Source organism: Nicotiana sylvestris, chromosome 3 (assembly GCF_000393655.2).
Source record: "Nicotiana sylvestris chromosome 3, ASM39365v2, whole genome shotgun sequence".
NCBI classification, from domain to species: Eukaryota; Viridiplantae; Streptophyta; class Magnoliopsida; order Solanales; family Solanaceae; genus Nicotiana; species Nicotiana sylvestris.
In genome coordinates, this window is record NC_091059.1 from 130783012 (window position 1) to 130855100 (window position 72089).

Here is a 72089-nt window from a genome sequence, read left to right on the forward strand (position 1 = left end):
AACAAACTAATTTGTTAATTAATCATAAAATGTAGAATTAAATCCTAAATGCAACATATTTTTGTATTTTTCGTTAATTAAATAAAATAAATATGCACAGACAAAAGCAAACATTTAACATAAAATGCCACGAAAATCCACAGAATTGCAAACATTGAAAGAAATTATTTTGTGTTGAATTTATGGGAGTAATTCATATAGGGCAAAAATCACGTGCTCACATCGAGAGTTGGAACAACTCCGTTATGTCATTTTGGACTTGTCTGCAAAATTTGGCATCATTCCGGGTTGAATTGATAGGTTTTGGCACGAGTTTTGGAAGTTAGAAGGTTTGAAAGTTCCTAAGTTCGATTCTTGGTGTGATTCGATGTTCCGGCATTGTTTGATGTGATTTGAGACCTCGAACGAGTCCGTGTTAGGTTATAACGGGGTCCCGGGGGCCTCGGGTGTGTTCCGGGTGGGCTACGGGTCATTTTCCCTTGTTTTTGATCTGTTATTTTCTGCATCTGGTATCCTCTTCGCGATCACGAAGAGCCTTTCGCGTTCGTGAAGCTTTGTTGCTGACCACCTGGAAATTTTTCTTCGCGTTCGTGAAGCTCTGCATTATCCCCATCGCGTTCACGTCCCCCTCACATGTTCGCATAGCAATGCCATTCCACTCTTCACGTTCACGTACTACTTCATGCGTTCGCGAAGAGCAATCTCTGGGCCATAATATTTTCCTTCTTCGCGTTCGTTTGCGTGTTGTCGCGTTCGCGAAGCACATCTGGGCAGCCTTCATTTTTCTTCTTCGCGAACGCGATACTTCCTCCCCGGTCGCGATGCTCTAATATCTGGGCAGAATATAAGTTTTCCAAATCGAGGGTTAGGCCATTTTTAACATTTTTGAAGTTCTAGAGCTCGGTTTGGGGCGATTCTTTGTGGGTTTTTCAAGAAAAACAATTGGGTAAGTGTTCTTCACCTAGAATTGATTATATTCCATGAATTTGTCTTTATTTTTATCATTTAATTTGTGATTTGGGTTGAGTAAAATGTTGGTTTTTGAAGAAAATTTCTAAAATGAAAAATCATGATTTGAGGGACCAAATGTTATCGGAATTTGATAAATTTTGTATGGTTGAACTCATTTTGGAATGGGTGATCGGATTTTGTAAAATTTGATGGGTTCCGAGGTGCAGGTACGAAGGTCGACATTTGGGTCAATTTTTATATTCTTGTAAAGATTGAAACTTTATTATTCGGAATAGTCCCTTATTTGATTTATGTGTGTTTTGGAGTTATTATAGTTGGATTTGAGCTGTCCGGAGGTCTTTTCACTTGAGAAGTACATTTTAGAGTATTGAGTTTTCGTCTTTGAGGTAAGTATCTTGCCTAACCTTCTGTGGGGGACTTACCCTTAGGAATTGAGTCTTCTATGCTAATTATAGTCCATGCATGCGAGGTGACCCGTGTGTGCTCGGACTTATTTGTGGGAAATTTGCCTCTAGGGTTCTTAGGTCCTTATGTGAAAAGTATCCAGTTATGATTGGGTTTCCTTATTGCTTAAATTGTCTCTATATGCTCCATATGACGTTGTTAGCTTTCCTCTAATTCTTACGTGTTACATTGACCCTTAATTGCCTTAATTGAAGTGATTTCCTACCTTATTGCTTTGATACTTCTTGATTGTGAGTTCCTCTATGACTTCGTGCAATTAGGTTACATGTCCAATTGTTGTGGTTGTCGGTATAGTTACCACGTGCTTATTATGTCTTGTTGTGTAGTTGAGATTTCATTGTGAAGTTAATTGTTGGTACAAGTTTGGTTATAGTTGATTCCCTTGCCGGGACATATTTTATTCTTACTGTTGATTCCCTTGCCGGGACATATTTATTCATGTTGTTGACTCTTTTATCTGGATATTATTGTTTCCTTATTATTCCCTTTCCGGGATTCTTTCGTGATAGGTGTTGATTTGTATATGTGGAATGGGTTGCATGCCGTAACAATATTATATGGATCGTGTTGCATGCTATAACATCATTATATGATTTGGATCGGGTTGCACGCCGCAACAATATTATATGATTTGGATAAGGTTGCACGCCTCAACATCATTATATCATTTGGATCGGGTTGCACGCCACAACATCACTATAAGATTTGGATCGGGTTGCACGCCGCAACAGTACTATAGGATTGGGATCGGGTTGCACGCCGCATCAAGAAAGAAGAAAAGTGGATATTGAGTCTTATGGTGAGAACGAGAGTAAAAGCACGAAGGGTGATGACGTGCACTTTCTGTTGTTATGTTTATTTGTTGTTATCAATTCAAATGTTTAAGTTGTTTAATCCCTTTATTGTTGTGATCCGTTGTGTTAGAACCCACAATGTTGTCAATACCTCGCTATATATATATATATATATATGTGTGTGTGTGTGTGTGTGTGTGTTCCATTACTTCAAACTTCAATAATTGTTACATCCTTAATTCAATTAGTTTTTTAATTATATTCCCTTAAACCGTTTGAGGTTGTATGTTTCTTAAAAAGGAAGTTCTACTAAGTTTTAAGTTATCAACTCCCTTATTAAAGGTAATAATTCTTCCGATGTTGTATTTTAAATTGAAAGGGGTAATTTCTTACTCGAATGATTTCTAAAAACAACTTCATCTTTTCTCGCCGATTTTGCCAAATTTATTTAGAAATTGTAATTTAATTTATATTATGTAAATAGGACTTCTTGAACATCTTAAGTGCATTTGTAAGGACATTTTGTATTGTATATCAAGTGGATTTTGTTGTTAAGAGTGAGATGGAAAATATGCGGGCACAAGGTGCCATATGTGCTGAAAGTTCGAAAGTTGAGATTATGATATGAGAAATGGAGGATTGAAATGATCGCGATGGTGTATTAAACATGATGTGATTGATTGAGTTGACGTTGTTTTCTTTAATTGGATACATCCTTACTTGTCTCTGTCTCTGTTATGTCAGTGTTAAATTGCTTAGGTTATCTGATTTACTTGGTTTCCGTTCGTTACTATCCGTGTTCTCCCTTTATTGTTTATACTGTTTGTACTTAGATTTTCTCTTCGCAGTTGATATTACTTCGTTATCTTTATCTTGATGTTTTATTACCATATCTTGTTCATTTTATTTGACCAGTAGGTGTCCTGATTGTTTCTCGTCACTACCCCACCGAGGTTAATCTTGATACTTACTAGGCACCGTCGTGGTGTGCTCATACTACACTTCTATACATTTTTGTGTACAGATCCAGGTGGATTGATAGTAGCTGTGCGGGTCGTCGCGCTGGAGACTCAAGGTAAACCTGCTACAGCATTTGCAGGTCTCGGAGTCACCTTCATTTGAATTTATTTCCATTTGCTCCTTGTTGTTGGGTAGTGATGTATTATTTTGTGTAATCACTCTTAGATGCACCGTGCTTCGCGATCGCGTAGTCACTCTCGCGATTGTGAAAGGGCAACTGAGACTGGGGGTGGATTTGTTCTACACAAACGCGTAACCTGGATCACGAACGCGAAGCACTGAGGGGCTGCTCTACGCAAACGCCACCTGAGGAACGCGAACGCGTATAGTAAATTGGAGGTGGGCTAGGATTCATCATTTATTCTACGCGAATGCGTACCTTGGTCCGCAAACACAAAGGTCAGGGGAGCTTACCCTTTGCGAACTTTTAGGAGAACTCGCGATCGCATAAGCCTGAGGAAGGCGGCCCTTCGCGAACGCGGCAGGCCCTTCGTGAACGCGAGGAAGGCCTGCCCAGTCTTCTTAAAAAGTAGCAAAATCGGGAATTAGCCCACATTTTCATATTTTCAAAACTAGAGAGCATTGAGTCGATTTTCAAGAAGCAAGTTCTTCCTAAAGTATTGGTATATGATTCTAAACCTTTTTCTTTCGATTTCCCTTTCCATTTCATCAATCTTCATCCAAAAATCTAGAGTTTTTATGGTAGAAATTGAGAATTTGGGTAGAGTTAGGACTTTTTGAATAATTGGAATTTAGACCTCATTTTGGGGTCGAATTTCGAAACTAATTGTATATTCAGGCCCGTATGGGTGATTGGGTTTTGGTCCGAACCTCGAGTTTTGACCAAGCGGGCCCAAGGTCGATTTTTGACTTTTTGGGGAAAATGATAGAAAATCTATAATTAAGCATTAGGTATGAATTATTTAGCATTTATTGATGTTAAATTAATTTGGTTTAGATACAAGTAAATTGGAGGCGAATTCTAAGGGGAAAGCGGTGTTTGAGGCTTGAGTTGGTTGTGGAAGTTAGAGGTAAGTGTTTGGTCTAACCTTAGCTTGAGGGAATAGGTATTGTGCCTTATTTGCTATGTGCTAGTGTAGTGTACGACGTATAGGTGTGATGACGGGTATCTATACGTTGGTGTCAAGCATGCCCGCGAGTCTTAAATTGTAATCGTTGTGCTTCTTAATAAGTACTACAAATGCCTAAATTGCTGATTCTCTTTGTTGAGCAAGACTTATGATTATCTTCTTGGTATTTGTTTATTGTTGAGCATTGGCTTCAGTTGAGGTTCCTTCGTGAAGTTAATTGTTGGTACAAGTTTGGTTATAGCAGATTCCCTTGCCGGGACGTATTTAATTATTATTGTTGGTTCCTTTGTCGGGACGTATTTATTCTTATTGTTGATTCCCTTTGTCACGATCCAAAAATCCCTCCGAAAGAGTCGTGATGGTACCTAGTCTCTAAACTAGGTAAGCCTAACATAAATTGAAATAACATTGATGCTTACTAACCTTAAATTAACCAACTCTGACTAATTCAAAATTCTCAAAATCGCTAAAATATACCAAGAACCCTCTGTTCTTTGACTTACTTCAACACCAAGTCACTTCCTAAGTCGTCACAACGAGAAGGAAAGTGACGATAACCACGATATTCTTTACGCCGACCTTGCGTGGTTTATCTTTGGATTCGCTCCAGGATCATGGGGGACTGACAAGCGCTGAACACAACACAAAACCGAAGCTCGCTAGTGTGAACAACTAATTTTTGATCACATCCAAATTTTATTTTAGCGTAAATATTTCTTTTAGATCTAATCTTAATCTTACTCTTGACAGGTTTTATTTTAAACAAAAAAAACTATAAAAATATTAACAATCTTAGAATACATATTTTATTCCTATTTGTAATGAGAAAAAGAAAATTTACAAATATCATATGATTTCTTTTCACTATAATTTTAATAAATTATGGTATTTTTTTTTAGTAATATTAAAAGGATATGTAAATATATATATTTCATATATATATATATATATATATATATATATTATTTAGTCTAGAGTTAGTTCATTAATATTTTTTTTTAATAGTTCAATTAAATTCTTTTTATAAAAGAAAAAAGAAAAAAAGCAAGCAACAAGAATTCACGTGACATTTAAAGTTAGGGAACAAATGTAACTTTCAAAAAAAAGAGATTCAATCCATCCAGGATTCTTGCACAGTTTCGTTGCTTTATTTTCGGATAGTGTGCAAATTTTTATTCTAATCTCTTCCCTCAATCACCCCATGATCCCCTCTTTCCAAACCCATCAGATAATTAACTCCCCCCACTCGTTATCTTTCACTCTTGCACACAAACCCAATTCCTCAACTCCACTTCAAAACCCACGTTCCCCACTCCAAATTCTAGGAACAAAACTACTAATATTCTTCTCTATAAAGAGACAACAGAGACGGAGCAAAAAAGGGGGGGGGGGGTGCGGATTCGGCAATATAACCAAAGAGAAAGAGATTACATGCACAGAAACCTCATTGATTTTAAAGGAGGAATAATTTTATTTGAAGGAAAGTTCTATCTAGTTTCAAGATCCGGTTCGTGGTTACAATTCTCGCTCATATATCATAATTGCTGGAATTTATGTTTCAATATTGGAAAGTTTCTAAAGGTTCTTTTCTTATCTTTTATCTTTTCTGTATTTATTCTTGAAATATAGAAGTGTTCTTATTGAATTCTTGTTTCAATTTCCTTTGTCGTTTATATGATCATTAGATTTTATGAGTTTTAGTCATGGTTCGATTTCAGCATTCTTAATATTGTTTAGTATGAATTAAAGTTTGAAAGAAAATCATTTTTAAAAAAAGGTACGCCTTTTATGGTGTTCATAGGTAATTACTAGATTCTTGGATGAGTTTATTTTAATCTTTAATTTTTAGATTTCGATGACAATAAAAAATTTCGTTTTGATCTAATGTACATCGCTTGATTGTTTGCGGCTTTAGTAAAATAATAACTAAGACATTTTTTTTTTTTTTTGCTCTCTCTTTCCATTTTTATTAGGATAGGTGCTTAAAGATTTTTTTTTTACTTTGTTATATTTCTGTTTATTTTTTTAAGTTTCATTTATATTTTTGGTGTTAAGTAACGTGATTGATAAAACTTGTTGGAGTATGTCTTAGTTTGTTATTTGAGTTGCTGAAATATTTGTTCTTTAATAGTTAAATCAGATTCATGTTCATATAGATATCTATATCAAATTACGACAAGATACTCACATAGAACAATATGATAACTAAATAAAATTATTATTTTATATTAAGTTCCGATAATGAATATGGCTGGAATTTACATATTTTTCTTTGTATAAATGTTTCCGGATCCTATTAGTGAAATTTTACTGGGTGATTGTTGTTGTTTGTATAAATGTTTCTAGATAATAATAAATCTAATGTTAAGTAGGTTTGTTTAAATTGTAACACATCCATTAAATATTTGAGTATGTTTCCTTTTTAATTTATAGTTTGTATAGATTTGTTAGTTATCTTCCCGTTTTGTTGAATTCTTTGGCGAGAGCATGATTTTTTTTTCTTTAATCTGTAAAAGAATTGAGCTTCTGCTTTCATCAGCTTTTCTTTAGATGTTTAGTTTTTTTATTTTTTATAAAGAAGTTATTTTCATAAATATTTAAAGCGTGAATATTTCTTTGCATTGTTAGTTTAATCAATTTCACAAAAATGAGAAGCCTATATTAGAATGACTCCGGGTTCAAACGCAGTAATGCTTAAAAATGAAATGTGTCACATGAACACTGTTGAGTAATGAAAATCATGCTTCCATATAGTTACCTCAAAACCAAATCGATAGTATGCTTTCAGGTACGATCTTAAAAAATCAATCATCGTGACTGTATACACGTTCGTGTGACATAATTATAATTTTTAAAATAAATCAAGGTACGCATTCGCGCACTTTGACCAAGCTTTTTCTTAAATAAACTAAGTGTTGTGAATTGTATACATGTACGCGTGACATGACTCTTGACATGCTAAACCACACGAGTATACGTACGCGTAACTTGATAATTCTTTAAGTACGAGTAATCGAGTAATTAAAAGCGGTAAAGGTAAAATGCATGTAGGTTCTAAAACACGTAATTAAATAATTTAAGCCAAGTATAAATTATTAAGCGATCGTGCTAAAACCACGGAATTCGGGAGTGTCTAACACCTTCTCCTGGGTTAACAGAATTCCTTACCCGGTCTTCTGGTTTCGCAGACTTAAAACAGAGTCAATCTTCCTCGATTTGGGATTTAAAATAAACCGGTGACTTGGGACACTATAAATTATCCCAAGTGGCGACTCTGAATAAAATAAATAATCTCAGTTCGATTAATGTCACTTTAATTGGAAAAACTCATATCCCCTCGGGAAAAAGGAGGTGTGACAGTTAGTCAAAGAGCGTATAGTAAAATATCGTCTCCACGAGGATTGATTTAAACAATATTCAAGTAATTTCTGGGTTAAATATTATTCAGGATGTTCAACACTTTAATTTGGGATGAGTATTAACTACAATTAACTACTAAAAGTAAAACAATTGACAAGGCAAAGAACTAGAGACTAGCAGAATTAGGTTGGTATCAATGTGTAACGATCCGACCGGTCGTTCGAAGAGTTATAGCCCTATTCCCCCTATTTCCTGCTTCTTTTGTATTCTTCAGCTGTATTTTGACTTACCGGGTTAGTTGGTTCGGGTCCGAAGTGATTTTAGAGTGAGTTGAGACACTTAGTATCTTGTGAGAAGGTTTAGGTTGGGAAAGTTGATTGGATTTTGAGTTATGTGCAAATGACCTCGGATTTGATTTTGATGGTTTTGTTAGCTCCGTTAGTACTTAGGAGCACATCCGAAAAGTGATTTGGAGGCCTTTAGTGGAATTAGGCTTGAATAGACGAAAGTTGAAATTTTGGCGATTTTGGTCGGCAATGAAAAATTTGATATCGGCGTCGGATTAGATTTCTGGAAGTTGGAGTAGGTTCGCGGTATCATTTTTAACTTGTGCAAAAATTTGAGGTCATTCGAATGTGATTTGATAGATTTTGGCGCTGTTTGTAGAATTTGGATGTTTCGAAGTTCATTATGCTTGAATTCGTGTGTAATTTGTGTTTATGATGTTGTTTGAGGTGATTTGATGTTTTGACTAGGTTCATATGATATTGTGGAATATGTTCGTATGTATGGTTGAGGTCCCGAGGGCCTCAGGTTGATTTCGGATGATTAATGGAACAAGTTTGGAAATTGGAGGACTGCTGAAGTTGAACTCAGCTGTTATAATCGCACATGCGGATGTCTCATCGCAGGTGCGAGGCCGTAGAAGCGAGTAGGAGATCACAGATGCGAGATTGGAGGAGATGGGCAAAAGGTGCAGGTGCGATGAAGTTCCCGCACCTGCAATGGACATAGAAGCAGATTATGGGGCGCATGTGCGTGTTTGGACCGCAGGTGTGATGGTATTTCTGCACCTGCGATGATCGCAGATGTGCTCAGCGGATCACAGAAGCGGAGATTAGATTTTAATAATTTTCTGCAGAAGCGGAACTTTGTTCGCAAAAGCGGTTTTGCATATGCGCTAAATGAGCCGCATATGCGATTTTGCTAGGCAGAAGGTATAAATAGAGGACTTCGGTAATTCTTCTCATTTTCACATTTTTTAGCACGAAATTTGGAGATTTTGAAGAGAATTTTAAGGGGAATTCGAGGTTTATCACTAAGGTAAGTTTCTTTAGTCTAACTATCCTTAGAAATGGTATTTTCCCGTTGATTTCCCACTTAATTAGTGAGATTTTGAAGTGAAAATCGGATTTTGATGAATTTGGTATGATTAGACTCATGAGTGAATGGTTTTTCGGGTTTTGTGACATTTGTCGGATTTCGAGACATGGGCTCGGGGGTCGGGTTTGAGCCGATTTCGGATTTTGAGTCTAATTTAGTAGTTTTTCTTGTGAAAATGGTTCCTTTAGCCTATATTGATCATATTGTATTGCTTATGGCTAGATTCGGGACGTTTGGAGGCCGAGTTGAGAGGCAAGAGCATTGCGGAGTAGCATTTTACTCGGTTTGAGGTAAGTAATGCTTTCAAACTTAGTTTTGAGGGTTCTAAACCCCGAACTACGTGTTATGTGAATATTATTGATATGACGCACATTCCAAGTGACGGGCATGCACCGTGAGAATCGGGACCTGGTTCATTCCATGACACCATTTAATGACTCTTTCTTGTTGACATCCATGGTTCCATTATGTGATAAAGTAATTGAGCTGTAAAATATGCAAGATATCATGTTAGGGCTTCACGCCGATACTATTGAGACCCCTAATGGTCATTTCTTGCTGTCATCTCACTGATTCATTAATATTCTGTACTCAGTCATATTCATGTATTTCATATCATATCTCAGTCTCAGTTGTTATTTATTGGCACATCATATCATTGTTTCGGGCTAGATTTTCATGGCATTGTGAGTTGTGGGTGAGACTGGAGAGTGATGACTGAGTGACGCTGAGAGTTTGATTATAAGTGAAAGTTATAGGATCGGGCTGTATGCCGCAGCGGTTATATTAACTTGTGATAGCTCTTGGGATGAAGGAGTCCCTCCGGAGTCTATACACACTCCCAGTAAGCTCAGTTGATATTATTATTTGGAGATGGATCTTCTTCATGAGGTCGGAATGGCCTATGTCCTCGGTACTAGAGACTGATGGTCAGTGATGTGTATATTCCGGGATAGATATTCCCTAGGCCGTGTGAGCCATATATAGTACCGAGTGGTTGTGAGATTATTATTATTATTACCTGGAGATGGATCTTCTCCATAGGGCTGCATTGGCCTTCCTTAGTACTGATTGACTGCTGTCAGAGATGTGTATAATCCGGGATGGATCTTCCCTAGGCCGTATGAACCATATGCAGTACTGAGTGGAGGAGCATTTGAGAGTGTGAGCACATGAGATATTCGGCATGGTACATCACATACAGCATGTGCATTGGCATGTAGATGTAGCAAAGCTGTATTCTTTACCTTGTTCGTATCTGCTCCATTTTACTATTTTAGCTGCCTATTTATTGAAAGCATGCCTACGTTTCTGCACATTTATTTCTATTATTTTTTGTTGCGGTTGAGTTCGTCACTACCTCTCAGTCTATAGTTTGGACTCGTTACTTACTGAGTTGGTGTACTCACGTTACCCCCTGCACCTTGTGTGCAGATTCAGGTACTTTTGGTCCCAGTGGCAGTCGCTGATCGAGGCTTCAGGCTTTAGGAGACTAACGAGGTATTTGCACGGCATTCGTAGGCCTTGACTCTCCATCTTTATCTCTAGATGTATTTCAGTTTGTTTCTTTAGACATTGTAATAGACTATGTTCTCCTCTAGATACTCATGCACTCAGTGACACCCCGGTTTTAGGCAGTTGTATCGTAATTTGGATTTTATTTTGTTTTCAAAAATGTTCCTTAATGAATTGTCGCTTCTATGTTTATTGTTCAAAAATACTTTTTGCAGTGTTGGATTATTGAGTTGAGGCTGGCCTAGTTCCACAATAGGCGCCATCACGACGGGTCAAGTTTTGGGTCGTGACACAATGTGAGAAATAAGGGTCATGCCATGATAAGTGCAAGATTGTTATCCTATAATTGACACAGTTTAATTTCACTATTAATGTTCTATTGATTCTCTCGAATTCAATAGGTTATTATCCTATTATTCTTACTCAGGTGCCTCTCTCGATTAAACCTATACCGTACAAATAACGTAATATAAAATGCGGTGAAACTTGCAAGAATCTATTGGTAAGAATGGTCTAAGAGAAACTTCTCTCGAATATTTCTCAATTTTAATTCAAAAGGGTAGATCACAAAGCTCTTTCGATTACTTTAAAGAAGTACCAAAATAAATTAAGGATTGTATTGCAACAATATTCAATATTATGCTCCTCTTTCGATTAAACATGATAATGAATAAAATCACAACTAGAATTAAAGCTCTCCTAATAAATTCCAGCTATCAAACAACAATCAAATCCATATATAACAATCAAGTCACAAAATCATGTCAAACCATAAGGGGAAACTACTCCATAATCATGGAGAAAATCATCACAAATAGAGTTAAAGAGTAAGAAAACATCAATCCAATGTTACAATCAAAACTCTTGTATTTAATTGATAAAAAGATGATGAAATCTTGTGTCTTAAAGCCTTCAATGCTATCTAAAATCTCTCGAGGTCAAAAGTCCCTTCAAAAATATATTTTTGGTGTATTTATACCATGTAGGAGCGAGCCCGGACGAAATTACCCTTTTCAAGCAGAAACAAGAAAATACTCTGTAAAAATTGCACATGCGCGGCGGCCCACACGGTGTGCCAGTGTAGAAGTTCAGAGAGCGATTTCTGACGGATAGCAGCAAAATACACTACCGCGCTGCCCCATTCGTCGCCCCATGTGGCGCGACTTTGTAAATTTTACAGAGTAAATTATTTTCTTCATTTTTTGATATCCAGACTCGGTCCCCGATCCCCGAACGATATCCCGATTTAATTCTTTGGGCTTTTACTCAGACTTCAAATCTCCAAATTGTTCGACTTAGCTCCCGATTATCTTTTTAACTCGGAATCACTTCCTGCAAGGCATAAAATACGCAATAAGTGCAACTCACGATCATTTAAGCTCTAATCCACGTAAAGTACAGTAATTAGAGTGCAAAACGCGGCTAAAACATGAGTTTCTAGCCTACCATCAGGGACTCTTGGAGATTATCTAGGAGTGTTTAGGAACTGTTTTAGTCGAGAAAAATGAGTTAAAACAAATTAGAATTAACTTAAATACGAGCTGGGCTTTTTGCCCGACTTTGTGGGTCCCAAGGGAGCTGCTTGTGCAGTCTCACGAAAATATATATTTCTTTACTCCAATATCGTATCGACGAAACGTTTAATGTGTTGGAAACTAGACTCTTCGACCTTCAATTTCATGGGTGGATCACCCTTTAATTCTTGTTATATTGATAGAAAAGCTCTGCTACATTTGACCTAATTTTCAACGCATTTATGAACGTAACTTGTGATGACCTTTGCCAACTTTTATTTTACAATTTGCTTGACTTTAAACTTAACATACTTATATTGTATAATTCAAATACCTAAAAAAACAACCTCCATAGTAGATTAAAGTACTCCTAGTTTTACCCCAAAAGTATGAGTTATAACATTTTTGATTCGTTTAGCCTCCAACCCTCGCGATAATTCCTTAAGACTTTTTTTTACCAATTATTATCTTCCTTAAACTCTCTGGCTCATAATGATTTACTTAAGACATATTCTAACGTGACAGTACGGGGTGTAAATGTTATCTAGCTAGGTTGTTTGGTAGGTGTTTGGATGAGTATCCTCGTTGAAGTTAAAGTTGAAAAATAGTGTGTGGAACCCAAAGGCATAGACATACCTATGCTATATAAAGAAAGGTCATCGGTACCCACAAAGTTTCGTAAAAATTTCATGTATATATGTATATATTTTTAGAAAATAGTGATATATTAGTAACGGACACCTTTTATATAAAGCAATTTTTTGTTGAATCGAGATGTTCACCTTCAACCTTCAAATCCTGAATCCGCATCTACTCAATGGTGTGTTTGAAAATAAACATCACTAGGAAGTTTTTGAAAGTAAAAAAATTGTGAGTATGAACCAATATTGAAAGTAAAAAAATTGTGAGTATGAACCAATATTTCACTTGAAATACATATTCAAACCAATATTTCATTATTTAATTACTTCATGTTCAATGGCGAAGTTCGGTTTGCAATTAATTTGACTAATTCTAATAGTCTATACTTTTCAGACCATGTACTTTACGGACTAATTCAATTTTTTTAATTGTTTGTCTATTCCAAAATAACGTATGCTATTACATAAATGAAAGTTCATTGAATATTGCAATAGTAATAGATGAAAAAAAGGTACCTAGTACATCTTAACAAACGCTCCCTCTGCATCAGTTGACATAGTTTGATCCGATAGTGGGTAAAAGCTTTTGTGGGCTTTTCAATTTGTATGGTCTAATAGATTCCCATTAAGGATACATGAATAAAATAAAAAATTTAAAGTTAAATTATTTTCAAATATAAAAATATATATATCATTTTTTTGAACGAATTAATAAAAACATAAATTGAAACAGAGGGAATAACTTTGTAGAGTTTTAGGTAATTCATAAGCGGTGCGTGTTCGATTCTCTAGCTATGAACACCATGTCTATTGGGCTCAGTGGTGAAGCCACCTTATAGGAAGGGGTGTCATTCGACATCCTTCGGGAAAAATACATTGTGTAAGTAGATAAAAATGTTTGTGTGTATATATATATTTATAGAGAGAGAGAGAGAGAGTTACTATATATTGACTCCCCTTAATTTTCTGATATGTTTACTTTTATATATTTTAACACTACTTAACAAAAAATCTGGCTCCTCCACTGATTGGGCTCTTGCGTGTCATCATACATGTCTTAGTTCAAATCAAGATGTTTGATGTGATATAAATCGAGTATAAACGAGTACTTGAATACGATAATATTGATATAACAAATATTTAGTATTAATCTAAGCTAAGTTTGTAGAAAAATAATAGATGTAAATTGTATTGTAATAATAGAAGAAACGGTAAAGGGCCTGATATGTCCCTCTAGTATTAACAATTGTTTAAAAATATTCTTTGTTATACTATTTGGTCGTTTAAATCCCTACCGTTATACTATCACACAAATATACCCTTAATTTTAACGGAATGCCACGTGGCAGCTCAGGAACAAAAGGACCCACCCTCTGTTTCAATAGCCCGATCCAATTAAAACCTACCCCAATTTTTTTGCCCATTACCCGACCCATGTGCATCAAATTCAGTGCACAGTTCACGACAAATTGGCCTAATACTGGTATTTTCATCTTCTTCATACCAACTTTTACTATTAAACTCCATGTTTCACCACTTGATCGATTCAACAATCAGGAAAAAGAAGTAATTCCATGCTCTAAAACATCTTTATTTTCCTTATTTTTCAAAGAAAAGGAAATTTCTTCATTTATTTCCCAATCCAACAAAAGTGAAAAAATAATCTCTCATGGTTAGCAATTAGGGTTGTGAGATTCCACAGTTTTTCAATCAAGGTTTCCAAAAAATTTCATAAAAATAAGAAAGAAAGATCAGAAAGCATAACTTCACGATTCTTCACAATTTTCGGATATAATTTTTAAACAAATTTGAAAACCCATTTGCTTTGGAATTATAAATTTGTTGACAGATTCAAATCTGAAGGGGCAATATTTGTTGAGCTTAAAATTGAAGATCGCTATGCAGATATTATGGAATGAATTCAAGTGATTTGGAGCATTGAAGTCTGAGTAAAAGCCCAAGGAATTAAGCTAGGATCGTGTTTGGGGATCAACGGATGATAGTTAAGAACGAACAAAGAATCGAGTAGGCATATTGCGCACTGTCTAGTAAAATCCATATAATTTTTCGCTTAAAACTCCATTTGGGCTTCACAATATATGGTTGGAAAGCTAATTCAAAGGGCTACAACTTTCATGTTTTACATTTTTCTAAATTCCAAACGGTCCACGGTCAGGTCCGCGGCCGCGGACAGAACACTATGCAAAATCTGCAATCAAGTCCGCAGTCGAATCCGCGGCCGCAGACATCCTGACCTTGAAAAGTGTCCTTTTTAGCGTAGGAGAAAGTACAATTATTTGGGCCCGACCCTACTTGGTATATATACATGAAAAAATGGTATTTTGAGCACATTTGACATACTTTGAACATAATTTAGACCTAAGGAGGCTAAGGAGACCGGGGATTCTACCTAAGAAGGCAAGAACACACTAGGAGCAAGCCGGAGAAATCTTCTACAAATTTTTTACTTCCTTCTTCCTATTTCCAATATTGGTTATGAATTCTAGTATTGTAGTTATGCATACTATTATGAATAACTAATTTGTTATCTAGGGTTTTGATGGAATCTATTGAAGGATGATTTTCTTGTTACGTTAATATAGATTTGCCATAGTATTTTCTCTATTTGTTCAACTATATTATTATTGTGAATGGTTGAAGAGCTCTCAATTGAATGTGCCTATTTAGTATGTATTACTCGGGAGAGAGTGCATATTTAGGTAGTTGTTGAACAACATCACTCCTAATGTATATGAGGATCAATACGGTGGGTTTAAAAGTGGGATTAGGAATAAAGAAACTTTGGTGCGATCCGAGTGAGCTGTACTTATGCCAGCTAGCGTAATTCGGGAGAATATGTCTAGTAAATTGTGGTAATTACTCGGGAGAGAGTTACGACAGTTAGAGTGCTCATGATCGGCAGAGAAGACTTAGGCAAATTTATAGATTACGTAGTGGAAAGGATTCCAACAATAAGGAAAATCATAATTCTAGACCTCCTTAATCTTGTCTCCAATCCTTATCCTTGTTAATTGATAGTTTTATTGCTTTCTAGTATTTGTTAGTTGATTAAATAAAAATAAATATTATAATCTTTATAATTAGGAAATTGTTTGAACTTGTGTTTGAACAATTGTAGCTAAGCCTTAGTTCTCTGTGGGATTCGACTCCGGATTTGTAAACCGGATTATATTTGCAACGACCGCTTAGTCTTTTTTATAAGGCATAGTTAGGCGTGATCATTGTTGCATGATAAATTTAGAAACCAAATGTTTTTTTTAAATAGAAGGGTTTTTTTTTAATAAAAGAAAAGAAAAATACAACAATTAGGAAAAGTATAAATAAGGGGGACAATAGCACCGGTATTGTTACCTATATGTCTTGGCTATATAATCACTCCTCTGCGCCTCACATTGCCTTATGATGGCAACCTCATGTAGAGGATTCATGGTGTAGCTGCCGGCAAAGTCTCACGAGGGCATATAATCTCATAGCCGTGTGGATATTTTTCCAAAGGCATAGGACCAAGGCAATACTAACCGGGCTAAACCTTACCTTACTAATCTTATTGAGGCAAAGAAAAGGCCTCACCTACTAACAAGCATGTTAAAAATAAGAACTGAAAAATACCAAATATTCAATGATCATCACAGAGTTTATAACATACTCTGTGATGATATTACAAATGATAATACTTATATAATGATAAAATAGAATGTAGTAGGAATTAAAATCTTGTCCCTTCTTTTTCAAACTTATAAAATCTTCAATTTGTAATTCTTTGTTGTTTTCCTCACCCGTATTCAAAATGTATTCAAAAATCATTATTTCTTTTTTGAACGGTTGGACCTCGTTGATGTAGTTGGGGAAGCCTGCTTTTGTTTGGCAACTCTCATTGGAGGTCGCCTAACATTTAAAAAATCACTAACCTTGTCGTCCCAACTATTTTTCCTTGCATGAGTCTTCTTACCTTTGCCACTATGCATTGGTGATAAATCAACTTGTTTTACTGCATGTGCACGACATTCTTGCAACATTTCATCTTCCTCTCCTTCTTCATAAATGTCCCTTCCAAAGTTTACTGTATTTGGCAAGTTTTGGGTAGTGTTTTGAGTCATCAGTACATTTGCATCTTGTGCCTTTGTTATGACTGTCTTGTCTTGATGTTGTTGAACCCTTTGCACATTATTTCTAACCTTGCTCGGTTGTCCAGTGCAGCAAACTTGAGATGGATTTAACAAATTAAGAGGCTTAGAAATTACCAATGCGTCCAGAAGCTTTCTATCCTCCAAAGATATAGTTGGAGTGGTTGTAACAATTTGTTGAAGTTCTTGCGCAAATTGAATTTGCTGCTCAACTGTTGCATTCAACTGTTGCTGCTATTGTCCAGTTTGATTTATTACTGGAAGAGTACCAGTTGTACTGCTCGACATGGTCTGTTGTTGCCCAGGCGGATTAGCTGCTGTAAATTCTTGTAACCTTGTTCCATTTGTCTTTTGTTGCTGCCTAGACTTAGGGATAAAATCAGGAGCTTTAGGATCAAGCTTATTTCCTGATCCTAACTTAGAAGAAATTCCAATATTAGGAAAGGATGGTGATCCTACTAATAACATCTCATCATCTCCACTACACCTCTCACTTTCATCAGAAGAATCCTCCGCAAAATCAACACCCAAATCTTCTTCATCATCATACTTAGGTTGATCATCCCATATCTTAGATTTAATTGCCATTGCCCTCACATTTTCTTTAGTTAACTCATTGTTGTTTTCTGTGGACAACACCACCTGTCCCTGATCACCACCATGTTCGCCACAAGAGTCCAACGATTGTGATGGTACTTCAAAGACGGAAGTGTTCAATGTAACATATGGTTGTTTAACCATATTAGTATTTAGCATCATCTTGTTATGTGCATGTTTGATTATTTTTTCCACCTGTGGATTGGAGAACTGCAAGGCCGGAGCACTGGAGCTATGTGCATGATTGCTCTTTAGCTCCCTCGCAACTGGCACAATGTCCAAAGGAAAACCAGAATTCTGCTGATTTTTTGTACTGGCTAGAGACCTCTGTTGCATAATTTTTAAATCTACATTTAGCTCCTTATGCTGAAGATCTTGCTTAACATGTTCATGTGCACAAACCAAGGCGTCAAAAGAGTTAGAAACCTTAAACTCTGTTGCTGCCTCCAGATTTTTATGATTTGAATATTCTTTTCTGCTAGGTGATCGATGCACTACAGCCCAGCCCTTAGCAGGTGATTGTTGCCCACGTTGAGATCCTGCTTCTAACATATTAGTAGAGTTGTTGTTAGCAGATGTTCCACCAACTTCACCAGTATCTCGTTTGCCACGAATTCCAGTTACACCATCTCCTTTCTCAAGTTCCTGTCCATTCCTGTTAGCATTACTATGATGAGAGGTTACTTTAGTAACCTATTTATCCTTGAATTTTCTTTGGTCATTAGGAGATTTCCCAAAACCTTCAACGCCTAATTCAATATCTCCAGCAGCCTCAAAACTAACTGCTTGCACAACTGACTCAAACTTGGTCGTTGTAGCAAATTGTGCACCTACAACTGTTGATTTCTCAGCTGGTTCAAAAAGTGCTACAGCTCGATCCCCAATTGTTTTCGAAGCAGTAGTAGCCATCATACCTGTTGCAGTAACCAGATCATGCTGCTCTACAATACCTTCACGTGCCCTACTTCCCTCACCAACAGTACCATTAGCCATGCTTGCCAAGCTGAGTAATTTCTCCTCATTCTCACCAGCACCTTTGTCAACATTATCCTTCCCCATGCTATTTCGATCGCTAATAGCATCCTTTGAGACTGGTCATAAATTACTCTGCCCTGCTACAGCTTCATGATGAGAAGCGTTAGCAAGAGCTGTATCAACAGGAACCAAAGCAGCAGTAGATACAGCTGTTACATGTGCTATCTTGATCAAATTTTCAGCGTGTTCATGAGCCCTTTGAGGATCTCTTAACACCTTTGTAGCATCTGTATGGTTAATGTGATCTCCAGCAGTTCGATCACCATCATTTAAGGCCCTCCTCTCATTCAAAAACTGACGCAAATCTCCATTGTATTTCGCACCACCAATTTGTTCTTGACGAGGCTGCTCTTCATCAATCTGAGCATCCTCATCACGATTTTTTTCTGAAGTCTTCGACACGTAGTTTCATCATGGCCTTGATGCTTACAACAATTACAATACAGTGGTAAATTATCGTAAACGATTTCTTGAAAAACCTCCAGTACTTTTCCAGAAATTGTATCCACACTTTGCAACCTTACGCGATTAGGATGTTTGTCAAGCAAGTCTAATATCACCTTCACCCTAGAAGTGCTAGGTCTGGACTTAGTTTGTGTTGCCTTATCAATGGCAATTGGTTTTCCTACAACAGATGCTATAGACAACAATGAAGGCATCGCAAACAAATCTGGTGACAGATTCGGCAACGATATCCAAACCACTACTTTTTGTTGTTTCCTCCTTTGGGTTATAACCAATCGTCCATGTAAATACACGATATTGAAGCTGAACACCCTTATACAGCAGATAATTAACAGAGCGAGCTAAAACACTTACATAATCATCATAATGATCAAACCTTAGTAGTAATTGTCTTGGTGCGAGTAAATCGATGATACATCAACCTTTAACACCTAAGTGTTTGGGCAGTAAATCTCGTTGCTCATTGAGTTCTGGTGCTCCTGGAGATACTTTCATCACTACTGATTGATGCAAGCCTTCCTCCACAGCAAATTGTTGTCGTTCTTCTAAGGAAAACATTACAGTTGGCTCTTCATGGATGAACTGGACTGGTTTGAGTTTTGGAGTTGTGCGAGGTATGAGGTCTATTTTTGTTGCGATTTGCTGAGCATATATGGGTTTTATTGGTGGCTCTCCCACAACCAAAGGCTGGGGAGAGACGACAACATCCATTGTTGCTTAAAACGTCACCATATTTGACGTGAAGAACTGAAAATAACAACAAAATCTGGAAAATTCTGCTTGCTACAGTAAATCGCGAAATAGAATTTAAGATCTAGAAAAATAGGTTATGAATTTGAGGATGAAACCAGTTGGGAATTGTTCTCTAAGAGAAGGGAGTTCTTTTAAGACCAATCTTGTGATATTACCTTGCCGGATGCCGGAGTTATGGCCCGGTGAATAGTGACGGAATTACTATTCACCTTCTTCCTAGAGAGAAGGAGGGGTAGATGGTCAACTAACAAATACTAAGGATATGTACATAGATAAATTGGGTCGGATAATGCATGGGTAAAAAATTATTAGGAGTTGGTTTTAATTGGATCCTGCTATTAAAACAGAGGGTCTGTCTTTTTATTCCTGAGCTGCCACGTAGCAATCCGTTAAAATTAGGGATTTATTTGTGTGATAGTATAACTGTAGGGACTTAAATAAATAAATAGTATAACGAAGGATATTTTAAAAAAAATTATTAATAGTATAGGGACATATCATCGCCGTAGAAGAAAAGATTAAGATGTTGGGAGAATCTGAAGGTCAAAAGCAAGGAGGACGTGGGAAGCTATAATAAAAGCCTATAGACATTCAGATTCTTGGAACATCTTAGCCGCCCCAACCGGCACCCCTTGTCTTATAGAGACTTCAAATGTTAAAAACTGAGCTTTCAATATGATATTTTGACTGATACTACACTTACTCACTAGTACCAACACACGGTTTTGACAGTTAATATCATTTGTAACTGCCCGCCCTTTGCAAGAAATGAAATAAATCAAACTTTGCTCCCACTGAAACGCGTGGACCACGCGCAACATTTCCAGCTTCAGGATCTTGTATTGTGGTTCCCCCTTCGATTTTTCTTCTACTGGACTAGGAATCTATTGTAGTACTAACTTAGACACATGGCCCTCTCCAATGAATTCTGCCGATTACTCATTTCTTAAACGCCTTTGATGATTGGTTTTTGCATTCACAGGTTTCGTTGTTTTATCGCTTTTTACTTAATGGTTCAGTCTTGCCAATATAGATCCAACTATTTGGTAGTTGTGTAGGCCTACATGAACTCCAAACAAAGATTTATTTTATTGTCAGTCCTTCAAATGGCTTAATTTCCATAAGAATTATCTGTGTGCGTACTCAACATGAACACTAAAAAGTGTCAACTCGATTTTCTATAACAAAAATGGGAGCAACAAATTAACTTCAATATGTTGCATAATATTCGCCTAGATTGAGTTAATAAATTAAATTTTAGATATTTAAAAACTGCAAAAAAGAAGAAGCTAGAAGTTGTACTTTGTTGATATGAAAATGGGAAAATGTTTTACATCCTAGAATATTAGTCTAAGTTAACTAATTCTAAATCGTGTGCAAGGCAAAGTATGCTGAGCATTCTGAGACATGATATAGCTGCTAAGTTAACTTGTGCGTATTTCATTCAAATACGATGGCTTGAAATTCACAAAGCTAATGTTTTTTTCTGCCTAGGCCAATGTTTTGCATTTAGCCAGAACTACTACTAGAACATAGGAGTACTACTAGTACATCATACTAAATTCACAACGCCTATATACATCCGTACCCTCCAAATATTCATGAGTACGAAATTTACCAAAACCTCCGAAATCTTAATTGAAGTAACTGTACTTATAGGGAATATCACCCAATACTAAGTGATAACCAGAGTTATACTTAGATAGAATAACTCCACAAAGGCATGTCAACATCAGCTTCCATATGATCTCCAATTTGTGAACACTGAGGTGGAGGTAACATTAGTCCTTCTGCCATATTCACTAGTAATCCAGGCATGAAGAATAGCGCCTCCTCATCCATATAAAACATATTTTCAGGAGTACTGTTCACTTCCTTCGTATCTTCTCCTGAGTATTCCGGCATGTTTTCGGCCTCCGATGACCGGAATGCCTCCGCGGCCTCCGCCGCCGCTTTCTGAATATCCTTGGCGTCGGTTGAAGCTGGAATAGGCAACTTCCAAGCAGAGTCAGCAAAGTTCAAGCAAGCAGAATGGCCCCTTAATGCAATAGCCGCCACGTCATGAGCTCTAGCCGCCATTTCTGCAGAAGGGAAAGTGCCCAGCCATATTCTTGATTTCTTGTTTGGTTCTCTGAGTTCACAAACCCACTTGTCTGAATTCCTCTTCCTCACTCCCCTGTATACTGGGTGTCGAGTTTCTCTAAACTTCTTTCTCCCTGCTCGCTTCTTGGGGTTATTCGAAGCTAACATCACTTCCTCATCAGAATGGTTAGCTCTATTACAGGAGCTGCTACTACTGTCAGAAATTGAGGAATATTCAGCAAGTGGGTCCGAATAATAACTTCTAAAGATATCCATTATTCTTGATCAGTGATTGAAAAGTGTATTGGATGTTGTTTCAGTTTGAGGTTTTTTGCTTTCTGGTCAATGTGAAAAAGTGGCTACTCTCTCTCTATATATATAGTGGAAGTAAGATTATGATAAGTGAAGAGCATTGAAGCTAAAAAGGTTTGATGACGCGAAATATAACACACACGGAGTTGAAGGGTGATAAGGAGACAGGCTGGTATTTTGAAAAGGGTATTAAAAATTGTCTAATTAATTAGCGCAGCTGGCAGCTGTTTTATGGGACAACTGGAATTCTAGTTAGTCTAATGTGTGTATAACTCGCGTGGATTCTGCGGATGCGGCAACTTGTTACTCTTTCTACTTTCTACTTTCTACTTTCTGCTCTCTTTCTTCCTTCCTCCCTTTTTGGAATATACTCCTATCTTATCTAGAGTACTGGGACTACACTTTGGCTACGACTGACCAATCTTTGTCATCATTTGAAACAATTAAAATAAGTATATTTAATTCATGTTGCATCTATTTTGTACCACCAATTTTATTTACTAGTGAATCTTTGGGGAACCACCAATTTGCCGGTAGCTGTCAAAGGTCAGCAACCATATATGGCTACTGAATACAACTAATCTTCTTGCTAATTAGGCTACGTAAGCATTTCCGAAGGCTAATACTGTAAATAATACTTATCTTAGTGAATCCATTTGTTAGAATCTTTTTCAATAATTTTTATGCCAACTTGATCTTTTAGAGGATATATACTACTAATGCGTATTAGTTAATTATTGTGTCAATTCTGATTAGGCTGCTTACTTTTCTCCCTGTATATATGACTCATTTTTTATGGGAGAGTGTGTTTCTTTAAAAAAAAATATACTTCTTTAGCAAATTTTCACTTTAAAGTTGTTTTTCCATTCCAAAAATAATTAGTGCTATCATACAAATGAATATTTGTCGAAGACTACTTAGCAATAGTCTAATAGATGAAAAAGGATGTGTATCATTTATGTGACGTTATTCCAAATTGGAGTGTCAAACAAGTTGTAATTTTTTATATATTTTTGAAATATTTTAAATAATTAGTTATTGTGACTTATATTACTTTTTAAGTTATTTTTAATTCGCTAAATCCTATGTTCAATTAGATAAGAAGTTTTAATCTCAAAAAGTGAAAAGCGTCATAAATTATAGTAGTAATTTATAGGCGATATTTTTTTTCTAGCAAATTATTCGAGAAGAATGGGGAAAGCTAAAGAATGAGTTGCCTTTCGAGTTTCCTCTTGAAGACCAAGTGCAAATCTGTTTTTGAAGGGATAAGTTAGAAAAATGACCTTTCAAACAATTGAAAGCCACTTCAGTCTAACTGATACTACACTCACTTGTATCTAACACACACGGTTTTGACAGTTAATACCCATATCCAACTGCCCGCCCTTTGCAAGAAATCAAAGAAAGCTTTTCAGTTCACCACGGTAACGTGTGGACCACGTGGCACATTTCCAGGTCCAGGATTTTCTTCTGGTAGATTAGCTAGGATAGGTACTAGAGCACTAACCTAGAAACTGAGTACATAGACTTTTTTATTTAAAAAAAAAAAGAAAAACTTAAATTTTTTTACTCTATCAGTTTTTGAAAAAAGGAATCTGAAAGAAAATTATCTAGTTCCAATAATTGGTTTGGGCTGTTACGATAAATATCATATTACGGTGGATGTCTACTCTTCTTCCATGATCTTCATCTCAAATGTTTAATGACATATTTTGTATGTTCAATGACATATTTCATGACATATTTTCTTCACTTTTTATGTCTATATAAATTTTTTGTAATAGATAGAAAAATACACACAATTGAAGAAGCAAATCTCTTCCTTCTCTCTATCCTATTTCTTGTTCATGTTTTATTTAATTGCTTTTATTTCTTGTTCATGTTTTACTAAATTGGTTTTATTTCATAACACGTTATCAGCACGAGTCTCTAACCAATTGTATGTACATCTACAAAAATTTTCCTACAACCGAAAAGATTGCAATTAGCAGACATACATATCATCTCGTGGTTAGATGTAAAGAGAAACTACATATGGTAAGTAATGAAATATAAGAAGGTATGATTATCTTATATTTGTCATTTCTCTAATGTCTCGTATGCACACAACTTCATACCATACCTGTATTGCATAAGCACATACTAATATTACATCTTTCATATCACATGAATGGAATAAAATTTTCGAAATTTTATATGTGAAAATCATAGTAGCAGTTAATTGTTGATATGAGGCATGTCATGGTAACCAAGGATATGTTATGTAAGTTGTCTTATTCATATTTGTGTGTTAACTATCTTAAATATGTCCTACCGCTTTTAATATTTTCTTTTACTTGGATGAATATTTTTTCCTTTTGGATTTTTGCACTTGCATATAGTAAAAAAAAAGGAGAATAAAATTAAAAAAATGTCATACTGATTAGAAGCATAAATCATCTTGAAGAAAATAAGAAATACTTCATATCTTTATCTAGGTTGATTAATTACTTCTTTGAAATTTGGAAAACAAATCAGCTACTGAGAAAGTATACTTCATAATTTATGGTTGTATCATTTGAAAGCAAACAGTGATTAGTATGACTACTAGAAGAGGTATTTTTGAGTATCCATGATCTACTTGATGCTTGTTACCGACTTACCATTTTCAAGTATTTTATATGAATGATGCATAAACTACAACTGGTAAGTTGTTACCTATAATGTCACTTTTCAGGTAATATAAATGCTGAATTTATGTATTAGTACTATATAGATGTTGTTACCTATATAATGTACTTTTGATAAATTTATTCACTAATTGCTTGGTTGAATTGAGTGAAGGAAAGTCATGGCGTTAAATCAAATCCAATAGGTAGGGTATACCCCAATAATAATAATATTTTTTAGAGAGGCTCAATAAATATTATGACAATGATTTTATGATCCATTTAAACTCTAATAGAATTTAGAAGAAATATTTTGACTACAAATGGTTATATTTCATATAGATGCTACAAATAATTGATAAAGCTTTACGCTTATTTGAGATTTGTACACTTATTTAAGAAAACAAATTTGATTTGTTAAGTTGCAAATTAGTTGTGTACAACTTTATTGGCATGTGATTGAAATTAAGGCTTGAGAATGAATCTCAATATTGTTTAGCCTATTATGTCATTAATTGAGGGTGACATCGGGATCAAGTCCTGATGCTCCATAATGATAAGAGTTGGGTTTGGGCCCAAATTTATTATGGCCTAACATGCCTTTATATTGGTAAGACATTGGGTTTGAGCCCCAATGTACCATATTGATGATATAATAATGACTAAAGAAAAATAATATATTTTTTATGAAAAGGCATGAAGATTGTCCCACTTGATTAGCTCCATTCTTGAAGTGAATGTGATAGCAGTGCATAATAAGTCTAAATGAGAACAAGTGGTTGAACAATGAACTTGAGCGTTCCAAATAATAATAATCATCACAATGATTATAAAAGGAGAACAACAAAGATTCTCAAAATAGTCCTTCAAAATGTGAAGGCAATGTTTACCATCAAATTGGTATGAAGTACATCGCTGATTATGATCCATTCCTTGAAGAGAATGTGACTTGTGATAAGCATTGTAAATGCAGGCTCATTCCTAAAAGTAAATGTTGAAATATATATATGTGATAAAAATTATGCATAAGAATGTGCTTATGCATAGTTGGATAAATACCACAACTCACCTCTAAGGGAGGTCTGAGAGAAATAAAGATAATGAATATTACAATGTGGTTACATGAATATGTCATTGGTCGCATACATGTGATATGCCAAATGTTATTTTGCCATGCCTTATAAAAGTTATTAAAGGCAAAATTAAAGCAATAAATGATTTTGCTTATGATGATTCTGACCATGACAATTTATTATGATATAAGTTTCTCTGTGAAGGAGACATTTACCATATGAATGGTATGATAAAAGATCTTGTAGTACAAAAGTTGTTAAGAGCTCCGAAAAAACTAATTTGTTACTACCGGGATGAATAAAATTATTCATGATATTGATATTGTAAAGTCTCAAAAGAAACTTTTTGAGTTTCAAATGTATAAGTCAAAGTGGTTGTCATATTGAGACAATAAATAAAAGGAAGATTGGATATCTTCTCTATAATCATACCGGATAAATATAAAAGGTTATCCGATTTTATTTCTATTTGTACTACACAAATATAAGCATGATGCTTGAATCATATGCCATAAGTAAACTAGAGGTTTACTGAAATAAATATTAGTTAGCATAACTGGTTGACCATCCCGATTCAATTATGATGCGAAAAAATTAATTGAGAATTACATTGGCATATATTGAAGAATAGAAGATTCTTCAAGAATTTTCTTGTGCTGCTTATTCTCATGATATACCAGTTAAGGTTGGGATTGTATCCCTTGATATCTGGAATAAATAAAAGGTGATAAATATATGGGCTCAATCACCTGCCATGTTGACCGTTTACTATTATATGATTTTAATAGATTCATCTATTCTATGGTCACATGTGCATTTATTATCAACTTGCAGTTTGGTTTTTGCAAGATTGCTTGCTTAAATTATTAGAGCACAGTTCCAGAATATAAATTATGATGATTTATCTTAATAATGCTGGTTTAAATCTAAGTTGGTTTAGCAGAAATTCACTACTACAAAAAGGCCTTTGGCGGCAATAAGGCAATTGCCGCTAATAAATTCTTTAAGCTTAAATATTAGCGGCATATGACCATTACCCACTAAAAAATAACCCTTTATCGGCAATAAAAATTAATTGCCATTAAAAATTAAAAATAACCTTTAATTTTATGCCCAAACTTTCAGTGCAACAAGTTTTTTTTTTTAAATTTCCCTCCCCCAAATTATTAATCTTTCCCTCCATATTTTTAGGACAAAATCGAAGATTCCCTCCAATCAGTAATTCAGCGGAAACCTATTCCTCCTATGATTCCTTCATCGACTTGAATCAGAAAATTAGGAAATATGATTCCTTCATCGACTTGAATCAGAAAACATATTCCTTCATTGAACTGGAGACGGACGAGACGATTTGTTGTCAAAATCGCACTTATATATAGGTCGTCGGCCAGCCTTTTGCCCAGATAACTACAATTCTTTCTGAGGTATTTTCTCTGTTTACTCAGCCAATGCAATTAATAGTTGAGTTTTGGATTGTGCTGCTCGATTATGCTCTATCGTCGTTGTTAGTATTCTCTGTTATATCCGTTTCTCACTTCTATTTTCGTGTAGGTTTGAAGATTGTTTCAGACTCATTCTTCTCCTTCAATTTCTTGTATTTATTGGCAAAGCAATCTGCTTACCAGGTACGAATTTGTGCCTTCAACTGTTGGGATTTGAGATTTGCGAAAGTTCAATTTTTTCTGCATATGCCCGTTGTTTATGATATCCGACTGCTGTTAAATTGAGGTGGGATGATTGGGTTTATTCCTCCTCTGTTCCGTGACTGTTTTTCTGATTTTTTCCTCTATTTTCTGCTATTCATGTGATTATTCAGAAATTTCTAAGTGTCGTCGATGCATTGAATCTACCACTAGTCGAGATGTTGTGTGTAATTTTCATTGTCGTCGATGCATTATGGTGTCAAATCTTTATATTTTCATTGTCGTCGATGCATTTGTTCCTTTGTATATTTTCTGTTATTCTTGTCATTGTTCAAAAAATTTCATTGTCGTCGATGCATATCTGTTTCAAATCCTCCGTAGTCGATGCATATCACTGTTAAAGTTATTTAAAGAAAACTACGAGGCTGCATCAGAAGTTTATTCACAGTATACTCAGATTGTTGGTTTCTAGTTTCGAACAAAAAGTGGGTGGTTATCTTTCCTGTTTTTGTTTTTCATCGTCCTTTTCACTGTTCAAAAGGTTCCCCTTCGTCAGAGAATAACGGGTAGGAGGGAAGAAGAATACAGAAGGGTGGTTAAGAGGTTCCTTATAGATATACTAAAATATGCATCCCCATTCTTTATCCTGGTGTCAAGCTTCTTGTATCACTTTTATCTTGGTAAGAAAGCTTGATGAGCACTTGTTGCACGAACTATTGTCAACAAGTTGTTAAAGGTGAAATTGATGTAACTTTCTACATTATATAAACATGGAATAAGTGATCTGAAGGAGCTGTTTACATTTTGTATATCTGTTTTCCCTATCATTCTTGAGTAGAATATGCCATGTATAAGCTTTTCAACTACATTTTCATGATAGAGATGCAAATGCCTACGGGAGATAATAAGTTTTCCAACTATTCTTGGTATTGGCATTGTAAAAAGATGTTCAATCGTGCTGATTATTCCACTAAAAACTAAGAAGAAACTTCTCCTTTTTGTTTATTTTACACCATTTTCTGGAATTTCCCAAGCAGGTGGGATCATATTCCTTGTTAACATTGCATGCTTGCAGTTTTACTGTTTGAAGAGAAATTCAAATTTCTAGGTTTAATTCCTTTACCTTGTCAATATGTAGTACCTGTAAACACTAAACATTGATAACCTCAGTGAAGTTTTTGCCTTTTTTTTCAATTCCCTAGTCTTATTCACTACCCAATATTCCTTCATTCACGTTCATGTAAACTACATCTAGATAGCAGTTGAATAGTCTTTTGTGGTTAAGACTCTACACCTTTTAGATGACTATGTTCTGCCTATGTGTATGTCCTTAAGTAATACAGAAGACTTCTGCCTGAGATGAACTTTATGATTAAATAAATTTTCGTTTAATAGTTTTAATTGTTAAAATGATATTTCTGAGCCATGGAATTACCTGCTAATAGGATGGTTATTTTATTTTAGCTATATTTTTCATTAATTCCACCTTTTTACTAACGCATTTTTAGCTCTTTCAGTAATTATAGAAAAGAAAAGACTATCTTGAACGTCATGGACAATCCTACAAATAAAATATAGATGTATTGTGAAAGAGTTAGTAAAGAATATTTGGATGGAGTAGAGGATTTTTTAAATCATGCCTTTTCTAAAAAACAAGATGGAGAAAAAATTGCATGTCCTTGTACGGAGTGTGTGCTTATCCATCAAGTAAATCGGGCTACAACATATGATCATCTTGTGGTTAATGGTATTATACCATCCTATGATACTTGGTTTTGTCATGGTGAATCTCTAAAGGGATCAAACAATGCTGAAGCAAATAATCGCAGTCAGTCAACTCAAAGGGGTAATGATATGAGAGGAATGATACATGATGCATTTGCAGGTGTTACACAGTTCATGGATACCGACGTTAGTGAATTAGGTGGCGTAGAGCATAACTTACAAGAGAATACTGCTCATCCATCTGGAAATCAATCGCATCCAGAGGTGGATAAGTTTGAACGGCTCATGAAGGAGGCAAATGAAGAACTATATCCAGGATGTAAGAAATTTAACAAAATGTCCTTTTTGATGCATCTGTACCGTACAAAATGCATGTTCAAATGGTCAAATGAATCGTTTAATGCTTTTCTTGGACTATTGAAGGATGCGCTGCCTGAAGGAGAAAATTTGCCTCCTTCTTTCTATGAGACCAAAAAGATAGTTGAAGACTTGGGCTTAAAGTATGAGAAAATTCATGCTTGTCCCAATGATTGCATGCTTTTTAGGAAAGAGTTTACTAATAAGAATGTTAATAAATGAAATGTTTGTGGAGCGTCTAGATGGAAAAATGATGCTAGAAAAATCCCAGCCAAGGTCCTAAGGTATTTTCCTTTAAAACCAAGGCTACAAAGACTGTTTATGTCTTCGGAAACTTCTAAAGCAATGTGTTGGCATCATGAAGAGAACAACAAAGATGGAGTTCTACGACATCCTGCAGATTCTGAAGCTTGGAAAAAATTTGATAGTAGATATCCCGAATTTGCTGGAGACCCTCGCAATGTGCGCCTAGGACTAGCTTCTGATGGGTTCAATCCATTTGGCACAATGCAAACTGTTCATAGTACATGGCCAGTGATTTTAATGTCATATAATCTTCCTCTATGGATGTGCATGAAATAAGAGTTCTTCATTCTGTCCTTACTTATTCCTGGACCCAAAGCGCCTGGCAATAATATCGATGTATTTTTACAACCTCTAATAGAAGAGTTAAATGAATTATGGGATGTTGGGGTAGAAACATACGATGCCTCTACTAAGGAGATATTTAAAATGCGAGCAGCTCTCATGTGGACTATAAATGACTTTCCTGCATATGGTACTCTCTCTAGATGGTGCACTTATGATCGGTTTGCATGCCCTTCTTGTAACATAAACACTCAATATAGAAGGCTGAAACATGGTAGAAAGTTTTGTTACATGGGGCATCGACGCTTCTTGAAGTCGGGACACAAATATCGGAATGATGCGAAATCATTTGATGGGACTAAAGAAACAAGACCTGCACCTTCTCCAGTATCTGGGTCAGTAGTGCTAAATCAAGTTAAAGATATAAAATTTACTCTAGACCAGTCAAGTGAAGGGGTAAGTGGGGTGATGAAAAACACATGAAAAAAGAGAAGTATTTTTTTCGATCTTCCTTATTGGAAATTTAACTTGGTGCGCCATAATCTTGATGTGATGCACATTGAAAAGAATGTGTGCGATAACTTAATTTATACACTATTGAATCTTGGTAAAAAATCTAAAGACAATTTCGAAGCTCGATTGGACTTGAAGGAGATGAAAATAAGACCAAGCTTATGGCCTCAATATAGAGCTAGTGGGAGAGCATATCTTCCTGCTACATTTTTTACAATGTCTCGGCAGGAAAAGGAGTTATTTTATGAAGTACTACAAAATGCCAAGTTTCCAGATGGCTATGCGTCTAATATTTCACGTTGCGTTCGCAAACGAAAGTTATCTGGGCTAAAAACTCATGATTGTCATGTTATAATGAAAGAACTTCTTCCTCTTGCCTTGCGGAGATCAGTAGATAAAAGAGTAAGTTCAATTTTAATTGAACTATGCACATTCTTTCGTGTTTTGTGTAGCAAAGAGCTAAAAGTAGAAGAGTTAAACCTACTTGAAGAAAAAATCCCAGAAACATTGTCTACTATGGAGAAACTCTTCCTCCCAGGATTCTTTACTGTTATGATACACTTGGTTATTCACTTGGCAACTGAGGCTAAACATGCGGGAACAATACATTATCGTTGGATGTATCCAATTGAGAGGTATGTAGAATATCACTGAATCTTTGTTATATGTCTTTAGTTGTTAAATACTCTAATATCAAACTAATAACATTACTTTGTTCCATAGGTATTTGGGTACTTTAAAATCATATGTTCGTAATCGTGCATGTCCTGAAGGTTCAATAGTAGAAGCATACATAGCAAATGAGTGTATGGCATTCTGCTCACGATATTTAGAGGGTGGAGATTCAAGGTCTTATTATTCAAGAAAATGGAGTGATGAAATTGAGCATGAGACTAATAAAGAAGAATCTCTTTTTCCTACTGTTGGGGAGTCGTACGGTATAGTAGATGTATTTGAGTTGGATGACAAAACATGGTTGCAAGCACATCGACATGTGCTTTTCAATTGTGAATCAGAAGTCGTTGAGAATTATAAAAAGTAAGTGTTATATCTATTATTTAATATATATATATATATATGTATATGTATATATATTTCATAACAAAATTGATATATGCGAGTTACATGTATAGGGAACATATTGCTGAAATCAAAAGAGCACATCGTAAGCGTCGTTTGACACAACATCAAATTGATCGTGTGCATTTCGATACATTTCATGAGTGGTTCAAGGAGCAAGTAAGTAGTAGGACTAAGTCATTGTTTATGTTAAATTATTATCCTTGTACAAATATCCACATTTATAGTTGCATCTTTTATTTGGTTAGGTAAAGGAGTTGGAAGCCACGTCTAATATCTTAAATGATGTTAAAGTCCTAGCACAAGGACCGAGCTACATTGCAAAAAGATTCAGTGCGTTCGATGTTAATAATGGATATCGATTCCGAACAAAACAAAGTGAAAAGTTCAATGTGACACAAAATAGTGGTGTTATGGTCGTTTCCAAGACTGAAAGTTATGCAAGTACAAGTGATAATGCTCTAAAATCTGCAAATATCACATATTATGGCAGATTGAATGATATTGTGGAGTTAAACTACTATGAGAAATTTAAGATCATCTTATTTAAGTGTGATTGGGTTGATGTAACCAAAGGTAGAGGAATTAAGGAAGATGACTTGGGTTTCACACTTGTGAATTTCACACACCTGACAGACTTTGGCGATCGACAACGTCATGAGCCCTTTATTTTTGCAGAACAAGCTCAACAAGTAATATTTGTGCAAGATCCTCAAGACCATGAATGGTTTGTCCCTAGGTTAATTAAACCTTGAGACATTTTTAATATGGGAGAGGAAAATAGTGTGCAGTTTGAGTCATCAACGCAAAGTGATGCCACTGACTTGACTCTTTTAGAAAATTCTTGTGTTTTAGAAGATGAGTATAATGATTGGGTAAGAAGTGGTGTCGATGGGATAATAATTGATACAAACGTAGATTTTCAACCTTCTCCAAATGATGGTGAAGCTAATATTGAGGGAGAAAATAACATAGAAAATGATTGTGATTCTGAATAAGGTAGGTGGTACTTATAGAATATTTTTGTTGCAAGTGTTATATAATAAACTCTAAGGGTGTTATTTTTTTGCTTTAGAAATTTGAATATTGGATGTTTGAGCGAATTTATTATGCTTTCTTCTACCTATATTTTTCTTATTGTATCCATTTAAATGTGGTATTATAAGGTGGTACTATCACTTGATAATTATTTTCCTAGTGCATAAATAACTCTTATCTCTAGAACAATATTTTTCGCAAGGCTTTGTTTGCATTACTTGAGTTGTTGATATTTTTCACATATTGAGATTTGGATGATGCTTCCTCATGTTTTGCTAGTGGCCTGTTGATTTGTTGGAGTCAATCTAGTACTAATATAGCGTAATGCAGCAAGATAATTTTTTTTCATTTTGGAGAAGGAACTATGCGAACTAGAGGTCGCAACCGACTGGTAATTGAACAAGACGACGATGAAGATGTGCGACCTTATATTGAGCATTTGATGGATGTTCAAAACCATTCTGCAACCCAGCCTTATATTGAGCAGTTGATGGATAATCAAAACTCTTCTGAAGACCAGACACATGATGATCAATCTTGTGATTTGAATAGTTCTGCTGGTGGTACTGAAGTTCAACGAAGTGATGATGAATCAGGTAGCACTTTTCTCTGGAATCATTTTCAAATCTTAATTGTGTGAATACAATGGTTAATCTAACTAGTTTATATAGTGTAATTAGCAACTGTGATTTTTTGTAATTTCTATTGTGATATCGAGCTAGTTATATAGTGCAACTTGCAACCAAGTAAGAGGGTGTCTTCTCTGAGTGTATGTGAAATTGTAACATTGCATCTTGACATTAGTTGCTTGACCGGGTCGAGGAAAATTGGATACCATATCTGCTAGACCAACAAATGCTAACAAAGGGAGATTAGGATCTTTTGCAATTTCAGTAAGGTATCCATTTACTAGCTTTTCCACCATCTGTTTTGAAGCTTCCGATAAAATCCCAGGTTACTGTCAAGATGCATCACCCAGCCCCAGTCCTCTTCATCATCCTCCTCCCGTTGTTCTTTCCACAATTTTGATTTAGCAACCATGTCCCTCACGTTTGCTCGTATAATTTCGTTGTTATTTCCAGTTGAAATCATGAGCTGTCCAGATTCCCCTTCAAACTCACCAAAAGACTCTACTGATTGAGAGGGGATATCATGTACGGAAGTATTTAATGTTACCAATGGTTGTTTAACCATAGCAGCCTCCATCATCATCTCATTCTGAGCGTTCTTAATAATTTGTTCTACCTTAAGATTGGAAAAATGTAAAACTGGTGCATTGGAGCTATGTGCTTGGATGGTTATAAGTTCAGCTCCCAAATTGTTCTTTGAATGAATTCGTCGAACTCCTATATTTTTATCCAAATCAGCATTGCCATGCTCTTCTTGTTCATTACTGGACCTTAGAACTAGTTGTTTGGACACCATATTATCACCACCAACTGTTGCCTTTACTTCAGGATCCCCACAGGAGCTATGTGCTTGGATGGTTAAAATTATAGCCTTTGCACCTGGTGAGTTGTCATAGTTTATTGACCCATTACCTTCTTGTAACTGACCATTTGAGATTTGTTCAGCAGCAGCCAAGCCTCCAGCTTCATCTATTCGATTAACAGCAGTCTTTGAGCCAGGATTAGTTTCTAGAATTTTTGCAGCACTAGTAGATGGTGTCATCAAACAATCATATAACTATTAGATAATTATAGTGTTATTAAACATATTTAACCATATAAGTTTTTGCCATTTGATGACCTTTGAATCTTCTATTCTAGGTAATTTGGAGCCAAGAAAGGTTCGTGGGCCTACTTTACTAAAAAATATTTGGAAACTTCCTTCGGGGAAGGTAGTTGATGTGCCGTTTAATAATCGTAACCAAGCTATTGGGGAAAAAGGTCGAAAGCTTGCTAGCTTTCTAGGAATCATTGCGAGAACTCCAGAACTAACACCGTTACATGTAGATGATTGGAGAAATTTTGACAAGGAGAAAAAGAAGAAATTGGTGGATTTTGTGAGGGTATGGAGTAGTTATTATTATTTATTTATTTATTTGTTTTTTTTATTATTATTATATGAATGGGTTCAATCTTTTATACATGATATTTTTTTCTTTATTTTTTAGAAGAAGTTCTCTATCCCAAGACGAGGAGAAGCTTATGTCCTAAAGTCACTAGGAAAGAAATGGAAAGATTACAAGTGTGAGTTAAAAGGTGAGTATTTGCGAAAATATAAGACTAAAGACCTTTTGCTGAAAAATAGACCAAGTCGCATACCGAGGGATCAATGGAGTGGTCTTGTCGCTTATTGGCTTTCAGATAAAGCTAAGGTATTAACAAATTTTTAAAACACCTCAAGTTGATTATTTTCAGTGTTTTAATTTGAGTGATGCTCAATTTTTATGTATAATTTATAAGATATCATTTTAATATTTCAACGACAGAGGCGTTTCCAAGCAAATAGAAATAATAGGGCCAATCAAAAGATGCCTCACACAGGAGGATCCAAAAGTATTGCTACCTTGATGGATGAGCAGGTAAACTTGTTCAAATTACTAACTATAATGCTTTAATTTTTTTTTCCGACGTATATCTTACATCAATTTTATCGTATTAGGCTGTAAATAGGATAGAGCCTACACGAGCACAAGTTTTCATATTAACTCATACAAAACGTAAGGATGGTAGACCACTGGATGATGATTCTGTCAAGGCAATTGTAAGATTTTTTTTCTTTTATTTTCTTAATTGGGAATTAGTTAGGAAAAAACATAAAAGTGAATAAATGAATTTCAAATTGGATTTATGTATTTTATGTCCAGGAAATGATAAATGAAAGGACGAACAATAGTGAGAGCTCTACTGACCAACCTCCTCGCGGTGTTGCTTGGGAAGGCGATGTGTATTCTCAGGTGTTCGAAAATGACAAAAGTGGATATGTTCGTGGTTTAGGACTTGGTCCAACTCCTTCTGGTCTATGGGGTAGTAAATCTTCCTTAGAAAATATTATCGGAGAGGATTCGTCTAATGAAGCTGTCCAAAGGTTAACACAAGAGATAACCGAGTTAAAGGATAAACATAATGAAGAAATGAATCTGATGAAACAAAATCAGGAGAAGATGCAATCAGAATTACTCGAAATGCGACAATTGATGCAGAAATATGCTTCCAATGAATCTCTGCCTCAAAATATCAATGACATCTCAATTGAACAGGTAACTCAATTTTATAAGTTATGTACATTATTAATGAAGTTTTAATTTTATAAAAGTATTGCTATCTGGTGTGCTAATATTTATTAGGTCCCTGCTGCCAATAGTCGCCATGAACGAGTACCACAAAGATTAAGGATACCTAATGTTGCTGAAAATACTTCAACGTCTTATGGTACTACTCATCTTTATCCTTTGGCAAGCTAATATTTAATTTTTCTATTGTTTGATCAAACTTCTGCAGATTTCACCTGTTCAATATGCCTAGGAGATTAATCTCCATGTTTAGTACATTGAGAAAATTCTGTAGCCCAAAGATCTGTGTTCTTCTGCATGTCAATCACTTGTTTGTTACCTGTGTTGTTGTTATTTTGGAATTGGACTGTTTCCAATATAACAATAACCTTTGCTGCAATCTGCACCTTGGCTGCCTGTTTGTTTGGATCTATTCAATTTACTCTACTTATAGTGATAGTGATAACTATGTTAATTCAAGAAATCAAATATGTTAATTCTTGGAGCCTACGACAAATAAAATAAATACTAGCTAGAAATCAGGAATCTTAGAATATAAATGCTTTATTGGATTGCTATGTTACTGTGAAGCTAACAATTCCGATAAGAACATGCCTGGTTCAGTGCTATCTACAGCAAAACCTTTTTCTTCAGGTGTGCTTTTTACCTTTTCTCTGTTTCGAACTGAGTAATTGCTCTATTGGGAGACTGAGTGTGTTCTGCTACAACTGCTGCATAATTGAATTGCTCCAATAAAAACTGGACTGAAGCCAAGATTTGCTCTGTATTTTTGTTTTTGTTTGTGTGTGCTGATTGTTTCTGAACTATTGCCTTTTACTGAAGACTGAAGCCAAGGATCACTGTTTAAAACTCAATCAACTGCTCCAATAAAAACTGGACTGAAGCCAAGATTTGCTCTGTATTTTTGTATTTGTTTGTGTGTGCTGATTGTTTCTGAACTATTGCCTTTTACTGAATACTGAAGCCAAGGATCACTGTTTAAAACTCAATCAACTGCTCCAATAAAAACTGGACTGAAGCCAAGGATCACTGAAGCCAAGATTTGCTCTGTATTTTTGTTTTTGTTTGTGTGTGCTGATTGTTTCTGAACTATTGCCTTTTACTGAAGAATGAAGCCAAGGATCAATGTTTAAAACTCAATCAACATGACCAAGCATGACAGATAATTGAGCTAGAATCCTGTCATGACAGATAATTGAGCTAGAATCCGGTTTCTGAACTATTGCCTTTGAATGTGTTTTTTGGGTCAGTAACTAGTTAATATATATATATATATTAGTATTTGAAATGAGATGTTTGAAGTTTAAGAAAAAAGGATCACGACGAGGACTTTGAAGTGTTATGAAGCCATGTCAAATCACTATAAATCTATGTTTCGTGTCTGAAAAATAATGTCTGGTTTCTCACCACATTTGGTGATGTTCTGTAGCAATTCATCTGATAGAAAACTCCAGATTCTAACATAAGAATTATAGGATTGCAGATATCTAGAGTTGTAGTAATTTCAGAATATTATCGACTTAAAGAACACAACCAAAGTGCTTGAGATGGAAATTCTGATTTGTTATGCGCTAACATCATATTGAAGTGTTTGAACTATCTAATCTACGAATTTAACTGAATTGTGTGGCCGGCTAGTTTATAATTTAAACTGTTAGAGAAAGGACACTCTTTATTAATTTTTACGTCTACAACTGTTATTAAGCAGAAAATTGTTAAAAAGTGTCACAAAAATGATGAGTGTGCCATGGTAGCTGGTTGAGTAATGTATGAAAACCTCTGGATGATTTTGCAATACTGAAAAAGCCTCATTTGAATTGCTCTCGCCTGAGTTTGTTATTTTATTTTCAGAGAGATTTAAAGAATGTATTTAACTAGTTTAGTATCCTGCTTGCTTCAAACAGTTTTGACTTCCATAGCCTTGCAACCTATTCTTTTGTATTTGCTTCCCCTGGGCATCTGTCTTGGTAATCTATTATCTCGCAAACTATTATCAGCTTTGTTGTTTGGCAACATTTACTTCCTATTGACATAGTTATTTTATAATTTCAGGTCATACAGTCTGATGTTCGATAATTTTAGCGGGTGGAAGATTTCAATATGAGAAAGAGTTTCAGAGATTATTTGAAGATTGTTATTCGTTAAGATTAGTTATATAGTGACATTAGCTATTTACTTCAAACAATATGAGTTATTTTTTAAGGTTTTGTGAAATTAATATTTTGGATTATTAGTGCTTCCTTTTGTTCGTTAAGATTTAACGAGATATACTATAGTTTTATGAATTAATATCAATATATTTTGTTATTTGCATTATTTTTTGGTTGAATGTAGTAGCTATTATTAATGGTGGCTAAACTTACCGTTATAGTTTGTGAATTTTAGTGCCAATTTAACAGGTATTAACACGTTTATACAGGGATATTGTAACCATTATATTGCTATTAAAGATGATTTTTAGCGGCAATATAATTGACTTTGCTATCCATTAAAATGGACGCTAAAGGGCCATACTAATATGTTTTTAGAAGAGATATTGTTGCCAATTTAATTGCCACAAAACAATTGCCGCTAAAGGTATGGACTTTTACCGACAAATATTTTGAATTTAGCGGCTATAAAAATGGACGTTAAAGGAGCATTATTAGTCGTTTTTAGAATGGATTTAGCAGCCATAATAATTGCCATTAAAGCAGATGAGTTTTAGCGGCAATAAATCATACCATTTACCAGCTTTTGGCAGAAATGCCGCTAAAGGCTTTACCGACCCCGGCATCACCGGCTAAAGATCAATTGCCGGTAAATGCTATAGCGGCAATTGTTATTGCCGCCAATGCTATTTTTAATTGCCGCCAAAGGTCTTTTTTGTAGTAGTGATTATATGCCTCCAATTATAGCTAAATCATTGGTTATGAGAACAAAACTCTCAAAAACAAAATTTTGTATGAGATGTATTATTAATATACAACAACACTTGTACGCATCTAGCCAAGTTATGAAAATTTCTCCCTATCATAATCGGTTCAGGGTTAGGAACCAAATAATGTCTATATAGAAATATGGATGTGCTATATGATTTAATTATTCTACCACAATGCACAAAGATGTATTCCCAAAGAAGGTTGGGAAATGTGTTGGTGATCCCAACATTAAGGGAAAAAAATGGGCAGCTGAGGAAGTGATACATGAAATGAATTATTATGAATACATATAGATCCTCGTATAAGAAAATATGAACTTAAAGTTCAAGTTCAAGTGATAATTCATTTATAAATTATTGCCAGACGCATTTGCTGACCCAAAGCTAAATGTCATATTTCAGCTGCTAATGCTCCAAATAGAATAAAGTCCATGAAGGACAGAGTCGATGCCACGCATGAAGCGTAACAGACCAATCGGTTCCAAAGATAAAATTCCTTGAAGAAGGAGAGGGGCAAATATTCAAAATGATCATAATAAGGAGGCAAGTGATCTAGAAGAGAACCACGACATAACACTTCATAAAACCTCATGGAAGAGGCTCAAGTACCTGAAAATAATGAGATAAAGAAACCTCAATAAGTTATGTCTTTATTAGGTAATAATGGAACCGACATAAAGTGATCGTCGGCGATACTGTTAACATAATGTAGCGCTCAATATTATTAATATTGACGTGGATCTTGAGCTCAAATCTGTCATGAAATTTGGACAAATAAATGATTGGCCAAAATAAAATAAAATATACGCAATCAAGATTGATTTCATCTGAAAAATGTGAAGTTGGGCGGATAGTCTAATACCTGAAAGTATAAAGCCAGTGGAGGTATAAATGTGCTCTTGCGCGAAGAAAGATAAGTCGATAGACATAAAGACGACTTGTGTCACAAGAAGATTTGTAAATATCCTGGCATTGATTATATAGAGACATGTTCTCTTGTGGTGGATGTAGTCATTTCAGGTTTTAATCTGGCAATACATAAAAAATTTGATATGCGTATAATGGAAATCATTGAAGGATTTAAATTGTTCAGAAACATATTATGGTTTCCAAGAAATTTATTAAATAAAGCTTCAATAATCCTTATACGGATTGAAACAATCAGGGCGCATATGGTATAATCGCCCGAGAAAATATTTGTTGAAAGAAGGGTACAAGAATAATTCAATTTGTCCTTGTAAAAGGATCCGGATTTGAATGTGTTATAATCGCCGTGTATGTTGATGATTCAAATATCATTAGAACTCCCGGGGAGCTTCATAAAGCAGTAGACTGTTTAAAGAAAGAATTTGAAATGAAAGCTCTTAGAAAGACAAATTTTCATTTGGGTCTACAAATTGAGTATATGAAAGATGAAATTTTTGTCCATCAATTAACATACACTGAAAATATTTTAAAGCGATTCTATATGGATAAAGTACATCCATTGAGTACCCCGATCGTTGTGTGATCACTCAATATAAATAAAGATTCATTCCGACCTCATGAAAATAATGAAAAACTTCTTGATCCTGAAGTACCATATCTTAGTGCAATTGATGCACTAATGTATCTTGCTAACACTACAAGGCGTGGCATAATTTTTTCAGTTAGTGTCTTAGCAAGATATAGCTCTGCTCCTACAAGGGGACATTGGAATGAAATCAAACACATATTGCATTATCTAAAAAGGACTACCGATGTGGGCTTATTTTATGGCAGTGATTGCAATTCCGATCATGTTGGTTATGCCGATGCGAGGTATTTATCTGACACACACAAGGTTTGATCTCAAACATGCTATGTGTTTACATGTAGAGGTATTGTCATATCTTGGCGATCGACTAAGCAATCAATCGTGGCTACTTCATCTAATCATGCTGAGATAATTGCTATTCATGAAGAAAGTCGAGAATGTATATGCTTGAGGTCTATAATACATCTTATTCGAGCCAAAAATGATTTGAAGTGTTACAAACTACCCACAATTTTGTATGAAGACAATACATCATGAATAGCCTAATTTAAGGGAGGATTCATAAAAGGAGTTGGGACAAATCGCATTTCACCAAAGTTATTTTCCATATGTGATCTTCAAAAGAATGGTGATATCAATGTGCAACAGATTCTTTCAAGTGATAATATGGCTGATTTGTTCACCAAATCTCTACCGACGTCAACCTTCAAGAAACTAGTGTACAAGATTGAGATGTGAATGATCAAGGATGTGCATTGATGCTCTCATCAGGGGGAGTTAATACACGTTGTACTCTTTTTTCCTTACAAAGTTTTGTCCCACTGGGTTTTCCTTGCAAGGTTTTTAACGAGGCAACCAAAAGGCGTATGTGTATTTTTTTTCCTTCACTAGGATTTTTTTCCCATAGGGTTTTTCCTAGTAAGGTTTTAACGAGGCACATTATCTTTGGACATCTAAGGGTGAGTGTTATGATAAATATCATATTATGGTGGATGTCTACTCTTCTTCCATGATCTTCATCTCAAATGTTTAATGACATATTCAATGACATATTTTATATGTTCAATGACATATTCCATGACATATTTTCTTCATTTTTATGCCTATATAAAAGCCTTGTAATAGATAGAAAAATACACACAATTGAAGAAGCAAATCTCTTCCTTCTCTCTATCTCTATTTCTTATTCATGTTTTATTTAATTGCTTTTATTTCTTGTTCATGTTTTACTAAATTGCTTTTATTTCATAACATGAGCCAGTTTTTTTAAGTGAAATTTTTTCTCCAATCACAACATTTTAATTTTTTTAAAAGTAAATTGCATTTTCAGATATAACTTTAACTTATAAAAATTGCTACTTTTTAACACAACTTTTAAAACTTTTTTTGTATAAGTTTCAACCAAATCTATATCTAAACACTAACTGAGACTGTCCATCTCCAAGAAGTTGTAGGATTTACAGGCATTTGGCTCCTTAAAGGGATAATATTTTTGTTTATTTTTTTCTTAAGTTTTCTATATTTTTGACAGTATAAGTTATACTGTTTTTTTTATTTCACTTTATATGATATTATTAATTTTTTATTAGTGAAATATTCTTTTTTATGTTATAATTTTAAATGTTTATAAACATAAAAATAAGTTGTGACTTATAATCATTTTTATATAATTTCTTAATCTTAAAGTTTTTTAATAAGGAAATTAATTTCGGAATCAAACTAAAATTTGACTTTAGCAATTAACTGATACTGGGAACCCCTGCATTATTTTGGAATGGCGAAATTATTGCATCTATAGATTTCAGAAATTGAACTCATTCAATTAAATAATTTAACCTAAAATTCAAATTTAATTAATTTTCTAAATCATACTAACTCTCAATAACCGTATTTTTTCACCTCTATTAATATACACAAAAGTTAAGAATTTTCTCCAAATCAAATTCTCCATTTTATGTTTTCCAATGTTGAAGTAATATCTCGTCGTATTATAATGATATTATTAGAATCTGCATAAAGCATAAAATATTAGTCAACTTTATGAGGAAAAATATAAATCTTGTATGTTTTTGTTTTGGTAATAAAGATAGATATTCTATTAAACAAACATATGTGTACAGAGGTTTTCGTGCTCAGGTTGCACTACATAAGGTAAACCATTACTATTACTAGCTATATTGTTTGTAGTTTTAGCAAGCAAGTTACTAGAACAACATCTCAAAATATTATGACTACTGACATAACTTCTAGTTTCACACACTGCAGGTTGTATTTGCAAGTCATATGTACAATGTGGTAGCAAGCGGGTAGTAGATACACCAAGCTTGTCCTCATCCCATATCTTACTAACAAAAAATGGTGGTTCAGCAAAAGTCTGCATAGTAGAGTCTCCATTCAAAAAGCTTCCTGAATTTGCTAGTGGATCTGCTAATCTATTCTGCTCTCTGTACGTATGGCTTACTGACGGATCATGTAGCTGTCTCAGTAGGTGCCTGCAATTATTTAGTAGATTAGCATGTACTATATTATTATTCTGGAGTAGGCTAAGTACCTTTTTAGCGTCAATTTCCACTTGAATTGGTGTTAAATTGTATTGTACCGCCAACGTAAGTCCCTGTAATAGAGTAAGTATTTCTGTGGTAATAGGCGCTTGAGAGAGTACTGTACCTGAAAAGCCCACTATCCAATTCTCCTCATGATCTCTAAATATTCCACCACTACCATTTTTATTAGTGTGTTGTGAATGTGCTGCATCAGTATTTAATTTATATATATTAGGTTCTGGACTAATTTTGCGTATATCTTTGAACTCTGCTAATTGTCATACCAATAATTAACAAGTGGAAAAATAATTCCACTTGAGATAAAAATTGAGTAGATGGTGCTTCTAGTTTACTATTGAAAAATCAAATCTATTCTAAACAAGATTTGACTAACTTACCTTATGGAATAAGTTTTTGTATTATAGATTTTCATGCCGAGGTATTCAGATCAATTAGGTGGTTATAAAATCATATATATATATATATATATATATATATAAAGATCTAATGGTTAAGATTCAAATTTAAAAAATAAACATACTTTATATTTGAAATATGAATAATCAAAATTCAAACCTCCATTAATACAAATAAATAAGGCACTGAGAAGCTAAGACATTCAGATTCTTCGAGGAGGATTGTAAGATTGAGTTTGCCTTTGGAGTTATAATACGTTTTCAGATCCTGTAGGGAGAGAGAGAGAGAGTTACAAATGACTTTTTGAAAATACGAGGTTGCCGTCTATATATGACAGTTTTAATAGCATCTCCAACTGCCTTTTGCAGGAAAATGAATGGAAGCTTTTTTAACCCAGTTTTCCCACGGGAAGCGCGTGGACAACGCGTGCTTATACGTCTAGCTGGTACTTTGGATATATCTTCTACTGGACTTGGATTAGCAGTACCAACCTAAAAAATAAGGCTATCCCTGTCCAAGAGTTGTATGAATTTTAGGGCTCTTAAGAGTAAGATTTTTAGAGTAATTTCTAGTTTGAAAATTTTAAAAGGTGTATAACATTATCATTATATGATTTATAATGTCATATAAATTTTCAAGAAGTTTAAACTCATTTAATAATTTATTTTAAATTTTTAATGTAATTTTTCTATATAAATCTGACTTTTCAATAACTATTTCAACTAGAAAACTAAAATTTGAATATTTTTTGTTTTTTCTTTTTCTAATGATTCAAATAAAACTTTCTTCATCTCATTTTATATGATACTATATGAGAACACAATATGCAAGATGCTAAATGACTTCTTTATTAAGTAAGCGAAGGTAATATCAAGTAATACTCCAAATGAAAAATATTATTTACGTGGAAAATACGAGTAACAATTAAATTTGATTAGCAATTTTAAAGATATGTGATTTAGTTCAATACCAATTAATAACCAAGAGATATGAAGTAGAAATGAAAGATAGAAGTGAACCAAACCAATATTACTTAGCAGCAGTGGCCTCGAGCTCAGTGACCTCGAGGTAGCTTAAGGCAGTAAGAACAATTAAGTAATAAAGATAAAGCAAGAACAATGGAGCTAAAAGACAATGCTGATGAGCAATAGGCAAAAAGGTAGAGAGTATATTCTTTTCTCAGTGATGATCAAATATCTTACAAATGATTGAGCTCCCCTTTATATAATAAGGGAGCCCAAAATAAGGAATATTTCTATTTACAGTAAGGAATATTCTTGGTACAACTGTCTAACTGCCTAGTACGGAATAGTACAATCATATTCCGGGATTTGCGCCATGACTTTGGGGACATGGAAGGAATCTAACTTGTTCTGGTACAAATCCATAATGGTACTATTTTGAGGTTGAGCACACCCGACCTCCGTATGCATCATGCTTCGCCTTCGACCTCGGGTTTGGTCCCTCGAGCTCGAACTTGGTCTTATCCGGACTTGATCTTCGGACGACCTCTTAAGTATCTAGATCGAAGGCACTCGATATCAACCGTGTACAGATAGTCCCCACGTTTCTTAGAGTAAGATGATAAGAAAATATTTGAACCCCAATTTTCTCGAACCTCTTATGATGATGTCGTTTCCGTGATGCAGGCATTTGTAGTGACCGAAACGTCCCGTCGGTCCATTTTCCCAAAACATTGAATGCACTCTAGTATTGGTCGGCCACTAGCGCCGCCGAACCGTCATTGCCAATCTATAAATACGGGCGATTCCTCTAAGTAAAGAAATTTATTCTTTCTTTACATCTTTATCATCCTCATCTCTTTCTCTAATTACCTGTTTCTACCGCCTCTTCAAGCGCCAAAAAACACCAAGCTCTTATAAGAACTATCACATCCCTGCACAACCCATATTCTTTAGCTTACAACCATTGCTAAAACTTCCAAAACGGTCCCTAAAAAGGATAAGGCATCGTCTTCTTCTACCTCCCGTCCGGTCAAACCGGTGGTGCCGCCAACACTTGAGGAAATCACCCCCGGTCCTTGTATTATTAAAAAGGACTTTCGTATTAAGAATCCTCCCGACGTCCCAGGCCGGTGCGATCACACATCTCAATATATTAGCTTGATAACGAAGAAGCTTATGAAGGATGTAAAGAAGGATTGTGGCTGGGGAGATGAGGTCGAGGTTCAGATCTCGAGCCCCCTTGAAAGCATTACTACCTACGTGGAGGGAGTTTTAAGTGTTTACACTTACCCCTTCACACTGGGTCGCCTCTATCCGGTGGTGGTCGACTTCTACAAAACATACGAAGTCACCCTCGGTCAGATTCACCCCTCTTTTTGGCGTATCGTTGTCACACTTCCTTTTTACCACCCGAGGGGGTATATAAGGGAGTTTTTCCAATTAAAGTGACATTATTCAAAATGAGATTATTTTATTTAATTAGAGAGTCACCACTTGGGATAATTTGGTGTCCCAAATCACCGGTTTATTTTAAATCCCAAATCAAGGAGAATTTTGACTTTATTTAAAAGTCTGCGAAACCAGAAATTCTAAATAAGGAATTCTGTTAATCCGGAAGAAGGTGTTAGGCATTCCCGGGTTCCGTGGTTCTAGCATGATCGCTTAAACTATTAATAATTGGCCTATTATCTGATTTACTACATGTTTAAAAACATGTTGTGCATTTTTAACTTTATAAACACTTTTTAATTATTGTAAACTGCTTTTTAGGATTTATGAAATTATTTCTTGAACAAATTACGATTGTCGTACACTTGTCATTTTGGGACACACCGAAAATCACGCTACATGAAATGCACCCGTGATTCGTGATATATTTATTTTTATTAAAGTTCGAAGCTGTTATGATCGGGTCACATGAAATGCACACCCGAATTTGGGAATTAGGTTTCATGATCATGCCACGGGAATCATATCCGTAATCACGATGATTTTATTATTAATCGTGCCTAAAGCAATCTACGAGCGTTCAAAGTGTTTTCTACACTAATTATGAATATTAACGGTCTAAAACATGCTATTAGCGAATATAGGTAAGTAACATAGCGATAGACAATTAAGAGCTCGATTTCATAAACTTTAGCACCCGAGCCCCTTTAATCTAATTTGACATAATTCAGTTGAAGAATAGCAGCCCAATTTCTATACTGTGACAAAATTATGTTCAGCTATAACAAATTCGAGTAAACATACGAGCAAATAACTAAGTGAGCAAATTCGAAACTACGGAGAAACAATTACACAAACAACAAAATCATAACTAATTGGTGAGCATATGAAAGATTAGTTATTTTATTAACTAATTTTGACACTGCGAGGCCACCATTAATTGTGAAATCCCATATTCAACAGAACTCTAACAACAAAGTAATGACAAAAAATAGAAATTAAAGGAAAATTCAACGTAATAAACAGCGCAATGTCCCAACACAGAAAACTAATAAACAAAAATCATCCAAATCATACAAATTAAATCAAATACAAAACGATCCAAAACATTAGCGAGCAGAACAATATCGGAAAGGAAAATGAACCTTTATTGCTGCGTATTTCATGCCATGAACAATGAAGTAAGATCTCAAGAACAGCAAATCAAAAGCAAACGAGCTATTGATCCGAACCTCGAACCGGAAAAACTCGACTCAAACAAAACTCCACTAGTTTCAATGGAAATCACCAAAAAATGTAAAACCGGCTAGATCTAGAAACCAAAAACAGGGCAGAAGCGGGTTGTTTAGATTAGGAAGAAGCAGAAGTAGCGACTGGGTTTGGCCTCGTCGAATTCCGGCAGTAAAGAGATTATACTATGTCCTGTGGCTAAAGCTTTGTTCGAAGAAGCGTGGCTGTTGGTTCTCTTTGGAGTTAAAGAAAGATCAAAAATGGCTAATGTCTGTTAAGAAGAAAGGTTTCAGCTCCTAAAAGAAACAGTTGTTCCTTCTCTTTTTGTTCTTAGATGTTTTTTCATTTTTGTTTTAGGGTTTTTTTTGTTGGAGAAGAAAGGGTCAGCTCGTAATTAGGGGTCTGGTTTTTGGGGAGCTGCTGTTGGTTGGGTGGTTTCCGGCGAGGTGAGTGTGATGGCGACGGGGAGGGGCTGCTGCTGCAGCTTCTAACTTTCTAGGATTTTTTTGTGGTCTTGATGGTGAGAATAAGAAGAAACAACTGTGGGGAGTTCTGGTCGCTGGGTGCGCTGAAGGAGAAAAGGGACGTTGGTTTCAGGGGTGTAGGGTTCGAAGAAGATGAAATACAAGGGAGTGGGGTCTCCTATGAAACGACGGATCTGATATCTATCCATGTCTAGGGGTCTAGAATGTATATATATATATATATATATAGGTTTTTTTTAGGTTAAGGGAGTATGTGTTTGATCTTATTGGGCCTTAAAATTGGGCCAAAGAGTAAAAATGGACTACAAAAATTCATTAAAATGGGATAAACCAACCCAAAACTAACTCTTCCTTCTAAAAATTATACACAATTTATAACATAAAAATATAAGACTAATCTTAATTAATTAAAATAGACAATATTATGTTGTGAGACTATTTTAGTATTTTTTCAAGATTATATAAAAAATAAAAATCCTAGTAAAATAGAATGACTACAAAACATTAATGAAACTATTTTTTGTAATTTTTATTTTTTGTGATAAAAATAAAATAAAAGAGTCAAGATTAGTTGAAATAACTACATTAGACCTAAACTAAGTATTTAAATGCTAAAATATGTAAAATCTTGGGGAGGGTAAAAAATCACATGTCTACAATCATGATCATGCTGCGGTATTTTTTTTGAGAAGGCCAAGGGTTTGGAATTCACCCTCAGCCACCTGATTCGATTGTATCGGCCCCAGTTATTTCGAGGGCTTATCAAGCTGCAGCGTCGAACAACGAAAGCCTTCATTACCAGTACTGATGAAACCAAAGATCGGGGTTGGATAAGTCGGTTTGTTAGAGTAAGAGCCTCGGATGTCATCCCCGAGGATAAAATGCCATTCTTGGAGAGGTGGAACTTCAATCGTAAGTGGAGTTCATTTTCCCAATACCTATTCCTATTCTGCTTTCATATTTCATAACGTCTTTATACTTCTTTTGGCAGCCAATGCTTGGGTGCCCCAAGCAGTTCCCGACCTCGAGGACTGGGTCCGAAAGTTAGCTGCCACCTCTTCCTATGATGAACGGCAAGTGGCGTGAATTATTGAAGAGCCAGTGGGAGGCCAATCATCATGGTGAGTGCTTTTCACAAGTTTTCAACTTACTAACGTTTACTTGCACAGGCCTTGGTGATGCATACGAGATAAGGCCTGCTCCGCCTGGGGAAAAGACCAAGCCTTCAATCCCGATGTCTGAGAAGGACAACAAAAGAAAAATGGTTTCGAAGCCCGAAGACCCTCAAGATAAGAAAACCCCTGCTCGAAAGCTGCGGAAAAGATTTGCTCAAACGGGCGCAGATACGGCCTATGATTCTCCGGATGATGAAGAAAATGATGGTGAAGAGTCGATGTTGGTGACTCGAACCAGGAAACTAGTCGAGGCCGTCAAGCCTTACGAACTGGAAACCTCATCCCGTGGTGAGGGAACCCCAAAGAAAGATGCGTGCAAGGCCCCCGTGTCCCCGGAGGTTGAGATTGTCCCTCCGTCTTCAATAGTTCTATCAGAGGGGGTAAATGTTGAGACCCCCAAGGCTAATGAGAACGCCCCGAGTGAAGAGCTCGGGGCCGCGACAATAGGTCACTCCCTTTCTTTGCCAACTTATTCCGAGGGGGCAATCGAAGAAACCAACGCTCTACGTATGCCCGATCCGAGCAAGGTCATCAAGGACGACCCCTTTCAGGGTTTCTACATTAGGATTGAGGATGCCAACGACCTTAATGATGCATCCACTATGAGCACGTGACTTTTTGCCTTATATATACATTACTCCCAAAAATTCAAAATAAAACATTTTTTTGTTCGCAATTGTTGTGAATTTGGTGTTATTTTCCATGTATTATTTGCATTTTTTAAACTTTTTTTCCTATGTGCATGTCCATTTTTTGAATTAATAAAAAATACAAAATATGTCGCATTTTGCATTTAGGATTCAAGTTTACCATTAGGGGTAATTAAGTTTGTTTTACAAAAATGAAAATCATAAAAATAGGAATCTTTTGCATTGTTAGCATTTAATGTCAAATTGTGCAATTTTATTTTAATTGGTATTTAATTGTGTATGATAATTGTTGTTAGGAGTTTAATTAGTATTTTTAGAGTTAATTTAGTTTATAACTCAATTTAGAATTTTAGTTTTATCAATTAAAAGAAAAGAGAAACAAAAAAAATTATAAGAAGAACAAACTCGGATTGGGCCAATTTTCGGAATTAAAAATAGGCCCAAAACACTTCTACCCAACCCAAAACAATACCAGGCCCACACCCATGACCCATACCCTACTTGGTCCCCAACCCAAATACCCAAACCCTATACTTATGCATCAGCCGTATCTTTTTCTTCAAGAAGCTTCACCTTCTTATTCTTCTTCTTCTTCTTCTTCAAGAAGAAGAAACCCTAGAAAGAAAAAAAAAAACTAATCATCTCCAGCCGTCATCCTTGTCTTCAAGTCGCCAAACAACCTCTTCTCCTCCATAAACGTTGTTTCTTTTCCTTCACGAAACAGCCATGACCGCTGCTCCTTCTCCTTTCACGAAACAGCCATAAATGACCAAACGAGCTCAGCTGCTCGCCTACGACGAGCAGCAGCCATCACTGCTACCTCCAACTGCTCGACGCCATCACCTTCACGTCCACTCCAGCTCCCTCACGTCGAGCCTTCCCCGTCGACCACTGCTTCACTTCGACCACCACCCCACTGCCCAACACCAGCCCACGACGCCATCAGCAGCAGCGAGTCCAGCTGCTGCCGCTGCTGCTCCTCACGACCACCCTCGTCCCTCCAGCTAGTCCACCACAGTCCAAACAACCAACTTCTGCTTCATCCTTTTTCAACACTCACAAACAGTCCGTTCAACCTCCAATAGTTCAAATCCGAGTTCGACTTAGGTTCGTTCAATTTTCAGATTTTTCTTTCAAGATTATTTAGTTCCTTTGATCTATTTTATGTTATTGTTTTTGGTTTTAAGTGTTGGTTGTAATCTTGTCTTGTTCGTTCTATTTTTTGGATTATTGATTCTTTGTTTAAAGTGTTATTTTGTAATCTTGTCTTGTTCATTAGTTCTCCTTCTTCTTCAAGACCTTTTATTTGGTCAAAGTTTTTCTTCTGTTTGTTTGAGCGTGCGTTATAAGCTACATTCGATTTGAACAACTTCGTCGAATAGTTAGTTTATGACTTCTTTGTTGGGACGAGTACAACCTTAATCACTTCGTTGGTCTGTTTTGATGCTTGAATCATTTGTGTGAATTTGACTTAAGGAATTGGTTGTAGCTGTGTAGTGATTTGGTGTAGTTGTAAATCAGAGAGGTTTAAATACAGATTGTTAAGAGTCAGGGCAAGGCAATAATAATAGGGGGGTTTCCGAGGTATTTTTGGGTGTTAAAAGATATAAAATGTTTAGTGTTAGTGGTCTGCCAGTTGAATATTCAGTGTACAATTAAGTTAATGAATAATTTAATGAAAAGGGAATTAGTAGTGCAGAATACACCCTGTCTGGTATCTTTAAGGGTGGAAAATCAGAAAATAAGCATGGGATTAATGATAAAAGGGTATAAATGCACATGGGAGGGAATATACAGGCTGAAAGTGAAAAAAAAACTTTGAATAAATAATGTTTAGTTTTATCCTATAAATAGGAGGAGTTGATATAGAAAAGGGGACTGAAAAATTTACACATCAGAAACTTTCAGAACTTAAAAGTGAGAGATAGGCTAATTTTTCAGAACTAAAAGAGTCAAACTTTGAGAGCTAAAAACTGAAAGTGAGGTCCTTTTCTTTACTACTGAAATCAGAACTTTGTTACTGCCTCTGTGGATTGCGTTTAGTACTATCTGATTTTCAGTCAGGTTTTCCGGGGTTTTCAGTTTGGTTCTGACCATTGTTACATTGGTTATTGCTGGTTTTTGTTGCTGTTATTTGCTGTGGTATTCTGTTGTTGTGCTACTGTTGTACATTGTCGCTCCTGACCTCTTTTCTCTCTTATTGTAATTCGAATTCTAGGTACACATTCGAATCTTGTAGTGATAAAGCTTTGAAGTTGAAATGCAACAATGAAATCCAACCGCTTCAATAAAGTAGATAGTAGGCAATTTGGTCTATTTAGTTTTTCTTTGTGAACTGTTTTAATTTTTTGTATAATTGGACTGAAAAGAGAAGGAATTGTATAAATGGTCATGCGCTGATATAATATGAACCTTTCAATTTTTTGTTAGATTAATGGGGTAAATCATGTTAGTAGCATATCTCTAGTTAGTTGTTTGTTTCCATGCATATATTCAAGTAGTCCACAAACGAGATAGAGTACTTAGTCAAATCCCGATTAGTATTTCGTTTAAGTGGTTAAAACTAATTTCCATTAATCCTTTTAAGTGATTATAATCTCATAAGTATTGGCACTAATTCATGTTACAAATAATCTCACATAGATAGGTTGTGGACTTGCTAAAAATGTGAAAGTAAGGTGGTTAGGTAGTGTCAACATTGTAATTCCAATAAAAATCAAAAAATAAAATAAAATAAAATAAAAAAATAAAATAAAGGCCGTAGTCGATAATTTTATTTATTATGATTAAGCATACTTATACTAATGTAGAGTAGTTTCAATAAGCATTTAGAATAGTTAAATTGCGGATTCATTAGGGTTAATGAATTAGTCTATAGCTTTGATCATTTAGTTAACCTTACCACAGTTAAAAATGGCTAATTGTAGTAACGTTTATTCAATCTTGTACGTTTTTTTGTATACATAATTCCATTTTTTTTAGTGATATTAGCTTATGGAATAAGGCGCGAAATAATTTTCCATTTTTACAAGTTCGAGTACAATTTTTTGTTAGCATCTGTTGTAACCTATTAATTAAATAAGTTACGGTTTTTTCCAGCATGTAATTAACCAGGATTTTTCTTTTTTTTTTTCTTTTTTTTATAACGCCTTTTTTTTAAATTTAATTTAGAGACAAATTAAAATAGAAATGTAGTTACTTTAGGATTGCCCTTTTAAAATAAATGAGACGAGCTTCGCCAAAAATAAAATAAAATTGCGGAACCCTCAGTAAAGGTTTAAGATTTTTAGAAGTCGGGAAGGGCCGTTTAGCGAATTTCATGGCCCTCCCAAAAGATAATAACGCGCTAGAATCTTTAGGCGTGGCTTTAGTAAATTACATTCCTAAATATGGGTGGACATTTTATGCGGCCCGAATCCAAATCCTAAGACGTTGAATAGAGTGTGCCTAAAATTGCGGGTTCATTTGATGCGGCGCAATCCGAAAATATACTTTAAACGGCGTTCACTTTCTCGAATAAATATGTATATGTAAAAGCAGTAAAAAGTAGAATCATCACATAGGTTATTCATGTAAAAAATCAGATAATAGCTAAATGTAACAGTTGAGCGGCCGTGCTAGAACCACGGAACTTGGGAATGCCTAACACCTTCTCCCGGGTTAACATAATTCCTTATCCGGATTTCTGGTTCGCAGACTGTTAAACAGAGTCATTCTTTTCCTCGATTCGGGATTAAATTGGTGACTTGGGACACCCTAAATATCCCAAGTGGCGACTCTGAAATAAATAAACAAATCCCATTTCGATTGTCCTTTAATTGGAAAAACTCCTTCACCCCTTGCGGGGACGTAAAAAGGAGGTGTGACAGCTCTGGCGACTCCGCTGGGGACAAGAACCCAGAATCTCTGGTTCAGGGTTCAGAATTCGAGCTTGGAATAATTGTTGTATTCAGCTTTATCTGATTTTGTTACATGATCTGTGCATAATGTGATAACTAACTGCTTTTACCGCTTTGATATTTTGTGAACTGTATATAAACTGTGCCGAAATCCATCTCCTCTCTGAGTCTTATGAATTGTGAAGAAGGGTGTACGGTGTACGACTTCTTTTCTGTCTAGTGTCAAGTACGAATTTAGAACGAGGTTTGGATAAGTCGCAAAGCCGGTGAAGCTTCTGTATTCCCGGATTGCCGCCTCCTCCTCGGCTCGAGTTGTCCGCTCGGGTAAGCCAAGTCTAGAACAAACACCCAGGTTTTGAACCTAGAATAACTCAGCCTCATGCCAGATCCCTAGTAGGAACGCTTGTTTGTATCATGTGCATATTGACTCAGGGGACTCAACACAGAGGTTGGGTCCGTCTAGGGCTAACAACCTGAAACGAAAAGACCATCCTGATGCATCCTAATTGTTTTCTGTGCATTTATTTGCTCGGGCCTGGATGTTGACCGGTTTTTGAATTCGGGAATGTTAGAAAATTAAGAAAAAGAGAAAAAGAAAAATAGCAGTTGGAGAGTTAACTGATTGTTTTGAAAAAAAACCAATGCCCAAGTACTGTCGAAACTCTGGAAAAATAAAAAAAAATGTTTTATTTTTAGTGGTTTGTTTTACTAAAAAAAACAAAGGAAAATAGGAAAAAGAGAGTGTTTCATTTTTGGAAATTGTTTGCTGAAAAGAAAAGGAAAAAAGAGTCATTTTTTTAGTTCAAAAAATAGGTTGTTATATTGTTTGTTGAAAGAAAAAAAAGAGTTTTATTTTAATTGGAAAATAGGTTGTCTGTTGAAAATGAGAAAAAAAGGGTCTTGCTTTTAAAAATAGTTTTTTATTTTTGCTTATGAAATGTCAAAAATGAAAACGAAAAAGAGTCCTATTTTAAAATAGTTCGGTTAATTCGCCCGAACTACGCTGGTTTGATTCTCACTGGATGTGAGATACGTAGGCAACCCTCATCGGGTCCAACCTCCCTTTTACAAAATATAGTCCGAAAATGCCAAAATTTTAATAGTCGTCATAAATAAGCCGGGCGATGCCGTTTTTGTCATAAATAGCCGAATGTTCTCTAAAGGAACACCGGAAGATTGACTTTGCATAAACGGCCACCTTGGGTCATTCTTTTTAGGATTTTGACCGGTAGACTACACAGCCTTAAAATCTTCGCTTCCGAAGTGGTGAAAGGCCGTGTTTGAAAATCGAGTTTTTTATTTTTCCCAATTTGAAAACACACAAAACAACATATAAATAGTTTTATTTTTGAGTCGAATAAAAGTCTCTCTTTTTTCTTAATCACCTTAATAAATGTGCAGGATGAGCACAAATCAAATTGAACCGTTCTCAGTCTTTAGCAAGGTCCTTCTACAGCTCCACATGTGGTGGAATGATTTGGAAAATGATAGTAAAAAAATAGTGGAAAGAATTTTGGGAGGCCTCGTCAGTCTGTTAGATATCAAGCCAAGGACAGACGTCATTAAAGCTTTAATACCATTCTGGGATCCAACCCGTAATGTATTCCGCTTTGCAGACTTTGAGCTTACACCTACATTAGAGGAGATTGCGGGTTATGCAGGTTTGGATGGAAAATTGAGGGGGCAATATTTGCTTTCACCTAGACCAGTGTCTCCACATGGGTTTTTGAATTTGCTACACATTAATCGGAAGGTGCAAGATGACGATTTGTGGAAAGGTTATTGTGCTCTTCAATTCTTATATCAACGGTATGGTACTCCTCAGGGTTTCAAAGAACCGAACCTCGGACTAACTCATGGTGGGGACAGAAACAAGTGGGAGGCAAGACGTACTTTGGCATTCATAACAGCCTTCTTGGGAATCATGGTTTGTCCTCACAAAGATAAGAAAATAGAGATAGGCCTTGTAGGGATGGCTAATGTTGCAATCAAAAAAACTAACAGTACTGTGGTCCCTTTGGTTTTGTCCGAAATCTACCGAGCTTTGACTATATGCTGAGAGGGAGGCAATTTCTTCCAGGGATGCAATTTATTACTCCAGCTGTGGATGCAAGAACACCTCTGTCACCGAGTAGGATACATGAATCACGGGTTGACCGGAAAAAACTGTATCAGTGATTTTGAGAAACGGATGATAGGCGTTGTATTCCTCGAAGGTGTCGAAGCATGGCTTGCACGATTAAGTTCAATGATGGCCGACCAAATTGAATGGGCATTTGGGTGGTTGCCTGATACTGAGGTAATATACATGTTGGCCGAGGAATGTCATATTCTTTTGATAGGAGTTCGCAGTATCCAACCATATGCTCCTCATCGGGTATTGCGCCAGCTAGGAAGATTTCAGGTAATTCCCACTGATGAGGATCTAAGCAAGCACGCCATTGAGTTGAGCCCAGGAGTCGTATTCCTTGAAGGAAAAACTAGAAAGTTGTGGCACGAATGTAGATTCCTGGAGCCCAAGACTATGGTTCGAGAATTGGCTAAGGGTGAGGTAGATCCAAAATACAATGCTTGGTTCGATAAAAGGTTCCAGATTCATCAGAGACCTGCTAAAAGAGCTCATGTACAACAATTTACGGATGATTCGCAAGAGCAGTGGGGTTGGTTGGCAAGAGAAGAAGGTTACCGGGTTGAAATCGGGAAGCTGAAGCAACAAGTTGAAAGGCTTATATTTGAGAACAGCGTGCAAGTCACCTCAGAACAGGGTGAAAAGAATAAATTAACCAAAGAAAACCAGGCACTAAAAGCTCGAATTCTCCAAGTCAGTAAGAGTAACAATGACCGACAGAAACGTCGCTCCGATGAAAGGTTGATAGCAGAGTTGAGAAATCAAGTCGGCAAAAGCTGAGAGGACTTGGAGAGATCCGAGGCTTGCATAGCAAGAATGCGGGTCAGATGGGCAAAAGGGACAATGGCACGGAGGAAGCATCTACAACAAGTCATAAGGGATTCTGAAATAAGCATTGGACTATTAAGAGAAACAAACTCCACTCTTCAGGAGCAGGTCATTAAACAAGCCCGAGATGCCCGGGTAGACAGAAGGCGCTGTTATAATTTAATGGCCATAATGGAAGAACGAATGGAGAGGTTTCAAGATCGACTCGCCGACAATGCTCAAATGCTGGGGCTAAAGAACCGGCAAATAGAACAACTGGTCAGGGAAAGGGATAACATCCGGGGTAGGATTGATGAGATTGGGCACTACATCTACATGAGATGCCTAGCATGTGAGCAAATACCTCGTGATACCCTTCTTTCCTCCATCATGGGCTACGTCCACCGGATCATGAATGAGTTGAAGAGCTTGCAGAGGGGTCTTACACCAAAACCCGCGGAAAGGCCGAATGATGCCTCGCGAGTACCTAAGTTGAAATCTTTAATGTATCCCAAGTTCGAGTCTTGTTTGTTGGCTTTATGGGTCCATTGTCTTCCCATATGTTGTTTTTTTCAAGTCAGGTTAAGAATTTTGGAATCTGTATTTTTGTTATTTCTTCGTTTGAAATAAGTAGTTTGTAATAGCAAATTTTGGTGATGAATTGAATGATTTCAAAAGAATTTTGTGTCTTTACTTTATGGCAGAACTACGCCCAGTCTGATTCACGCGGGGACGTGATACGTAGGCAATCCACGTAAGATTCGACCACCAATAAAAAGAAAAAAAAAGAAAAAAAAAAGAAAATAAAAGAGAGAAAGTGGAGGGTTCCCAAAACACTTTAAATGCATGATTAAAACAAGCCGGGATGACGCATGCGGTTGGAGCAAAAACATGTTAGAAATGGTTAACTGCTTAAGAACATTGCATCCCCAATGTGCAATTACCAAATCTGTTAAACTCTAACGCTAACAAGTTTGTTGTTTTCCAAATTCTAGACAGTTAGTTGTTAAAGCATTCTGGCATCACATCGCTAGCAGACCAGATCCAAAGGACCTATACCAATAAGCATGACTACTTCAGAACATAGCGTCGAGGAAGAGAGGCCAGTAAGCCAGTTGCTGAAAGAGGCAATGGAGAAGATAGAAAGGATAGGGTTGGAAATGAATGCGATGCACTTAGCCTCGGCTAAAGTGCAGAAGAGCCCGGAACCACCCGTTACTCATACATTAGGGCATATGCCGGAATACCATCTCCCGGGCCCTTCAACAAGCCTACCGAATCATCATTATTATCAGGGGATAAGCCCCTATGATACCCAAGCTCCACCTCCCAATCAACATTTTCCACCACCAAACATTCCTGTTTTTATAGGACCCCCACCAGCCACGCTGCAGAGATCAAATAGTGAGCCATTGTTTCAGGCTCATGATGCCCAATATTATCCCCCAGAACCCACATTCAATGCACCAGAACCCCATAATCCTCGCTTGGAAATCCCGGCGGAGATTGAGGAAGCCGACAAAGGTCCCGGAACAAAATGAGGTAATGAGGAAGTTCAAAAGCCTGGAGCAAACCTTCAGGAGCATGCATGGGTTGGGCAATCAGGTCAGTATGGCTTACAAAGATCTATGCCCTTTCCCCGACGTCCAGTTACCAGCAGGGTTCAAGATGCCCAAGTTTGACTTATACGAGGGGCACAGTGATCCTATGGCATATTTACGGGGTTTTTGCAGCAAAATGAGAGGCGCATGCGGCAAAGATGAGCTACTGATAGCATATTTTGGTCAAAGCTTAAGTGGATCGGCATTGGAATGGTATACCAGACAAGATCCCAACAGATGGTACACTTGGGATGATCGAGCGCAGGCTTTCACGGGTCACTTTCAATACAATCTCGAGATAGTCCCTGACCGTCTCACATTACAGAGGACCGGAAAGAAGCCTGGGGAAAGCTTTCGTGAGTTTGGTTTCCGCTGGAGAGAACAAGTAGCCAGGGTTGATCCTCCCATGAAAGAGGGGGAAATGGTGGACTACTTCCTGCAAACGCTGGATCCAACTTACTTTGGTCACTTGGTGACGACGGTTGGAAAATCCTTCAATGAAGTAGTAAAGATAGGGGTTATGATAGAGGAGGGACTGAGGTCCGATAAAATTCTGAATTACTCAGCGCTCAAGGCAACGACCCAGGCTATTCAGAGCGGCACGGGAGGTGCGCTGGGAAGGAAAAAAAAGGAAGAAGTTGCCACGGTTGAGGCAGGCAGTTGGTCCAGGTCCGGCAAACCATACTACAACCAACCCAGACTCCACAGTTCAAATTATCCATACAGCCCGCCACAATACTATTATCCACCTCAAGAGCCATACTTCTCTGTGCACCAAGCCCAGACATACACTCAGCCTCCGGTTCGCCCGCAATGGCGCGCGCCGACTCCCCAAAACGCATATGCACCTCCATAGAACACATACCCTCCACCCCAAAACGCCTACCCTCCACCAAGGGCATACAGGAACCCTCCAGGGGCGGGCTTTCGAGGAAATCAAGCTGCTAGAAATGATAGGCTACAGAGACAGAGAGCTTTTACTGAGTTGAGAGAGACCTATACCGCCTTGTTCCACAAATTGAGGCATCTAGGTTTGGTGAGTCCTGTCGAGCCTAGGGGGACAAACCCCCCGCCCCAAAATTTGGACCGATCGATAAGCTGTGAGTACTACTCAGGAATGCTAGGGCATGATACCGAAAAATGTTGGAGGTTGAGGCATGCAATACAAGATCTTATTTATGCCAACAAGATCGAGGTCCAGACGCCGGAGGCACCCAATATCAATAAGAACCCATTGCCAGTGCACCACGAAGCTCACATGATCGAGCTGGTGCACAAAGGAGGGGAACCCAAGAAACCCTCACAGACAGTGATGATGATCCGTGCCACTCCAAGAGAAAAGCCGACCGGTGGGGAAGCAGGGGTACAATTGAAGGGGGAAGATGTCAAGCCAGTGGTGATATTAGGGAAGAGTCCATCCACCGCAACAAGGAAACCAGAGCCAACCAAATTGGTAGTATCGGGAGCATCATCTGCGCCCGTAATTATCGTGAAGGGGGTCTGCAAGGAACCAGTCATTATAAAGCCAGTAGTTCAATTGCCAGTGGTTGATAGCAAGGTTGTGCCTTGGAAGTATGAAAAGGCAGTGGTAATGTACAAGGGAAAGCAAGTGGAGGAGGATAGTTGTGAGGCGCATGGACTGAACCGATCGGGACGGTGTTTTGCTCCAGTGGAGTTGAGAAGGTCCAACCCAATAGTAACAAAGAAACCCGTGTCCGAAGAAGAGGCAGAGGAATTCTTGAAAAAAATGAAAGTTCAGGATTATTCCGTTGTCGAACAATTGAAGAAAACACCGACCCAAATCTGGTTGTTATCACTACTGATCCATTCGGATGAACATCGCCGGGCCCTAATGAAGATACTGAATGAAGCTCATGTGCCCAATGAAATTTCAGTAAACCACCTTGAAACGATTGCCAACAAAATATTTGAGGTAAACAGGGTAACGTTCTCTGATGATGATCTGCCAGTGGAAGGCACGGAACATAATAAAGCTCTCTACTTGACTGTCAAATGTGAAGATTCGGCAGTTACTCGGGTGTTGGTGGATAATGGCTCAAGCGCCAATATTTGTCCATTATCCACCCTGAACCAGTTGAAGGTTGACCATGGTAGAATCCACAAGAACATCATTTGCGTCCGAGGATTTGACGGAAGTGGAACGGACACCGTGGGGTATATTATACTTGAGTTAACCATCGTCCCGGTTAAGTTTACTATGGAGTTCCAGGTATTGGATGCCGCGGTATCTTATAACCTGTTGTTGGGACGACCGTGGATCCACGCGGCCAAAGCGGTGCCATCCACCTTGCATCAAATGGTCAAGTTCGAATGGGACAGACAAGATGTCGTGCTGTATGGGGAAGACACTGTGTGCACCATGGGAGGCACCATTGTGCCCTTCATAGAAACCAATGATGATAAAGGTCCCTGGGTTTACCAGATTTTTGATGTAGTGTCAGCAAACAAGATTCCCGAGGGTGAAAGCATTCCACACCCCAAGGTAGCTTCCGCAACCGTCATGATGGTTTCAGAGATGCTGGGTAATGGGTTTGTGCCAGGAAAAGGCCTAGGGGCTGAGCTTCAAGGGATTTTTCAACCTGTCTCCTTGCCCAAGAATTTAGAGACCTTTGGATTGGGGTTCAAACCAACTGCAGCAGATGTAAAGCGAGCGCGGAAAATGAAGAAGAGAGTTTGGGTTCTTCCCAAACCAATTCCGCGTCTCTCCAGATCCTTTGTTAGAGCAAGTGCCAAGGGATCACCGGTCCCGAAAATTCTCGGGCCATTGATTGGGATGGAAGGGGATTTGAATTGGAGCTTCGAAAGGTTGTTCGCTGATGTCCATGTAATAGAAGTTGGAGAGGGTTCCAGCAGAGCAGACATACATTTTGTGGGGCCTAAGGCCAATACCAACAATTGGACGGTTACTCCTCTTCCTACCCGGGGTGAGTCCTGGTAGTAGGCTTTGATTTTTCTTTCTTGTTTTTCGGATTATTCCAGGGTGTAATCCAAATCTCATTTTATTTTGTAAAGTGTGAACCCTGTTATCCCGCATTTTTAATAAAATTCTCTTTTCTTGTCTCATTTTAATTTTGTTTTGTTCTTTTCTCTTTCTGAACAGTTCTCTTTTTACTGGTTCTAATGACATGACATGCACAAAAGATCTTCGACCTAGTCTAATAAATCAATCTGACTCCGACTTAATTATACAAGAGATCGGTTATGATGATGAGTCCGAATATGACGAGGATGAAGCCTTCGAAGAAATAAACCGAGAATTGTGCCAATTCGAAGAAAAACCCAAGCCTAATCTGAATGACATCGAAGCTGTAAATCTAGGGGATGCAGATAACGTTAGAGAAACCAAAATCAGCATCCACATTGAGCCAACCATCAGGGAGAATTAATCAAATCCCTCATTGAGTTCAAAGATGTTTTTGCATGGTCATATGATGATATGCCGGGATTAAGCACCGATCTAATGGTTCAAAAATTGCCCACTGACCCGGCATACCCTCCGGTCAAGCAAAAACTGAGGAAGTTTAAGACGGATATGAGTGTGAAGATCAAAGAAGAAGTGACCAAGCAGCTGCAGGCGAAAGTCATTCGGGTTACTCAATATCCCGATTGGTTGGCCAATGTGGTACCAGTGCCGAAGAAGGACGGGAAAATCAGGGTATGTGTCGACTACCGCAATATCAACAAGGCAAGTCCTAAGGATAATTTTCCATTGCCCACCATCCATAACTTGATCGATAATTGCGCTGGGCGTGAGATCGGATCCTTTGTGGACTGCTATGCAGGATATCATCAGATCTTAATGGACGAAGAAGATGCGGAAAAGACGGCTTTCATTACGCCATGAGGAATTTACTGCTACTGGGTAATGCCATTCGGATTGAAGAATGCTGGGGCAATGTATATGCGAGCAATGACTACTGTGTTTCATGACATGATACACAAAGAAATTGAGGCGTACGTAGATGATGTGATCATAAAGTCTTGGCGTCAGGAAGACCATGTAGCAGACCTAAGGAAGTTCTTTCAAAGACTGCGAAGGTATGATATTAAGCTCAACCCGGCCAAATGCGCCTTCGGGGTTCCATCAGGAAAGCTGTTAGGATTCATCGTCAGTCGACGGGGTATTGAGTTGGACCCATCCAAGATCAAATCCATCCAGGATTTGCCACCGCCAAAAAATAAAACGGAGGTAATGAGTTTGTTGGGAAGACTAAATTATATCAGCAGGTTCATCGCTCAACTCACGGCGACTTGTGAACCCATATTTCGGCTGCTGAAGAAAGATGCTGCAGTAGACTGGACGGTGGAGTGTCAAGAAGCCTTCGACCAGATCAAAGGGTATTTGTCAAATCCACCTGTGCTGGTCCCACTTGAGCCGGGGAGACCATTAATTCTTTATCTGAAGGTCCTGGAGAATTCGTTTGGTTGCGTGTTGGGGCAACACGACATTACAGGAAGGAAGGAGCGGGCCATTTATTATCTTAGCAAGAAGTTTACAGTATATGAGGTCAAGTACACTCAACTCGAGAGGACATGTTGCTCCCTAACTTGGGTGGCTCAGAAGTTGAAGCACTATTTGTCCTCGTATACTACTTATCTCAATTCCCGTTTGGATCCATTAAAGTACATTTTCGAGAAACCTATGCCTACAGGGAGGTTAGCAAAATGGCAAATTTTGCTCACAGAGTTTGATATCGTCTATGTGACGAGGACGGCCATGAAAGCCCAAGCGTTGGTCGATCATTTGGCTGAGAATCCCGTTGATGAAGAATACGAGCCTTTAAGGACGTATTTTCCGGATGAGGAAGTAATGCATATAGGTGAGCTGGAATTACCCGAGGAACCAAGTTGGAAGCTTTTCTTTGATGGAGATGCAAATGCGAAAGGGGTGGGAATAGGAGTGGTACTCATTTCTAAAACAGGACGTCACTATCCTGTTACAGCTCAACTACGTTTCTATTGTACCAACAACATGGCCGAGTATGAAGCATGCATTTTGGGTCTGCGACTAGCTGCAGACATGGATGTCCAGGACGTTTTGGTCTTGGGAGACTCGGACCTCCTGGTGCATCAGATTCAGGGTGACTGGGAAACACGGGATTTGAAACTCATACCATATCGACAATGTTTGCACGATCTGAGCAAGCGATTTCGATCAGTGGAATTCAGACACATCCCAAGAGTTCATAATGAGGTTGCCGATGCATTGGCCACCTTAGCATCAATGTTACACCACCCCGACAAAATGTATGTTGACCCCTTGCACATTTAGGTTCGTAATCAGCATGCTTATTGCAACGTGGTAGAGGAAGAAGTGGATGGCGAGCCATGGTTTTATGACATAAAGGAGTACCTCAAGATGGGGATATATCCGGAGCAGGCCACCGGAGACCAAAAAAGAGCCATTCGGCATTTGTCAAATGGTTTCTTCCTTAGTGGAGGAGTGTTGTACAGAAGAACCCCAGACTTGGGATTGCTAAGATGTATAGACGCCGGTCAAGCCACGACAGTTATGGTAGAGGTGCATGCTGGAGTCTGTGGGCCACATATGAGCGGATATGTATTGGCAAAGAAGATTCTTCGAGCAGGGTACTATTGGCTCACTATGGAGCATAATTGTATCAATTTCGTGAGGAAATGCCATCAATGTCAGATACACAAAGATCTGATTCATTCTCCGCCGACAGAATTGCATACAATCTCAGCGCCATGGCCATTTGTCACATGGGGCACGGATGTCATTGGGCCTATTGAGCCGGCAGCGACCAACGGCCATAAGTTCATCCTGGTAACCATCGACTACTTCACCAAGTGGGTCTAAGCTAAAACTTTCAAGTCGGTAACCAAGAAGGCAGTGGTGGATTTTGTCCACTCTTATATCATCTGCAGATTTGGGGTCCCAAAAGTGATCATCACGGATAATGGTGCAAATCTTAACAGCAATTTGATGAGGGAGGTATGCCAACAATTCAAGATTACACATTGCAATTCTACCCCATATCGTCCCAAGGCGAATGGAGCAGTTGAAGCAGCCAACAAGAACATCAAGAAGATACTGAGGAAGATGGTAGAAGGATCTAGACAATGGCATGAGAAATTACCCTTTGCCTTGTTGGGTTATGGCACTACAGTCCGGACTTCAGTTGGTGCAACTCCTTATTTGTTGGTATACGGAACTGAAGCAGTAATACCAGCAGAGGTCGAAATTCCGTCCCTCCGAATTGTCGCTGAAGCCGGGATTGACGACGATGAATGGGTCAAAACTCGACTAGAGCAGTTGAACTTAATAGATGAAAAAAGATTGGCAGCAGTGTGTCATGGCCAGTTGCATCAGAAGAGAATGGCAAGGGCATACAATAAGAAGGTGCGCCCCAGAAAATTTGAAGTAGGGCAGCAAGTTTTGAAACGGATCCTCCCACATCAGATCGAAGCAAAAGGCAAGTTCGCCCCAAACTGGCAAGAGCCTTATGTTGTGACCAGAGTGTTATCCAATGACACTTTATGTCTGACAGATATCGAAGGAAAATGCGCCGACATGGCAATCAATTCTGATGCAGTCAAAAGATATTATGCGTAATTTCTTTGATTATGATAGTTATTGGTTCGTTTGCTTGTACTTGGTACTTATTGGATAATGAAATGACGGAGGCAATTCTTTCTTCTATCCAAACACTTTTAACCTTTGCTTCCCCCTTTAAGCATTATTTATTCTTTCATACCCCTCTTTTGGAGTCACTAAAAAATATATGAAAAAAAGGAATAAAGAAAAAAAAAATGAAAACAAGATAAAGGTCACAAGAAAAACAAAGGAATCGGTGGGAACTACGTTTGACCTGATTCCTCAAAGAGGATACGTAGGCGCCTCACGGCTCGGTCATAGTGTGCATAGTTCAACATAGTGTAACAAAAATAAAATCCCCCAAGCAAAGAAAACTAGGGCAGAAGTTAGGTTTTAAAGTTTCAAAAAAGGTTTGATTCCAAGAGTTGTAGTAGTTCACCCATCAAAGTTATTTTGAATTTTTGATAGCCTTTCTTTTAGACCCACACCAAAACCAACATCGATGTCCAAAAAAAGACCTCCCGATCAATATCCGAGAGGTGCCAAGTCAGGCAAATAAAAGCCGAGAATAATGCACTGATCCCCAGCAAGAAGAGGATCATAAACTGGAAATGAATTGATAGCCGAAAAGAATCTCCAGAAGAGAGAGTCATATCGGCAGCACTCCAATCCCCCGCTGAAAAAATAAAATGAGAGAGTCTTATCAGTGAAAAACTTTACAGGCACCATAAGGCGACGAACGATGAGAGAAATAAAATGAGAGAGTCTTATCGGTGAAAACCTTCACAGGCACCATAAGGCGATGGGAGCTGAGGGAAAGGAGAGAGTCTTATTAGTGAAAACCCCTCGAAGGGCACTATAAGGCGACAAGATAGATTGGCAAAAAGGATCCGCATTTGTGAAGAGGTGGGCACCTATTTATCCCCAGCAAGTGAGGCCATCAGGAAGATTGATTGATACAAATAGACTGGGTCGATTAATCCGTAATGCACGACATGATCATTGAGACCAGTCATACCGTCCAGATAAGTTCTTTCCTTTTCTTCTTCCCCAGCATTTGTTCAGAAAGATTTTTCTCTTTTTCTATCTTTTCATTTCTTTATCTAAAAAGACTTTTTCCAGAAATTTGTTTCGAGAAGGATTTTTCAGAGTTTACTACCAGGGGCCGAAATGGTACAAAGCAAAATGCGAAGGGGACAGGCCAAAGTCAAGGCAATAAGACAAAAGACGTTTGTTGCAAAACCAAATGACAAACTGACCTAGAAAGTTAAGGGGAACATGAAGAAAAGCGGGAAACGACAGTTGAGGGACTTATGGACCAAGTTCCAAGAAGATCCCCAGCAGAACTTCGATAGATCACTGACCAAGGTCCAAGGGGGTCAGACAACACAGAAAGGGGGAAGGAGGAAGAGAGAATTAATTCGCAGCAAGATAACCCCAACAGTCCTATCCTCAATAATGTTATCCCCAGATGATAATATTTTATGCCCTGCAGTGCTGGGAGAAAATAAACTTTTAAGGGAGTAGTTTTGGAGTTAAAGAGGACTCCCCCAGCATGTTTTGAAACAAAAGAGCGGGGAAGGGATAAATGGAAAACCATCCCCAGCAGAAATACCATCCCCAGCAGAAATATCATCCCCAGCAAGTAACTTTATCCCCAACCAGTTTTGGGAGCACAGAGCAAGGGAAAGGGAAAGGAAAAATCATCCCCCAGCAGGAGTGACACGATAACTCACCATGTTAATACTAACAAAATTTGAATACATTTCTGTTTTTTCATTTCATGTCCTAGGCGCCCACCAGTATAACGAGGGAATACATTTCTGTTTTTTCATTTCATGTCCTAGGCGCCCACCAGTATAACGAGGGAATACATTTCTGTTTTTTCATTTCATGTCCTAGGCGCCCACCAGTATAACGAGGGAATACATTTCTGTTTTTTCATTTCATGTCCTAGGCGCCCACCAGTATAACGAGGGAATACATTTCTGTTTTTTCATTTCATGTCCTAGGCGCCCACCAGTATAACGAGGGAATACATTTCTGTTTTTTCATTTCATGTCCTAGGCGCCCACCAGTATAACGAGGGAATACATTTCTGTTTTTTCATTTCATGTCCTAGGCGCCCACCAGTATAACGAGGGAATACATTTCTGTTTTTTCATTTCATGTCCTAGGCGCCCACCAGTATAACGAGGGAATACATTTCTGTTTTTTCATTTCATGTCCTAGGCGCCCACCAGTATAACGAGGGAATACATTTCTGTTTTTTCATTTCATGTCCTAGGCGCCCACCAGTATAACGAGGGAATACATTTCTGTTTTTTCATTTCATGTCCTAGGCGCCCACCAGTATAACGAGGGAATACATTTCTGTTTTTTCATTTCATGTCCTAGGCGCCCACCAGTATAACGAGGGAATACATTTCTGTTTTTTCATTTCATGTCCTAGGTCGCCCACCAGTATAACGAGGGAATACATTTCTGTTTTTGCATTCAGGCGCCCACCTGTATAATGAGAGGAATACTTTTCAGTCTTATACTTCAGGTCTTGAAATCAGTAACCCACCAGAAGGTAATAAAACAGAGAGTTATAACAAAAAATCCCCAGCATAAGTCCAAATTCAGAAATCAGAAAGAAGGCAAAATGTTACAACGAGAAGTCCAGAACAAAGTCAAGCGCATGAGTCAAAGGGAAGATAAGACAAATCTCAAGAGAAGCAGCCTTTGAACCTCAATTTTTCCCAGCATAACAAATCTGATGAAGAAAAGCCGTATCCCCAGAGAAACCTACGAAAGTTTAGTGGAGGAAGCCATATCCCAGCGGACCGAACAAGATATTGAAAACTGGGATTCAGAAAAGCAAAAGGCCAGTGCCATCCCCAAGTTTTCGGAAGAAAGAAGCGGCGGAAGAAACACAAGCCGACAAGAAAGCAAGGCAGCAAAAACAAGTTGAAGATAGATAAGATCTTGTGATCCATAGGCTAGCCTAGCTTCTTATTTTCTTGTTTTTTTTATACGGTGTAATAAGGAGATCAGTAAGGCAGTGGTAACAGTACACAACAGCAGTAACAGCAGAACCACAGTTCCCCGGTAGTCCCAGCTACCAAGACTTTCCGAACTACACTAACCTGATTACCTTTTAGCCAGGGATATGTAGGAAACCTTTGAAGCAAAGGTTCGGTTAAATCTTTTTTTTAAAAAAAAATGCTTCACACGGAGTGTTCCAACGGGCAAAAAAAAATGCTTCACACTTTATCTTTGCAAGAAAACTCTTTGTGTTTTCGGACAAAGAGGGGGCAGCTGTGAGCACGTGATTTTTTGCCTTATATATACATTACTCCCAAAAATTTAAAATAAAACATTTTTTTGTTCGCAATTGTTGTGAATTTGGTGTTATTTTCCATGTATTATTTGCATTTTTTTATTTTTTTTCGTATGTGCATGTCCATTTGTTGAATTAATAAAAAATACAAAAATATGTCGCATTTTGCATTTAGGATTCAAGTTTACCATTAGGGGTAATTAAGTTTGTTTTACAAAAATGAAAATCACAAAAATAGGAATCTTTTGCATTGTTAGCATTTAATGTCAAATTGTGCAATTTTGTTTTAATTGGTGTTTAATTGTGTATGATAATTGTTGTTAGGAGTTTAATTAGTATTTTTGGAGTTAATTTAGTTTATAACTCAATTTAGAATTTTAGTTTTATCAATTAAAAGAAAAGAGAAACAAAAAAAATAATAAGAAGAACAAACTCGGATTGGGCCAATTTTCGGAATTAAAAATAGGCCCAAAACACTTCTACCCAACCCAAAACAATACCAGGCCCACACCCATGACCCATACCCTACTTGGTCCACAAACCAAATACCCAGACCCTACACTTATGCATCAGTCGTATCTTTTTCTTCAAGAAGCTTCACCTTCTTCTTCTTCTTCTTCAAGAAGAAGAAACCCTAGAAAGGAAAAAAAAAGCTAATCATCTCTAGCCGTCATCCTCGTCTTCAAGTCGCCAAACAACCTCTTCTCCTCCATAAACGTTGTTTCTTTTCCTTCACGAAACAGCCATGACCGCTGCTCCTTCTCCTTTCGCGAAACAGCCATGGACGACCAAACGAGCTCAGTTGCTCGCCTACGACGAGCAGTAGCCATCACTGCCACCTCCAGCTGCTCGACGCCATCACCTTCACATCCACTCCAGCTCCCTCACGTCGAGCCTTCCCCGTTGACCACTGCTTCACGTCGACCACCACCCCACTGCCCAGCACCAGCCCACGACGCCATCAGCAGCAGCGAGTCCAGCTGCTGCCGCTGCTGCTCCTCACGACCACCCTCGTCCCTCCAGCTAGTCCGCCACAGTCCAAACGACCAGCTTCTACTTCATCCTTTTTCAACACTCACAAACAGTCCGTTCAACCTCCAATAGTTCAAATCCGAGTTCGACTTGGGTTCGTTCAATTTTCAGATTTTTCTTTCAAGATTATTTAGTTCCTTTGATCTATTTTCTGTTATTGTTTTTGGTTTTAAGTATTGGTTATAATCTTGTCTTGTTCGTTATATTTTTCGGATTATTGATTCTTTGTTTAAAGTGTTATTTTGTAATCTTGTCTTGTTCATTAGTTCTCCTTCTTCTTCAAGACCTTTTATTTGGTCAAAGTTTTTCTTCTGTTTGTTTGAGCGTGCGTTATAAGCTACATTCGATTTGAACAACTTCGTCAAACAGTTAGTTTATGACTGCTTTGTTTGGATGAGTACAACCTTAATCACTTCGTTGGTCTGTTTTGATGCTTGAATCATTTGTGTGAATTTAACTTAAGGATTGGTTGTAGCTGTGTGGTGATTTGGTGTAGTTGTAAATCAGAGAGGTTTAAATACAGATTGTTAAGAGTCAGGGCAAGGCAATAATAATAGGGGGTTTTCAGGGGTATATTTGGGTGTTAAAAGATTTAAAATATTTAGTGTTAGTGGTCTGCCAGTTGAATATTTAGTGTACAATTAAATTAATGAATTATTTAATGAAAAGGGAATTAGTAGTGCAGAATACATCGTGTCTGGTATCTTTAAGGGTGGGAAATCAGAAAATAAGCATGGGATTAATGATAAAAGGGTATAAATGCACATGGGAGGGAATATACAGGCTGAAAGTGAAAAAAAACTTTGAATAAATAATGTTTAGTTCTAGCCTATAAATAGGAGGAGTTGATATAGAAAAGGGGACTGAAAAATTTACACATCAGAAACTTTCAGAACTTAAAAGTGAGAGATAGGCTAATTTTTCAGAACTAAAAGAGTCAATCTTTGAGAGCTAAAAACTGAAAGTGAGGTCCTTTTCTTTACTACTGAAATCAGAACTTCGTTAATGCCTCTGTGGATTGCGTTTAGTACTATCTGATTTTCAGTCAGGTTTTTCGGGGTTTTCAGTTTGGTTCTGACCATTGTTACATTGGTTATTGCTGGTTTTTGTTGCTGTTATTTGCTGTGGTATTCTGTTGTTGTAATACTGTTGTACATTGTCGCTCCTGACCTCTTTTCTCTCTTATTGTAATTCGAATTCCAGGTACACATTCGAATCTTGTAGTGATAAAGCTTTGAAGTTGAAATGCAACAATGAAATCAAACCGCTTCAATAAAGTAGATAGTAGGCAATTTGGTCTATTTAGTTTTTCTTTGTGAACTGTTTTAATTTTTTGTATAATTGGACTGAAAAGAGAAGGAATTGTATAAATGGTCATGCGCTGATATAATATGAACCTTTCAATTTTTTGTTAGATTAATGGGGTAAATCATGTTAGTAGCATATCTCTAGTTAGTTGTTTATTTCCATGCATATATTCAAGTAGTCCACAAACGAGATAGAGTACTTAGTCAAATCCCGATTAGTATTTCGTTTAGGTGGTTAAAACTAATTTCCATTAATCCTTTTAAGTGATTATAATCTCATAAGTATTGACATTAATTCATGTTACAAATAATCTCACATAGATAGGTTGTGGACTTGCTAAAAATGTCAAAGTAAGGTGGTTAGGTAGTGTCAACATTGTAGTTCCAATAAAAATAAAAAAATAAAAAAAATAAAATAAAAAAAATAAAATAAAGACCGTAGTCGATAATTTTATTTATTATGATTAAGCATACTTATACTAATGTAGAGTAGTTTCAATAAGCATTTAGAATAGTTAAATTGCAGATTCATTAGGGTTAATGAATTAGTCTATAGCTTTGATCATTTAGTTAATCTTACCACAGTTAAAAATGGCTAATTGTAGTAACGTTTAGTCAATCTTGTGCGTTTTTTTGTATATATAATTCCATTTTTTTAGTAATATTAGCTTATGGAATAAGGCACGAAACGATTTTCCATTTTTACAAGTTCGAGTACAATTTTTCGTTAGCATCTGTTGTAACCTATTAATTAAATAAGTTACGGTTTTTTCCAGCATATAATTAACCAGGATTTTTCTTTTTTTTTTCTTTTTTTTATAACGCCTTTTTTTTTTAATTTAGAGACAAATTAAAATAGAAATGTAGTTACTTTAGGATTGCCCTTTTAAAATAAATGAGACGAGCTTCGCCAAAATAAAAAAAAAATTGCGGGGCCCTTAGTAAAGGTTTAAGATTTTTAGAAGTCGGGAAGGGCCGTTTAGCGAATTTCACGGCCCTCCCAAAAGATAATAACGCGCTAGAATCTTTAGGCGTGACTTTAGTAAATTACATTCCTAAATATGGGTGGGCATTTTATGCGGCTCGAATCCAAATCCTAAGACGTTGAATAGAGTGTGCCTAAGATTGCGGGTTCATTTGATGCGGCGCAATCCGAAAATATACTTTAAACGACGTTCAATTTCTCGAATAAATATGTATATGTAAAAGTAGTAAAAAGTAGAATCAGCACATAGGTTATTCATGTAAAAAATCAGATAATAGCTAAATGCAACAATTGAGCGACCGTGCTAGAACCACGGAACTCGGGAATGCCTAACACCTTCTCCCTGGTTAACAGAATTCCTTATCCGGATTTCTGGTTCGCAGACTGTTAAACAGAGTCATTCTTTTCCTCGATTCGGGATTAAATTGGTGACTTGGGACACCCTAAATCTCCCAAGTGGCGACTCTGAAATAAATAAACAAATCCCGTTTCGATTGTCCTTTAATTGGAAAAAGTCCTTCACCCCTCGCGGGGACGTAAAAAGGAGGTGTGACATCCACCATCATCGAAGAGGCTCAACATCTCCTCTCCAGGGTAAGTATTTACTTCCATTATTATAATTTTCTCTTTCTTTTTCTTTTGACTGATATGTCTCCATTTCACCTATAGGCCATCATAAAGTTTAGAGCTGAGCTGAGCCAATGTGAGGCCGAGCTCAAGAAAGTTTCGAGCGAAGAGAAAGCCATGAGACTCCTCTACAGCCAAAAGTAAAAGGAGATTAAGAATCTACGGACCGCATTAGCCAAAGCTCAAAAAAGCGAGTCCGAGCTAGATGAGCAGGTAACTGTGATTTTAACAGGGTTCGGCCTTCTTGGCCCTACTTCGAAGGTTAACACTTCAATATCTCAGCTGCAACAAAAGCTAGAGATGATTGGGTAGCTCCGGGGTGAAGTTGATCAAGTTAGAGCTAATTGTCATCAGTGGAAGAAGAACATGGATCAACTTGCTACCGATAAGGAAGCTGCTAC

At 37.0% G+C, this 72089-nt stretch overlaps 3 protein-coding genes and 1 long non-coding RNA gene across 5 annotated transcripts; 3 read left to right on the forward strand and 1 right to left on the reverse strand.

Moving 5' to 3' along the window:
* The first annotated feature begins 5476 nt into the window (after window positions 1-5476).
* LOC104230627 (uncharacterized) lies at window positions 5477-10914 on the forward strand. 2 transcript variants are annotated; one of them, XR_711900.2, is made up of 4 exons: window positions 5477-5923; window positions 9308-9375; window positions 10520-10585; window positions 10816-10914. It is a non-coding gene; the product is annotated as an uncharacterized lncRNA (long non-coding RNA). The 2 variants fall into 2 exon arrangements; XR_711898.2 differs by lacking the exon at window positions 10816-10914 and having other exon boundaries at window positions 10520-10717.
* A 10249-nt stretch (window positions 10915-21163) lies between these two features.
* Window positions 21164-22231, reverse strand: LOC104230626 (dehydration-responsive element-binding protein 1D-like). The gene has a single exon (XM_009783485.2). The coding sequence runs from the start codon at window positions 22106-22108 to the stop codon at window positions 21449-21451; it is 660 nt and encodes a 219-aa protein (XP_009781787.1). The 5' UTR covers window positions 22109-22231; the 3' UTR covers window positions 21164-21448.
* Window positions 22232-29935: 7704 nt separating this feature from the next.
* LOC138888034 (uncharacterized) lies at window positions 29936-32526 on the forward strand. The gene is made up of 5 exons (XM_070169831.1): window positions 29936-30124; window positions 30920-31326; window positions 31415-31729; window positions 31825-31930; window positions 32020-32526. The coding sequence occupies exons 1-5, from the start codon at window positions 29936-29938 to the stop codon at window positions 32524-32526; spliced, it is 1524 nt and encodes a 507-aa protein (XP_070025932.1).
* Window positions 32527-34553: 2027 nt separating this feature from the next.
* LOC104230816 (uncharacterized) lies at window positions 34554-36218 on the forward strand. Its single transcript, XM_070169832.1, has 6 exons — window positions 34554-34820; window positions 34926-35129; window positions 35244-35336; window positions 35417-35518; window positions 35622-36014; window positions 36102-36218. The coding sequence occupies exons 1-6, from the start codon at window positions 34554-34556 to the stop codon at window positions 36216-36218; spliced, it is 1176 nt and encodes a 391-aa protein (XP_070025933.1).
* Window positions 36219-72089: the final 35871 nt, after the last annotated feature.

Bases quoted from the DNA above. Each gene is read 5' to 3' on its own strand.
- LOC104230626 (XM_009783485.2), bottom strand. From the start codon at position 22,108: ATGGATATCTTTAGAAGTTATTATTCGGACCCACTTGCTGAATATTCC.
- LOC138888034 (XM_070169831.1), top strand. From the start codon at position 29,936: ATGTGTTGGCATCATGAAGAGAACAACAAAGATGGAGTTCTACGACAT. The intron at 30,125-30,919 runs GTGATTTTAATG...ATGTCTCGGCAG, and splicing joins CTGTTCATAGTACATGGCCA to GAAAAGGAGTTATTTTATGA. The intron at 31,327-31,414 runs GTATGTAGAATA...TTTGTTCCATAG, and splicing joins TGGATGTATCCAATTGAGAG to GTATTTGGGTACTTTAAAAT.
- LOC104230816 (XM_070169832.1), top strand. From the start codon at position 34,554: ATGACCTTTGAATCTTCTATTCTAGGTAATTTGGAGCCAAGAAAGGTT. The intron at 35,130-35,243 runs GTATTAACAAAT...TTTCAACGACAG, and splicing joins GGCTTTCAGATAAAGCTAAG to AGGCGTTTCCAAGCAAATAG. The intron at 35,519-35,621 runs GTAAGATTTTTT...TTTTATGTCCAG, and splicing joins ATGATTCTGTCAAGGCAATT to GAAATGATAAATGAAAGGAC.